The 72,089-nt window shown below is 41.4% G+C and overlaps 1 protein-coding gene across 1 annotated transcript; it reads left to right on the top strand.

The window, feature by feature from the left end:
- Positions 1–29,089: 29,089 nt before the first annotated feature.
- On the top strand, positions 29,090–64,535 carry GASK1A (golgi associated kinase 1A). Its single transcript, XM_075212412.1, has 5 exons — positions 29,090–29,581; positions 36,753–38,156; positions 60,324–60,446; positions 60,841–60,944; positions 61,980–64,535. The coding sequence occupies exons 1-5, from the start codon at positions 29,579–29,581 to the stop codon at positions 62,182–62,184; spliced, it is 1,839 nt and encodes a 612-aa protein (XP_075068513.1). The 5' UTR covers positions 29,090–29,578; the 3' UTR covers positions 62,185–64,535.
- The last annotated feature ends 7,554 nt before the right edge of the window (positions 64,536–72,089 follow it).

Genomic DNA, 72,089 nt, shown 5'->3' with positions numbered 1-72,089 from the left:
ATTATTTAAATTTAATCATTTATAATAATAAAGTACCGCTGGATTAAGCAACACTAAAAAAATGGGCCTATGTGCTTTACATGCCAGAGCTGATTTTAGTCCCAGTCTGGCCCTGGATAAGGGGCTATAAAACCATACTTATCACTGCAATTGTCCTGTTAATAATAAATAGGCCTCATAGAGCTGTAAAAACTCTTGGTTTGGATTGGGTCAGTGCTTTAGACTGCAGCTCAATAGTTTTACTTTTAACTAATGCACTGCAGACAGATACATTAGGCCTAAACAAACACAGAGCTGCTCAAAATGCTCCATTAATTTTTGTGATATATATATGCATTCCAAATAGACTAATGGGATCATGTCAGGTCATGTTTTACATTCCTATATATGACTTCTTCGCTCATGATTTATTATGTAGGGTGGGACAATTCCTTTATAGACAAGCAGCTAATTTTATTTTCTTGGAAAAGATGTTAGTTTATTGGAAACTTGTGAAACCAGTAAAAGAAGAATTCTATCTACCACCCAGTTTTTTTAACAGTTCAGTCTGAGACTAATAAAAAATTGTCCTGTAGTGCTATTTTATGCTTAAATGGAGCATGTACTTCCTTTACTCTCAGAGTGTAAGAAAGTGAGTTTTACCAGTAGGCAAATTTCTTATTGTCATATTTGTTTAGGTCATTGTTGCAATATAGACAAGTTCCATGTCAATCCCACTATTAGTTCATTATGAAAAAAGTGTCCCTCACTAAAACAACAGATATACATTTATTAGGAAGGATGGGTGGGCTGGCACTACCCACAGGCAAATTGAAATATTTGCCCTAGGCATCAGAGTTTAGGGGGCGTCTAACCATGGTATCGTCTAACTGTGGAGGAGCAGGAACGAAGGTTTAGGAACCATCTGTGCCTCTACTGTGCTGATCCCACTCACATCCTGTCTCAGTGCATAGCGACAACTCAGCGATTGGTTGCGTTCCTCCCGCCAATTGTGGCAGCACCAATCAGGGATCTCTTTCCTCTATTTAAAGCATACCCTGACACCATTTGCTTGCTGGAGTATTTGGTCTTCTGCCTTGCTCCAGCGTTTGTGCCTATTACAGTTTTGGATTCTGATCCCGGTTTGTTCTCGACTTCTCCTTTGGTTCCTAATTTTGGCTTTGAGTGATTCCTGGTTCTGACTCGGCTTCCTGAACATTCTCCTGTTCCTGATTTGGCTGTGTTTGTCTCTCTGGTTTTGACCCAGCTTGCTGACTATCCTGTGTACGCCACATCTGATTTCCATTCTACATCCTGGTGCTCCATCACCGTTGCCTCATTGATACCTCGCCAGCTGACTGATACTGAGGGCCGCGACCTGCACGTCCCTTGCAGCAAAGTCCATAGCTCCTTGCGGGGGGTCCCTGGTGAAAACTAGGGGCGTGTTAGACTCCGCGTCTCAATACTCAGTAGCGCCAACTGCTGGTAGGTGTCACATACTTCATCTTCATGATTGTGACAGTATACTCTGGCTATGTCAAATACCGAAATTACCTCTCTGCCGCTGACCTCCTGCAGCAGCTGGCACGTCGGGTTGATCAACAGGAGGAAAATCAGCTCAGTGTCTACAGGGCTTCGCTACATGCCTGGATACCCTTCAGAGAACTCTGACTCCTCCTGGAGTATCTGTTGCTTCTGCACCCTCTGTTGCCAGCTCATCAGCTTCAGCTGTTCTCACTCCTACTATTGGAATTCGCGTCCCACCTCCTGATAAATTTGGTGGTGATCCTAAGAGATGCAGAGAATTTCTCAACTAGTGTGCCATCCAGTTCAAATTATTACCTGGGAATTTTTCTTCAGAGGGAGCCAAGGTGGCATACATTATTTCACTTCTCACGGATCAAGCGCTGGCCTGGGCCTCTCATCTCTGGGAGCGCGATGATCCCCTGCTACAGAATTCATCTTCCTTTATTGAGACCTTCCGAAAAGTGTTCGATGAGCCTGGTCTAGCTGCCTCTGCAGCTTCCAGTATTCTGAAATTACGTCAGGGGACCCACTCGGGGGGTCAGTTTGCTGTTCAGTTCAGAACTCTTGCCTCAGAACTGAAATGGAATAATGAGGCCCTTATAGCAGCTTTCTGGAAGGAGCTTACAGATCGGATCAAGGATGAATTGACATCTAGAGACTTACCTGCCAACCTAGATGACCTCATCTCTTTATGCGTCAAGGTTGATATCTGATTTTTGGAGCAGACTCAGGAATGGGAACAGTCTCGCCAGTCTATTCCACGCTTGGTTCCCACTTTTCAAAATCCAGCTATTCTCCCTGAGGAGCCCAGGCAGATCGGGCGTTCTCGTCTAACTGTGGAGGCGCAGGAACAAAGGTTTAGGAACCATCGGTGCCTCTACTGCGCTGATATTACTCACATCCTGTCTCAGTGCCCCAAAAGACCGGGAAAACGCAAGGTCCTAGTCGGTGCCGGGAAGGCCGGTCTAGGGCTGAGAGCATCTTCCCCCTGTTTCTGTACTGACTGGATGGCAGACACCTCTTAGAGTGAGGGACTACTGGTCATTCAGAGATTAAATCAGTGTACAGAATGCTATCCTGTATAATGGACCAAGGGTCATTATACCTAAATCTTTAAGGCTAGAGATGCTAGTACGCATACATTTAAGCCACTTTGGGGGAGATGTATGTTACAGACATTGAAAAGTTACATTGCACTGACCCAACATTCAAAGTGAGATGACTTTGATTTTGTCAGCATATAATGAGTATGCACATGTACAACCGAAAGAAACATTTATGTCACATGAGACATCAACACTTCAATGACAGGTTGTCAGCATGGATTTATTTACATACGCAGGCAAGGAATTTCTTTTGATAGTTGACCATATTAAAGTAATTCTATTGTTTTCAAATAAGCATTGCATAGGCGATTGTATTGCGTTTCCAAGGCACAAGGTAATTTATTTTAGCAGATGCAAAATTTTACAATTCAATACATGATTATAATACAGTACAGCCAATGCCAAAAGATAAATACATACCGCTGCGATCGCTTGCGCTAGCTGCGCTCCCACGGGTACCAGTGACCAGTATTTCACTCCAGGATACTGTGGTCAGAGAATGACTGAAGCCAGTGGGAGCTATATTATATACACTCAGTGTTACAGAGACAACAATGCAGATGACGTGGCTTGCTTCTATAGGTCCAGACTTCAGGTGCGTCCAGTGTAAACAGGTCATAGGCTAGTTCAAACAACCCCCTCTAAGGCTGAGGGTCAACATTCCAGATGATTCTTCTACCCAGAAACCAGTTTATTCTAGTCTATGTACACATTACAGTCAGTATAACTTTTAGTATTTATTACCTAACATCACTAACTAGAGTATGCAATGTACGATCTTTACGGCGAAAGAACCGGACAACTGCTGATGAATAGGGGATTAAAATGATATCAGACATGACACATTTCCTATAACCTGAACCTTAAATAACACTAAAGTGTACATATAATCATAATATATAAACTAATAATAAACTAAATACTATCTGCTCATAAATCACTGTGGATCGGAATCATTATAAATATGAAATATATAAATAACTAAAAGTTGTAGTGCGAGTGTGTGCGTGCGTATTTTACCGTGCGATCGCAGGATGCCACGTGTAGTGCAATCGCACGATAAAACAATATTAACCAATATACTTTCGTTCATCCAATTATACGACTTCGACAACCATTACTCTGATTTTTGGAAAGTTGAGCTACTCCCAGACCTATCTGTCAGACACAACAGTCAAACGCTGCAAGGCACAATTTGCACATCATGGCCGGCCTGATCAGGTGATTGCAGAAGAATCTATGCAAAAATGCTGACAGTGGCAATACAGATGGAAGACCATATTACATTGGAGGAACACACCTACAAAGGGTATGGGGAGTAGTCCAGCACAGCGCCTGATGTCAAGCAGACTTAAGACATTCTTGCCAGTTGCCAAAACATTACTTCAGCCGAGTGTCATATTTAATAAATACAAATATTTTCCCCAAACAACCTAATATTTTATAATTAATATTCACATTATAAATAGACCTCCTCACCAAAATTCAGCCCAACATTCAAACAATAGCCCCCAATCCACCCCAGTATTAATTAAATAATGCCATTACCCCACCTTAAATTAATAGTCACTACCATGACCCTACTATTAAATTTAATAGTCCTCACCATCAAATACATTGTCCCCATCAATAAATTAATATTTCCCACCCACTATTAAATAACTTGCACCCACCCTCACCATTAAGTGAATGCCCAGCATCCATCCCCATTACAGTAAGTGCCCCCTCCACACACACACACACACACTGTTGAAGTCGTATAATTGGATGAACGAAAGTATATTGGTTTAATACTGGTTTGCCGTGCGTATTGCGAAGCGTACGCCACGTGTTGTGACGCGATCGCACGGTAAAATACGCACGCACACACTCGCATTACAACAGTTAGTTATTTATATAATTTCATATTGGTTCTGTTACACTGTAATTCAGGAGCAGATAGTATTCGGTTTATTATTAGTATATATATATATATATATATATATATATATATATATATATATATAGTGATTATATGTACATTGTAGTGTTATTAAAGGTTTAGGTAATAGGAAAGGTGTCATGCCTGATATCATATTGAAGCCCTAATCATCAGCAGCTGTCCGGTGCAGTCGGCGAAGAGATCGCACATTGCATACTTTAGTTATTGATATTAGAGAGTAAACCTTTGTATGATACTGGCTATGAAAAGGAGCAGACCCCCTGGAGAGAAGACCACCACCTTTGGATTCCTTAGATTGAATCAACCTATTACCTGTCTGGCCTGGACCCACCCAACGTCTGGACCGATGGAAACAATCTACGTCATCTCTATTGTTCACAATGAAACACTGACTGTATATATATTAGCTGCATCTCACTGGGGCCTCAGTCAACTCTGACACAATATTCTATACAGAATATTGTCCATCGGGTCCCGTGGGTGCGCAGCGTGCGCAAGCGATTGCATTGGTATGTACTTAACTTTTGGTATTGGCTGTGCTGTACTGTACTTTATCATAATATAATAATGTATTGAAATTGTTGACTATTTACATCTGCTAAAATAAATCACTTTGTGCTTTGGACACACATTCAATTGATTGGGCAATGCTTTTTTAAAACGATAGAATTACTTTAATAATTTGGTGGCTCGTGAGTTAGGAGTTACGTTACCGGCAGGTATGCAACGCTTACGATATTCGGTTCCTCAACAAAGGGTGGATTGACGGACGCGTCGCATAAAGCAGGAAAGAATGTAATGTGTTCAAGACCTGTGGTTCACTGTGTGTTGCGAAACCGAATGTCCGTTGTTGCATAGACTGAAGGAACGCTAATTAGAATCTAGGGACAAGAAAGAAAAATGTTTCTTTTTATTGTCGTTTTATGTTTTAAAGTGTATTGCATTGCTGTGCGTATGTGTAGTTCCTGCTGTGCGTACGCGAACTTCCGGTAGATTTGCCACATGGTTGAACAATAGTTTTGATAGTTATTATATGCATAGTATAATTGCTTGTGAAAGCCTCTGAGACATTATTACGGTTGTTGGGAACTTTCAATTTTCTGCGCAGAAAAGGTGTATAGTGTGCGATTTTGTAACGTAGATACACTGTTATTATTCATGGTACTCAGTTGCTGTCTGACGAGGCGGATTGCCCAACTGAAGGACGGTATACAGGGCAGGTATACCGAATGCAAAAGCGCTACCAATAGATCGCAAGGTTTGCTAATAATTACTATTGGTAGGCAGTGCGATCCAATCGCACCGTTAGTGCGAATTGGTGAAGCAGCTAGGAGGAATTATACTGGAAAGGTAGGTTGATTGTATCAACTTGCGCTCCCAGCGATAATAAACTCAGCAGATTTTTGTGGTTGAGCCAGGGTATCGAGGAGCTGATAGCCCTTGGGGCCCACAGTGATATTTCTGTATTAGGGATCCTCGCCTGGTGCGAGCAAAGCGAGTGAACGCGGCTAAAGGAAATACGTTCACTAAGCATAATAGATCTCTAGCGGTGAGTATAGCAACAGAGTTGAAATTATTTGGTGGAAAGAACAGAGCATTGCGGTGTGTCTGTATTTCACATTTGGCCGGAAGGAACAGAGCATTGCGGTGTGTCTGTGTTCCGGGTAGAAAGTATATTGTTCAATATGGGTGCTAGGCATACGCTAGAGATTGCCAATTTACTGCCTAAGGAAGGTCTTATTGAGTCAGCGAGATTTCTCATGTGTGCAAAATATGGTGCATACGCAACTGTGTATTGTGACACGTGGGTCGAAATGACCAAAGATTGTGATAGGCTTTTCCCAACAACAGGGAGTTTTAATGCAGAGGTACTAAATACCGTAAAAGATAAAGTACGGTTGATTAAGTCAACGAAAGTGAGAAATGCACATAATCATTGTTTAAAATCGTGGCAAATGGAAGGTAACACGTGGCAGAGCAGCGAACGCACAGCGGAAGTGAGTGTAAGGAAAAACACGTGTTCAGCGGAAGTAAGTGTACCGGAAACAAGCATTCCGGAAGTGTGCGTTGCAAAGCGTGGCGAACTGAGCGCAAACACGCCCCCGATAAATTCGGTCGGGGCGGGAAGTACAGCCAATACCAAAAATGTAAAAACTGTAACTAGTAAGTTGTATGTTGTTTTAAGTAACGTTAAAAGTAATGTTTCAGGACAAAGAAGAGGAACGGTCCCACCAGCAGGGGCAGCTGCTGAAAGTGGTGAGAATAATGAAAAGGTTAACACAGGGGGAGACATCCATTGTACTGCAGCAGCAATTTCAGCAACTAGTTTTAGTGATTTGGTAGACTTACATCCAGTCTGCACAGCAGCAGTTCCCAATGGGAAAGCAGACAGGAATAGTGATGTTCCCTTAAAACATGTAGCAAAGCATGATCCATGCACTAGGTCTGAAACATTTTCAATTTTGTCTGATTTCCCTGATCCTAGGAAAGATTTGACCAAATGTCAGCAGTTTATTAGATATTATGGTAATGTGTATGAGCCAACTAATAACGATTGGCGAGTATTATTGAAGGCCTGTCTTCCTCTCAATACTGATATACAAAAGTTCATTAAGGATTGTATGTTGGAGGAGGATGAATCCTTAACCGAGGATGATAATCAGGACAATATTAAACAAATAATCACACGGTTGGCCACATATTTCCCAGTGAGAGTGGACTGGAGTAAAATTTTTAGTATCCAGCAAAAAGATAGTGAAAATGCAACAGACTACTTTTGCAGGGCTCTGATGGAGATGGGCAAATATACTGGGGTACCAGACATAAAAGATAATCTATATTACAGAGAGGTTGCTGTTAAAGTTCTAATGGATGGCCTCAGGGAAAACTTGAAAAGAAGGGTGCAAACTTCATTACCATACTGGAAAGGAACCACTGTAAGTGCTCTCAGGGAGTCAGCTATAGAACATGATAAAAGTATAAATAAACAGAAAGAGACACTAAGTGATAGGGTAATGATAGTAAGTATCCCAGCACTAGAGGGACTGCACACACGACCACCAGCATACAACCCACATAATAAGAAACATAGAAAAATCAGGTGTTTTAAGTGTAACAAAGAAGGCCATTTCGCAAGAGATTGTAAAAAAGAAGAGAAACAACATGAGTTGAGAAAGTGTTTTAGATGCACTAAAATGGGACACCAAGCACAGGACTGTACAATAACAAGAGCGGAAGCAAAGAGACTTGGCCCATCTAAGGGGGAATCACATAGACACCCACAGAGACGGCGCACACAAGTCTCGGAGACTTCTCAACAGTTTCCTGTGCACCTCATAGCAGCCAATGCCTTGGGGGAGAACCATAGTCAACCCTGTGTCACGGGCACTAGGAGTCTTTACCCAGGGATCACCAGGTGGTAAGCTTACCAGAGCAATGTAGATGGTAATAGTGTACTCTGGTAGCAGGGTGATCACGGAACAGGCAATAGTAGATGATGAGATGCTCAGGAAAGTCTATGACTAGCAGCACTGGTAATATGGAGGTAATAATACACGAGGAACTGTATGGACAAGGCAAGTGGAGGTAGTCAGTGGTCTGCGTTAGCAAGTTGTACCACTGCTATAGTGAGGAGGAATGTCCAACAGAAACGAGGAGGTGATGAGAGTCAGCGGTCTGCGGATAGCAAGTGGTACCGCTGTCTGAGTGAAGGAATGGAATCCAAGTGGAGGTATCCGGGAAGTCAGTGGTCTGCGGTAGCAAGTTGTACCACTGCTATGTGAGAGGAATGGAACAGGTGATACTGGAACAGGAATCAGTGGTCTGCCTTCAGCAAGTTGTACCACTGAAAATATATGTGAGGAGGTGTACGGGGAGAGACTGCAACACAGGATGTACACGGGCACATTAAACACGATCCACAGTAATATGCACAATATATATAAATGACTGAACAGGTCTGCAAATGTAGGAAGTCTCTGAAGTAGTCCAGCACAAGGTAACACAGTCAATGATGGCAAAAGACTCAGCCGATTGCAGACTCCAGAGGAGAACCAACACAGTCCAGCAAGATATGCAATACACCAGCACAGTCAATGAGAAGTATGCATACTGTGGTTCAGAAGGCAGTCAGACAGGAGTGCAGTGATACCTGGGCGGCAGGAGGCCGACAGGATGAGAAGTCCCTGGATGTAAGAAGCAGGAGTCTAGTAGGTGCAGCGCACAGGTAAGTAGACCAACAGGGACACGAATCCAATGCTGACAGGAGGGTAGCGACCAGGGGAACCAGGAAGGCGTGGAGAGCGGATCAGCAGTGGATGGACGATAGGACTGGCAGCGACAGCAGGACTCTGCGGACCCACGGGAGAGATGAGATGAGGCTGAGGTGCACAGGAGCAGCGGATAGGAATCAGCTTGCAGTCACGAGGATGAACACAGGCGAGTTGCCAGCTGGAGGCTGTAGTGCACGGAGGCAGCGGATAGGAATCAGCTCACGGTCACGATGATGAACACAGGCGAGTTGCCAGCTGGAGGCTGTAGTGCACGGAGGCAGCGGATAGGAATCAGCTCACAGTCACGATGATGAACACAGGCGAGTTGCCAGCTGGAGGCTGTAGTGCACGGAGGCAGCGGATAGGAATCAGCTCACAGTCACGATGATGAACACAGACGAGTTGCAAGCTGGAGACTGCAGTGCACGGAGGCAGCGGCTAGGAATCAGCTCACAGACTTGATGATGAACAGGTGAGTGGATAAGGAGAGAAGGCTGTAATGCACGGAGGCAGCGGATAGGAATCAGCAAACAGTCACAATGGAATATAATAGCGTTGAAGTGGTATAGGAGACTGTAGTGCACGGAGGCAGCGGATAGGAATCAGCAAACAGTCACTATGGAATATAATAGCGTTGAAGTGGTATAGGAGACTGTAGTGCACGGAGGCAGCGGATAGGAATCAGCAAACAGTCACTATGGAATATAATAGCGTTGAAGTGGTATAGGAGACTGTAGTGCACGGAGGCAGCGGATAGGAATCAGCAAACAGTCACGATGATACAGTTGATGGTAGAAGTGGTATGGGAACCACAGTAGTAGAAGTGGTTAGGAAACCACAGAGGTAGAAGTGGTTTGGAAACCACAGGAATCAGCAGCGCTGAATACACGAGGAAACACAGGAACACCTTCAGAGGCTCATGGGGAATGAGACTCCAAGATCAGGCAACGTGGTGTTGACCACAGGTGCTTAATATAGGGAGTGTTGCCTGATCTGCCAATTGAGTTAAAGGGACATACACTGAAGTATAGGAAAGGGCTGCGCATGCGCAGACCCTCAGGATGGAGGACGACCACGGTTCCTAAATGTCCGGGAAGAGGCACTCACGGTCCGGTGAGTGACAGTACCCCCCCCTTTTAAAGGTGGGCACAGAACGCCTGGAACCGGGCTTGTCCGGATTTTTGAAATAAAACTTCTTCAAAAGGGCAGGAGCATTAAGATCTTCAGCTTTGATCCAAGAGCGCTCCTCAGGACCAAAGCCCTTCCAATGAACGAGGAAACGGAGTACTCCTCGCGAAATTTTTGCGTCTAATAACTCAGTAATCTCAAAATCCTCCTCCTGATGAACTTGAACTGGCTGCGGAGCTGAGGGAGGTTTTGAAAAACGGTTGATAATAAGAGGCTTGAGTAAGGAGACATGGAAGGCATTAGAAATCCGAAGATTCTTAGGAAGAAGAAGTTTCACACATACTGGATTGATTACTTGAATGATCCTATATGGACCAATAAAACGAGGGGCGAATTTCATAGATGGGACCTTCAAACGAATGTTTTTAGTAGATAACCAGACACGATCTCCAATTTTTAGTGGTGGAATAGCCCGCCTCTTCTTATCTGCGAAAGATTTATATTTGATAGATGTTTTCTTCAAACAGGTTTTGACCTGAGACCAGATATTTTTAAAGGTCTGACAGGCCGTCTCCACCGCTGGAACTTGGGTGGGCGGGAGGGCAGGAAATTCCGGAAAAGACGGATGGTGACCGTAGACCACAAAAAATGGAGTTTTGGATGATGACTCATGGTACATGTTGTTATGGGCGAATTCGGCCCAAGGAAGCAACTCTACCCAGTTGTCTTGATTGGCTGAAGAGAACATCCTTATAAAAGTCTCAAGATCTTGATTGACACGCTCAGTCTGTCCGTTAGATTGCGGATGGTAAGAAGATGAGAGTGCTAATCGTATGCCCAAGGTTTTACAAAGGGCTCGCCAGAATCTGGAAACGAATTGTACTCGTCTATCTGACACAATCTCAGACGGACATCCATGGATGCGGAAGATCTCTTTAATGAAATGTTCGGCCAGGATAGACGAGGAAGGCAAACCAGACAGAGGGACGAAATGAGCCATCTTCGAAAATCTGTCCACCACCACCCAAATAGTGTTATGATTCTTACTAGGTGGTAAGTCAGTAACGAAATCCATACTAATATGGGTCCACGGCTTGGACGGAATGGGTAGTGGTCGCAGCAACCCTGCTGGAGTTCTGCGGGACGATTTGAATTGGGAACATAATTCACAGGAAGCAATGAACTCTTTGACGTCTCTCCTCATTGAAGGCCACCAGTAACTTCGAGAGAGCATCTCAAAGGTCTTGTGTTCACCGGCGTGTCCAGAAAAACGAGAGGCATGGAACCACGAAAGGATTTTCCTCCTTAGAGTAGGAGGCACGAGAGTCTTCCCAAATGGTAGCGTTTTGATGGATGAAGCAGCCAGTGAGATACATTTGGGGTCTAGAATGGTATGGTTGGAAACCTCTTCTATATCAGAGGACGTCACAAAAGCTCTAGATAAAGCGTCAGCTTTTTTGTTCTTGGCAGCTGGTTTGAAGGTTATTATTAATTCGAAACGGGAAAAGAAAAGAGACCATCTTGCTTGGCGAGGGTTCAAGCATTGGGCAGACTGAAGATATGACAAGTTCTTATGATCCGTGAAGATCGTCACCGGATGGCGAGCTCCTTCCAATAGGTATCTCCACTCCTCTAATGCAGCTTTGATAGCCAGTAACTCCTTGTCCCCGATAGTATAATTCTTCTCTGCGGGCAGAAGACCCCGAGAATAGAAGGCACAAGGATGGAATTTTTGCTGTTCAGAGTGTTGGGAGAGAATAGCTCCCAAGCCCACATTAGAGGCATCTACTTCTAGAAAGAAGGGGAGTGTCACATCAGGTTGTCGAAGGATTGGAGCCGAAGAGAAGGACTCTTTTAGTGTTTGAAAGGCTTGAAGAGCCTCAGGCGACCATTGCTTAGGATTAGCCCCTTTTCGAGTCAGGGCCACAATAGGAGATGCAATGGAAGAAAAGTCTTGAATGAAGCGTCTATAGTAATTGGCAAAACCTAAAAAACGCTGAATAGCACGAAGAGTAGTTGGCTGGGGCCAATGTAGTACAGCATTCACCTTGTCTGGATCCATCTTCAGGCCAACTCCGGAAACTATATACCCCAAGAATGGAATCTGGGGCAATTCGAATGAACATTTTTCTAATTTACAGAACAATGAATTCTTCCGTAGCCTGGAGAGGACTTCTGCCACATGTTGGTGGTGAGAAGGCAGGTCCTGGGAAAAGATCAATATGTCGTCCAGGTAGACGACGACACATACATATAATAAGTCCCGAAAGATCTCATTGATGAAACCTTGAAAAACAGCGGGGGCATTACACAGCCCGAAAGGCATTACCAGATATTCGTAATGCCCGTCTCTGGTGTTAAACGCTGTCTTCCATTCGTCACCAGAACGGATTCTGATTAAATTGTAGGCACCACGAAGATCCAACTTAGTAAAAATACGGGCTCCCTTGATGCGATCGAATAGCTCAGTGATCAGCGGAATGGGATACCGATTCTTGATAGTAATGGCATTGAGTCCACGAAAATCTATGCAAGGGCGTAATGATCCATCCTTCTTTTTGACGAAGAAGAACCCAGCTCCAGCGGGAGAGGTGGAAGGTCGAATAAACCCACGCTGGAGGTTCTCCTGTATATACTCAGATGTAGCTTGAGTCTCAGGTAACGAGAGTGGATAGACCCGGCCCCTGGGGGGAGTCTTGCCAGGTAGAAGGTCGATCGGACAATCCCAAGAACGATGAGGAGGAAGGCGTTCAGACTGAGCTTTATCAAACACATCGGTAAATGAAGCATATTGAGGAGGGAGTCCCGGTGAGGTAGATGAGATGGAAGATTGCTGTACTTTGAGAGGAATAACTTGGGAAAGGCAACGATGGTGACATTCAGGCCCCCAAGACGTGACTTGAGGGGTGCGCCAGTCAATCTGGGGAGAGTGACACTGAAGCCATGGAAGGCCTAAGACAATCGGACTTGTCGTAACAGGAAGGATTAAAAACGATATTACTTCATGATGCAGGGCACCAATCTGAAGTGTTACTGGAGACGTACTCTGAGTGATGAGACCGTTGATGAGACGTGATCCATCTATAGCCGTCACAGTAATGGGTGTTTTTAAGGTAATCACTGGTAGAGACCATTGATTTACTAATGATTTGGAAATAAAATTTCCTGCTGCTCCGGAATCAATTAATGCCTGTGACTCAAAGGTTTTGGTAGCCGAGGAAATCGTAACATCAAAAGCGCAAACTTTAGATTTCATGGACGATGGAGAGGACTCCAGGGACCCTAACTTCACCTCTCCAGAACTAGTTAGGGCCTGGCATTTCCCGATCTCTTAGGGCAGGAGCTGAGAATATGAGTGGAATCAGCACAATAGATACAAAGTCTATTTTTTACTCTTCGTTTTCTCTCCTCTGAAGATAATTTGGAACGTCCTATCTCCATGGGAATCACAGAGGGTGAAACTGGACGAAATTGAGGGTTAGAACGAAGAGATGCTTTAGCAGAAGTTGTTTTCTCAGCCTCCCTTTCACGAAATCTCATATCAACACGATGGCAAAGAGAGATCAAATCTTCAAGTGACGAAGGAAGCTCTTGAGTAGTCAGTGCATCTTTAATTTTATCGGAGAGCCCCTGCCAGAAGGCGGCAACTAGGGCTTCAGTGTTCCACTGAAGTTCAGAGGCTAAGATCCTAAATTGAATGACGTACTGGCCTACTGTATGAGGTCCTTGTCGTAGGCGGAGGATGCTGGAAGCAGCGGAGGTCACACGACCTGGTTCATCGAACACACTTCGAAATGTAGAAATGAATTTGGCACTATCTTGCAATATAGGGTCATTTCTCTCCCACAGAGGGGAGGCCCAAGCCAGGGCTTGTCCTGAAAACAAAGAGATAAGATAGGCCACTCTGGAACGATGGGTAGAAAAATTTTGAGGTTGGAGCTCAAAATGGACTGAACATTGGTTAAGGAAACCCCTACAAGTTTTGGGGTCTCCATCGTACTTTGACGGAGTAGGCAGGTGAAGCGTGGAAGCTGTAGACACCTGGGATGGCACTGGGGAAACGGAGGAAAGCACAGAAGCCTCAGGAATAGCTGTCACAGTCTGTCCAGATGTTCCTTGGGAGGTTAATGACTGATAACACTGAAGTAACAGCTGTTGGCGGGCATCCTGTTGCTCCACACGGCTGACCAGATGCTGCAGCATCTCTTTGGCGGTAGGTTCCGTATCTGGGTCTGTCATGGCCTGATCTTACTGTCACGGGCACTAGGAGTCTTTACCCAGGGATCACCAGGTGGTAAGCTTACCAGAGCAATGTAGATGGTAATAGTGTACTCTGGTAGCAGGGTGATCACGGAACAGGCAATAGTAGATGATGAGATGCTCAGGAAAGTCTATGACTAGCAGCACTGGTAATATGGAGGTAATAATACACGAGGAACTGTATGGACAAGGCAAGTGGAGGTAGTCAGTGGTCTGCGTTAGCAAGTTGTACCACTGCTATAGTGAGGAGGAATGTCCAACAGAAACGAGGAGGTGATGAGAGTCAGCGGTCTGCGGATAGCAAGTGGTACCGCTGTCTGAGTGAAGGAATGGAATCCAAGTGGAGGTATCCGGGAAGTCAGTGGTCTGCGGTAGCAAGTTGTACCACTGCTATGTGAGAGGAATGGAACAGGTGATACTGGAACAGGAATCAGTGGTCTGCCTTCAGCAAGTTGTACCACTGAAAATATATGTGAGGAGGTGTACGGGGAGAGACTGCAACACAGGATGTACACGGGCACATTAAACACGATCCACAGTAATATGCACAATATATATAAATGACTGAACAGGTCTGCAAATGTAGGAAGTCTCTGAAGTAGTCCAGCACAAGGTAACACAGTCAATGATGGCAAAAGACTCAGCGGATTGCAGACTCCAGAGGAGAACCAACACAGTCCAGCAAGATATGCAATACACCAGCACAGTCAATGAGAAGTATGCATACCGTGGTTCAGAAGGCAGTCAGACAGGAGTGCAGTGATACCTGGGCGGCAGGAGGCCGACAGGATGAGAAGTCCCTGGATGTAAGAAGCAGGAGTCTAGTAGGTGCAGCGCACAGGTAAGTAGACCAACAGGGACACGAATCCAATGCTGACAGGAGGGTAGCGACCAGGGGAACCAGGAAGGCGTGGAGAGCGGATCAGCAGTGGATGGACGATAGGACTGGCAGCGGCAGCAGGACTCTGCGGACCCACGGGAGAGATGAGATGAGGCTGAGGTGCACAGGAGCAGGGGATAGGAATCAGCTTGCAGTCACGATGATGAACACAGGCGAGTTGCCAGCTGGAGGCTGTAGTGCACGGAGGCAGCGGATAGGAATCAGCTCACGGTCACGATGATGAACACAGGCGAGTTGCCAGCTGGAGGCTGTAGTGCACGGAGGCAGCGGATAGGAATCAGCTCACAGTCACGATGATGAACACAGGCGAGTTGCCAGCTGGAGGCTGTAGTGCACGGAGGCAGCGGATAGGAATCAGCTCACAGTCACGATGATGAACACAGACGAGTTGCAAGCTGGAGACTGCAGTGCACGGAGGCAGCGGCTAGGAATCAGCTCACAGACTTGATGATGAACAGGTGAGTGGATAAGGAGAGAAGGCTGTAATGCACGGAGGCAGCGGATAGGAATCAGCAAACAGTCACAATGGAATATAATAGCGTTGAAGTGGTATAGGAGACTGTAGTGCACGGAGGCAGCGGATAGGAATCAGCAAACAGTCACTATGGAATATAATAGCGTTCAAGTGGTATAGGAGACTGTAGTGCACGGAGGCAGCGGATAGGAATCAGCAAACAGTCACTATGGAATATAATAGCGTTGAAGTGGTATAGGAGACTGTAGTGCACGGAGGCAGCGGATAGGAATCAGCAAACAGTCACGATGATACAGTTGATGGTAGAAGTGGTATGGGAACCACAGTAGTAGAAGTGGTTAGGAAACCACAGAGGTAGAAGTGGTTTGGAAACCACAGGAATCAGCAGCGCTGAATACACGAGGAAACACAGGAACACCTTCAGAGGCTCATGGGGAATGAGACTCCAAGATCAGGCAACGTGGTGTTGACCACAGGTGCTTAATATAGGGAGTGTTGCCTGATCTGCCAATTGAGTTAAAGGGACATACACTGAAGTATAGGAAAGGGCTGCGCATGCGCAGACCCTCAGGATGGAGGACGACCACGGTTCCTAAATGTCCGGGAAGAGGCACTCACGGTCCGGTGAGTGACACCCTGGAGGTTAGGTCAGACCTGTAGTCCTACAACCAGGTGGGGTTTAAACTGTGGTAAGTACTAGTGTGCAGGGAACGGATTTTAAAAGGTAATCTTTGTTGATTTTGTTTGTTCATTTATGTTGTGAAATGTTTGTTTTCCTAAATTGCTAGCCGACGGCAAAGAATAGAAATGTTTGTTGTGTTTGCTGTTTTAAGATAACTATCTTGTTTTTCTTCTCACAGGTAAAGGGGACACAAAAGGAGTATAGACTTAGTGATCAAAAGGGGAGATAGAGAAATAGAAGAATCACTCTTGAAAGACAAATTAACAATAGACAATTGGAACACTCTTTTGTTTTAGGCTGCAGTGACTCATGATAATTTGTTTGGCTGAGAATCATTATCCAACAATGAAGTATGTACATACTTTGCTCCAAAATATCGTTTTATGTATTTCAGAGAAAATATGAGTCACTAAGAGTACATTTTTACATTTCTCTATTATAAGTTAGGAAAGTCCGTTGAAAAGGTATGTAGTCAATGATATACCGAGTTCTTACTGAACAAATGACGGACGACACTGGATGGCACTGTTAAGACCCCCTAGTCAAGTATGGGGAGGGGTCATAGTTAGCAAATAGCTAAGGGGAACAGTGGAATGAATACAGCCCTATCCCCATAGAGTCAGAGTCCAATCCAGCTGTCATTTTGTTGTAAAAATCTCCCTTTCTACATGTATGTTTGTATTCAAACCTTTGTATTCCCATCATTCATTGCTTTCCTATTTCCCATTCTTTACACAAACGCTAGTCTCTCTCTCTCTCTCTCTCTCTCTCTCTCTCTCTCCCTCTCTCTCTCTCCCTCTCTCTCTCTCTCTCTCTGCTCTGGTAGAGATAAAATCAGACACAGTCTCAACAATGGGGCTAAAACATATTTTTATGTTTTTACATAAGACAAATTCAGAGATACACACACTAGATTGACATGAGTTACAGAAACAGTCAGGGGTTTTGTTTTCATGTGTATAGAAACTGCTGATTTTAAGCAGAAAGGTTCTGTTGTGGAAATACGATTCATATGTTATAGATTGCATATCTGTTTTGTTTTTTTGTTTTGGCTCGTGCCTCCTGTATAAAAATGTGCCTTTATATGGATGCACAAAGGGTGGGGAGGACAGGAGGACAGAAGAATGCTAGAGGTTAGGCATACAGATATGCATCTCTGTATATAACATTGGAGTAGGATTTTTACTACAGGATACGACATAATGTGAAACCCTAGAAAATGTAGAATTTTCGTGTTTTATATTTTTTTCACTGCTAGACAGGCATGTACTGGATACTGTTATATTTGAAGGAAGTGTTATAGAAAGAGACCCCTTTGCCTTTCCCACTTAGTCAAGTAGCTGAATGTGAGGTACTGAGAATGACATATGAGTTGGCAGAGGGAAAATCGATTGATATACATTGGTCTTTAGCATTTTTCTAGTCTAGAGGGCGATGTTGAGGTGACTGAGAAATCGTTGTATAGCAATACCAGCACATGATAAGGACACTACATAGAGGACTTCATACAGTGACACAGTTACCAACTGAAGTAGCTGCTAGTAAGGTCCACACTTACACGCACAACCATACATGGCTGTCACACCAGGGAGAACATAGCTGTCAAATAGACAGCAGGGTTTTATGTGACAGTTAACAAATCTATGTTTTGTTTTGTTTTTCGTTGTATTGTTTTAGTTTTAAAATGTGAACACACACACACATGCACGCATACACATATTGGTTAATATAGGAAGATTTGTGTTACCTGAAGAATAAACTGTCTGGAAGGTGAAGAGATGTGGTGAGGAGTCTGGTGGACTCTGGAGAGATGGACAAGGTAGACCAATAGAGCCATCCTATATCCCTCCTGCTGATGGGTTTTCCTCCAGGTAAAACAAATACACGTCATCCAATTACCACCATGCAGGATCCTCAAGTATACACAGGTGTACCAATGAAAAATGTCTCGGTAGAGGTGTATTGAAATGTGTCTAATGTATTACTGTATCATACTCAAAGCTTTTGTTATTCAATGTGATAGTCCTAGAGTTATAATAGATGATAGGGGTATTCATGTTATTGATAATAGATGTATAATGTATGAGTAGTGGTAACAAATCACATACTTTCAATTAGCCATAAACCAGTGTGAACATAAAGTAGTGGTACTCGGTAGAATGAATTGAATAGAATAAGAGTTGGAACTTGATTGAAGTGCCACTAGTCCTTTCCCGCTACCAAGAGATCACCCCTGGGCAGACTCCTAACCTGTCAGTTTTTGAAATGTTCTTGACCCCTCGTGAGATGAGATTGTAACTGGGAGGCTAGGTTAGACCTTGAGAGAAGGTAAATAGTGAGACAGCAACCGAGAACGTCCAAAACACTGTTTCCTGAAAGGTCACACTAACTGTCAGGATGTTGGATCGGGAGAGTAAGTTGTGGAGCAGAAATCTCTTAAGCTTAGGTTATTTGCCAGACAGGTACCAGGTGTAGGCTACCAGCCTCACGGCTTCAAGGGTAGCAGAGACACACTGGTGCCCATACCACCCACTGCAGGGGGGCCAACACTCAGAGAAGGGTCCAAGGGCACTCATGAGTTTGTACTGGAAGGCCTCGAATGCAGTTAGTAGCACCTGAGCCAAAGGCTAAGACTGTTGTCCAGCATGAAGTTGTAGTTTTTCCTCTTTTGTGTTCTCTCATTTCACTCTCTTCTCGGGACGGTTAATTCTTTTGATTATTAGCAGGTGAAAGAGACTGGTTCAGGTAATAATAAGGAGGTATTGGGGAGGAAGAAGTTAGTAGCATAATCAGTCCAGTCAATTACTCTATTCAATTCAGGGGTAAAGGAAAATTTAGAAACCTTGGAGCTTGGAGAAAGTGCGAGGGGCTATTGTCTGAGTAGCATTACGTCCGTAAGTACAGTGACCCCATAGTTAAAAAAGAGACACACCCAGCGATGCCAGTCCAGTAATATTTGGACTTGAGCAGGCATCCTTGAGAATGATTATCATTCTTGGGAGGGTAAGGTTTTAGACCAAACAAAGTGCTGGGCGTGCTCACACGTGCCTCAGTGATTATATCAAGTAGGATTAGTTCTCTTTCCACTAAATATTCTTGAGGTACCCAAACTATAGGCGGGAGGTCACTAAGGGAAAAAGTAGGACACCTAGGTCCCTTAGTCTGAACTCTCCCAATGCTTTGCAAGCCGATCACTGTTAAATCTGAGTATTGAGAGACTGGGAAAAACGAACAGACAATAGCCCGCCCACAAGTGTTGATGAAAAGAACTGGTGACATTATTAGATGTGCGTATATTAACGCAGGCTGAAGGAGATTGCATATGACATTATTGATAGACATAGGATGATGCTATTGATGAACATGAAGTGTTTAAATGTATTCTGAGCTTAAAGACATGCGTTGGACAGAAGAACCTGTTAAACTTGAAGAACTGTAGTAGAGAATTCTGTATAGCTGATACACGTTCTACTGTACCTTGTACCTTTCCAAATAATGTATTAAGTGTTTTATTGCACCCTTGAAGGGCATACAAAAGGTTATCTCCAAGCTCCAGAAGTGTACGGTTTATAGTAAAAGAAGAAGTTGTTTAGAGGATTAAGACTCTCTCTTATGATAACTTGTTTAGATCTACAAACAGCGTGGACATACACCAAGGGGGATTTGTATTACATAACAATGAAACGTGGTACTGAGATCCTGCTTATAACATCTTTAAGGTGATAGTTTATTGTACTATCAAAGGGTGGACTGTTGAAGTCGTATAATTGGATGAACGAAAGTATATTGGTTTAATATTGGTTTGCCGTGCGTATTGCGAAGCGTACGCCACGTGTTATGTGGCGTGACGCGATCGCACGGTAAAATACGCACGCACACACTCGCATTACAACAGTTAGTTATTTATATAATTTCATATTGGTTCTGTTACACTGTAATTCAGGAGCAGATAGTGTTCGGTTTATTATTAGTCTATATATATATATATATATATATATATATATATATATATATAGTGATTATATGTACATTGTAGTGTTATTAAAGGTTTAGGTAATAGGAAAGGTGTCATGCCTGATATCATATTGAAGCCCTAATCATCAGCAGCTGTCTGGTGCAGTCGGCGAAGAGATCGCACATTGCATACTTTAGTTATTGATATTAGAGAGTAAACCTTTGTATGATACTGGCTATGAAAAGGAGCAGACCCCCTGGAGAGAAGACCCCCGCCTTTGGATTCCTTAGATTGAATCAACCTATTACCTGTCTGGCCTGGACCCACCCAACGTCTGGACCTATAGAAACAATCTACGTCATCTCTATTGTTCACAATGAAACACTGACTGTATATATATTAGCTGCATCTCACTGGGGCCTCAGTCAACTCTGACACAGTATTCTATACAGAATATTGTCCATCGGGTCCCGTGGGTGCGCAGCGTGCGCAAGCGATTGCATTGGTATGTACTTAACTTTTGGTATTGGCTGTGCTGTACTGTACTTTATCATAATATAATAATGTATTGAAATTGTTGACTATTTACATCTGCTAAAATAAATCACTGTGCTTTGGACACACATTCAATTGATTGGGCAATGCTTATTTTAAAACGATAGAATTACTTTAATAACACACACACACACACACACTTACATTTTTGCATCCATCTGTAGATTTCAGGGGCAGACTTTTCTGTCTGCTTCTCGTTTCATTCACACATAGGACTGCACTATGTCAAGTGTTGGCTGCCTTATGTGATGTCAGTGCAGGAAATAAAGGGGACGGGAAGGGATGGGACCTATAGTGGGGAGGGGCAGAATGGATGCCTAGGTCCGCGGACAGCAGTAAAGTGACTTGTCCCGAAGGAGGGACCAGCCTGTCAATAAGTCCTGACCAGAGGAGGGGGGTTTCCTGGCAATTGGAAACCCCCTAAGTGTGTGCCAGACGTGGGACTGCACTATGTCATATTCTGCCTGTTCCACGTGTGTTAGACGTCAGTGCCGGAGAGAGGATGGATAGGTACAGTGAGGAGAGGTGGAGCGGATCTCTAGATCGGCAGGCTAAAGTAAAGTGTCTGGTCCCGCCCCAAGTGTGCACCTGGGGCACCAAAAACACTAAATCATGTTAGTAATGTAGTGTTTTTATCTTCCCTGTGGAATTAAGTGCCAACCACCCCAGGGATATATATTCAACCACCCCCTTCCTCATTGGCTGATGTCACAATTCAGTGCCACACTCTCTGCCTGTCATTGACATGGAGGAGCAGCCGCTGCCTGTCTCCTACCCCCTGACTGCTCTACACAAAGTAAGAAGCGGTTGGAGGAAGAGAGGGGTTTGCTTTGGGCGACTAGTAACCTTCCAAAAGCCCTGCACATTATAAGTAAGTTGTAAATACTGTATGTTACAAAAGTAACATTTCTGACTAACATAAAAAATCTAATGTTCTGTTAAATAATGTGATGTAAATTCATGATGATAGGTCCACTTTACAGAATATCTTATAATTATTTACATTTGTGTAATGACTCATCCTGCTTTACCCTTAACATGTAAACTTATAAGGTATGTTTTCTCTTTAAATCAACCTGGGGATGCTAGTTCTGTAAAGTAATAAAGACACTCTGCTGACTTGTTATTTCCTTGCATCACAAACAGCAAGCAGGAAATCCCTGGATAAGTAATTAACATAAAGACACATATTAATGGAACCTAAAAGGAAGAAGCAAAAATATGTTTTATTTATAACCTACATAGCTGCATGCTGCCAGTTCCAATATTCAGTTGAATCTGTGTAGCTATTTCCAATGGACCAGGGGGACTAGCTATCAAGAGATCCATGTTTGTGACGATAAGGCTGATTTTTTTTATTGCGGCCTATTGCTAAGTAAACTTCCCAATGCAAAGGGGAATCTATTGCCGTCCAAAGCTCTTGATAGCAGTGTTGTCGCCGGCAGTACCTGCTTGTATACGACGAAACAGAAAAATGCCCTATCACAATAGGGCTTTTTGCATTTTGCTAGATCGCTCCTCCCATTTGGTATATAGTGTTAAAAAGCTGAAATGGAATGGATACTCCTGGTCACATTTATTTATTATCTTTTTATTAACATTTTTTTTATATAGTGCCAGTATACTCTGTAGCAATTTAGAATTTGGGACCAACACAGTAATAAGACAAGACTAGTTATTAAAAGACAAAGTGGTAAGAAGACCCTTACCACTTTATGGGCCTGATTCATTAAGGATCTTAAATGAAGAGGTATCTTATTCAGGGGCGGATCTAGACTTTATGTTTAGGGGGGGCGATTTTGCATAATCACGCCCCCTCCTTTGCTCTGATTGGCTGGCCTGCGTTAACCCCGCCTTCTGCTCGCGATTGGCCCCGCCCCCTCCTGTTGTGGTCGCCGGCTGGGACCACTCTGATTGGCTGGCCCACATTTAGCCCCGCCCCCCACGCGCTCTTAGCCCCGCCCCTCCCGTTTTAATCGGCGGCTGGGACCTAGCTTTTTGCTGCTAGGGGTGGGCGAATGCCCCGATCGCCCCCCCCTGGATCTGCCACTGATCTTATTGAAAACATGAAAAACAGTCAGTATTTAATTTATATGCAAAACAGAAAACTAGTTTGCACCCCTTGTATTGTAACATGGTTTTGTCCAGGAGACTTAAATAAGATACCTCTTCATTTAATATCCTTAATGAATCAGGCCCTATGTCTTTATGTCATAAACTTACAATCTATAGGAAAATAGGAGTATGATACATGAGCTTAACTGCCACGTATTGCATATTGGTACAACCAGATAGCCTTGAGAATAAGTGCTTAGTGGGCCTATGTGATTCAGTCAGGGGTCAGAGGTTTACATAGGAATATATATCATGATTGTCAGGAAGACTCTGCAGTAACCAGGTGCATATGGCTATTAGGGCATTCTGTGTACATTGCGCCATTAACTCACATCCTGCCATGGAAAGCCCTATTCAGACTATACTGAAAAATTAGTTATCTGCAAACGTTGTACTATTTATAAAACAGGGTGACTTTCATATCTGGGAGATTCTTTGTTCAATTGTCATTGCTTAGTAAAGGCACCCAAATATGCTACCATTTTCCATGATTATTTAGTCACCAGTGTAAATGCGCTATATTAGCACTCACTCATATTCCTGTATTCAAGTATGTTGATAAACAAGATTATCTGTGCAAATGACTAAAGTATTGGTGCAATATTTTTTTTATAAAAATATAAGTAATAAAAAACAATACAACAACACTGCTTATAAATTGAGTTTCTTAAAGCTACAGTGACATACACGTTTGGGAGACTGGTACAGATGGAAAAGGTGGTTTTGCTCATAGCAAGTAAACAGATTCTTACCAGCAGTAGGTGCCACCTGGGCAGCCTGTCGCGCTGAACAGCTGCCCTAAGTTAACAGGAGCATGTGATGGGTTTATATTTTTAAACCATTTTCATGATTTGTATTTTTGTATGTATTCTATTCAGAGGCGGGCTGGGCCGGGGCGCAGGGGGGCATCAGATTTTCTGCTTTTAGGGCCGGGGGGTAGGCCGGCCGGCCGCCCCCCCGATGCAATTTCTCCACATTTTTTTCTGCGGCCGCATCTGTTGACATCAGATGCGGCCGCGTCAGCGCACAGGAGGCCGCATCCCATGACACGGGATGCGGCCGCCTGTGTGCCCCCCTGCCTGCAGTGTCCCAGCCCGCGCCTGATTCTATTCATGCAGATGGAGCATGTTTCATTTAGATATGTAGTGCAATGTGGTGATCCACAAGGTGCGTGGATTTGCCTGTTGTGCTGTAATAACCCTGTCTCCTCCAATCAGGGGTGGATCTAGAAATTAATTTTACTGAGGGTGATTTAGGAGGGGGTGATTTAGTTCCGCCCCCTTTTTGACAGCTAATGCTGCCTACGGCTACACACTATGTGAAAGTCCGTTCGGCAGAGACAGTCAGGGAGAGTATGCTGCCTGGCTGCCCTGATGGTTTCAATCAGAGCAGCCGGGCAGCACACTTTCTGCTCACAGCCCCTGCTAGGGGGGAAGGAGATTGCCCCGATCGGCCCCCCTACCCCTGGATCCGCCACTGCTTCCAATGTGTTGTAATCGTAACTGGGAGAATTGATGCAACAGGAGGTTGATTGCTGAGAAACGGACTATACACCAGAGAAGTGTACGCAATTCATCTTCGCAAAGAACAATTAAGACAGGCTACAATTTCATGGGCGGAATAAAGAGGGCAATGGGCATATACATATAGTCAAAGTACATTAGGGGCGTGCCAAACTGGAGCGCGTGCAGCAGTGTCCAATTCAAACTTTGGATGTCTTTAAGGTACGTGATTTGCAGCCGTTTCACTTGCACTAGCTGCAGGTCTAGGGTAAGTGCCGAATGATAGTGATGACGATTGCGTATGTATACTAGAACATGTGTGTGCAATGAAGGGCAACTGTAAAAATTAATTTTATGTACAGGAGATATTAATAACATCTTGATAAATGTATTTCATGAGGAAACAAATAAAGACTTTTTTAAAATGTTTTTTTCATTAATGGCTATATTATTAACAGGTGACAATAATTGAATATTTTTTTTTAAACGTATTGCACATATCCTGCAGTGTATTCTGTCTGTCTGTGCAGAGCATTCCTAGACCCATATTCAACAAGAAAAGTTTCTTCAGATCTGCCTGTAGTTGAACACAGATGTGCGTATTTCTGAGATACATGCATTCTTAAACAAATGCACATTACGTTTGTTTTGCGTTCCTTAATGAATCAGGCCCTATATGCTTATTGTCTTCCTGCCTTTTCATGGTGCACCTTTCTCATCAGTAATACAGAAAGGAAGGGGCCCCCACTATGTCCTCCCCCCTGTTGCTGCCAGTCTGTAAACAGTAACTGGGTGCAGAACTACAGCCTGCATGGTTCTACTTCAGAGAGCTTCTAATGGCAGCTGAAGTTCACTGAAGAAAAAACAATGTTATTTCAGGTTGTAGTTGTTAAAAAAAATGCAGCGTATGGAGGTCTATTTAAGAAAGGAAGAAAAAACATGTTTGTGGTGAACACAGGTGTTTTCTCTGGAGATAAGATTTCTTCCTACCTATCAAGGGGCTACTGCCAGTTGGAAACCAATTTTAGCAGAGTATACCACATGCTAAACTGTGAATGAGCAGAGCTAATTGTCATAATGATCAGTTGTATCTAAGACAACTGTATTTATAAACACCCCAGTGATCAGCACTCTGATGTAAACAGATCTTTGAGCATACTTTAGTACTCTCCTGGAATGTCTGGGAGACTCCTGAATTTCGGGAAGTACTCCGCAAACTCCCAGGAGAGCAGGGCACCCATATCCCATGCACTTTCCCAGTAAAGTGGATGGGCCTAATGTAGCGATTTGACACGATTTACATTTGTCACGAAAGCCAGATAATGGGAATGGTCTTGACCTCTGCTCGAGTGACAGCTTACACTCAGAGAGGTGCGGAGTCTAACGGAGCAGTGGTATTTACCAGGGCTTTTTGCAAGGGAATATGGTCTTAGCTGCTCTCAACCACAGGTCGCTGTCCTCTAGGGGGCGCAGAACAGATAACGCGCGGAACCACCAAGCAACTGTAAGGCAGAAGGGAAGTAGTAGTGAAGAGATGAACTGCAGAGAGCTGGAGCACTGAGATCCAAACAGGTGTTATAACTCTGGAACAGGACCGATGATCAGCGATGCTCTGCAGTGAAGTCACAGGTCTTGACTTGTGAAATAAGCTGAACCAATAAGGTGGTGAAGCGATGAGCTGCAGAGAGCAACAGCACTGAGATCCAAACAGGTGTTATAACTCTGGAACAGGACCGATGATCAGCGATGCTCTGCAGTGGTAATGCTGGGAAGCGATGAGCTGCACAGGTAATGCTGGGAAGCGATGAGCTGCATAGGTAATTCTGGGAAGCGATGAGCTGCACCGGTGTTTGCTGGGAAGCGATGAGCTGCACCGGTAAATGCTGAGAAGCAGTGAGCTGCACAGGTGTTTGCTGAGAAGCGGTGAGCTGCACAGGTAATGCTGAGAAGCGATGAGCTGCACAGGTGTTTGCTGAGAAGCGGTGAGCTGCACAGATGTTTGCTGAGAAGCGGTGAGCTGCACAGGTGTTTGCTGAGAAGCGGTGAGCTGCACCATCCACGATGACAGGAGTCAGAGGAGATGCTTCCTATCAGGTAGAGAGACCTCATGATCTGACACCCTTTAAATGGAGGAGGGCCCTTATAAATGGAACTGGCTGCAGCTGATCCAATCACCGCTGAGCAGAGGTTTGAAGGTTTCCGGGGTAGCGCATGCACAGACCACCCAACAAGATAGCATCCGATGAGAGAGGAACACCAGGCTGAACATCAAATAGCGGTAACCAAGGGAAACCAATGAATACAATGAACCAGAAGGAACTAAACTGGTGGGATGCTTGATAGCATTATTATTGCCCGCTCCCAGCTGTGCAATGATGCAAATGTTGGCATAGCGTGGCATGGCCTTGTTAAACCCTGCACGTTCTACTTGGAGCTCCCTCCTTTACAATGTTGGCAAGTAAGTTTTTGAAGTATTTCCAAAACAATGAAACAGTTACAAAAGCATTGTATATTTTTAATTCTGATACAAATATAAACATAAGAAGATATGCGAGATATCTTACTATGATGTCTATTTATAGTAAAGGGAGATAAGGCATAAATCCTGGTATTTTTCTCCCTATATACTGAAGGCCTCAGCCAGTAAAGGCTACAACTGCTATTACCTAATTCTATTTACCAAGGACAATAGCGATACCAGTAGTGCTGCTGTACTCTGATTGCTAACTACTTTTTTAGTTTATTTTTTCCTTTATAACTTTAATATATTTGTTTTGTAGAATCTGGAACTGGAAGCCCAAGTCCTTAGTTCCAGTTCACATTCCCGGGCAAGTGTGCTGGCTCAAACATGCGCAGGGGGTCCCAGGACTGGCTTGGCAGGCTGTAAGACTTCTCTAGTTATTAAGGGGGGTGGGATGGGGGTATCTATAAAAATAGGTCCCTATGCCCCTAGCTGTATCCCCCAGCCTCCACCTTTCAGGGCTGCTCCAGCCTCTGTAAGAAAGTAATGCTCTATTATTTTATTCTATTTTTTAACCTTTTTATTATTTTTTTCTTGAAAGTGGAACAGGAAGCCCAAGTCAGGGCTTCCAGTTCAGCTGAGTATGTGTGAGCCGGCAGAGGAGTCCTGTCCTCCAGGACTCTTTTGGGCGGCTGCTCAACCCTCTACATCATCATCATTCTCTACATTGCACTTTACCACACGGTAGGGATCATTTTGTCTCCGATACTACTTGTGTTTATTTTAAAATTAGCGCATGTGTAGCGCCAACGCATCTATAATATTGAATGGAGTGTAGTATAACAAGTGCTAAACTGTGAATTAGCAGGATTAATTGTCATAATGGTCTATGACGTCTAAGACATTTGCATTATTAAACATCCCAGTTATCAACACTCTGATGCAAGGGTGGGCAAACCTGTCCTCAAGGGCCATATCCAGTTCATGTTTTTAGGATTTCTGTCTGTAGAAACAGGTGGGATAATTACTGACCCAGCCAAATAGATTAACTCAGCTGTACATGATTAAAGAAATCCTAAAAACATGAACTGGATATAGCCCTTGAGGACAGGTTTGCCCACCCCTGCTCTGATGTAAACAGATCTTTGAGTAATGAGCAATAAATCAACAGGTAAGGCTGAGTGCTGTAAAATACTCTTGTGCTCTATGGTCCTGAAGACTACAATTCCACAACAATGAAACTGATAAAAGTATTGCATATTTGTATCACTGATCATGGGACACTATATTGTTTAGAATCCATTTAACCATACTTGCCAACTTTTCCTTGTTGGCTTCAGGGAGATCCCGGGGGAGGTGGGTGTGCAGGGGCGGGGATTGATGAATCCCATCATTTTGGCACCGCCCCTAAACGATTATCACAATTTTGGTCAATTACATCAAGGGGTGGGGCTAAGATTACACGATATTAGCATCATTAAGCCCCACCCCCGCAACTTATCTATTGCGGGGGCGGGACCCGGGAGGTTGCACTGCTCCCCGGGGAGGTCTCCCAGAAATCTGGGAGTCTCCCGGGAGAGTAGGAAACTATGCATTAAAGAAAAACAGCTAATGAATCTATAGATACTGAAGTGTCTTTTACATTTCTGTCTTCATTACTGAAGTCATGTTGTCTTTCCTGTCAGTCTTTGATTAAATCTTGGTCTCCATGAAAATAGCCACCTCCTTAGGCATCAATACATGGACAAAGGACACAATTTCTGAACAGTGTCATCATGCCACAGATGACAAAGCCAACCACGTCTTGTACTGGCTCATCATCAGGGAGAATGCCAGACTCTTCAGGGAGTGAAGGAGATCACTCCTATTTCAGGGAATCTCCCTGACATTCAGGGAGAGTTGGCAAGTATGAATTTAACACTGCTACAATGCAATGTTCGCTTGGTGCTAATGACATTCACATATATACTAAATAAAAAAAAAATATTGCCTACACAAGCAGTGAATGAGATATTCAATGTGTTAGGAGATTTATTGTCAGAAACCTACATTTTAATAAACATAACATTTAACCCCCCCCAAACTACTTTATGAAAACATGGGACTCTTATTGTGAAGAAAGATCTTCATCAAATGAATGAGCCTCTCCTCTTTCACTCTGCCAGACCCCTTTGAAACACCACCAACCCCCCTCCTCTGCCTCACCTCAATCCCACCCTCTCCTCCTGTTAACAGTCTGGTCTGAGCTGGCTGCAGCTTTTGCTGTGCTGAGTGACACACAAGTTGGCTGAACCTCACCAGATTCTGCACACACACACTCACACACACAGACACACACACTAAGCCCACGGGGGAAACTAAAAGTGTAAGGAGTAAGCAATAAAGAAGACTGACAGTAGGATTTTCATAGCACAGTAGCTTAGGGGCAAAACTGTGAGAGGAAAACATTTTAATGCAAACTAAGCAAAAAACATAACTTTAAAGAGTTACTATTCTTTTGGACACAACGCGTCTGGATGCATATACAGACAGCTCGCTGCTGGACCTAAGCAGAAGACATGTGAATTTGATACTCTCAAGTCGTGGAGCACAGTACTTGTAGGATCCCAAGGTAAAAGGATAAGGCACTGCCTGTCTGTGAAAAGAAAACCCAGAACATCCAGAAGAGGACAGGACTCCTTTGAATGGCTGCTCAACCCTCTACACAGCACTTTAAGACATGGTAGGGATTGTTTTGTCTCTGATGCTACTTGTGATAAGTGGTGAGTGAATAGTCAGGCATCGTGCTCCAGTCTGGCCAGGCATCAGCTTGCAGCATTTGTCACACACATGTCAGATAATGCTTCCAAATGCTGGGGGATGTTAATGTTAGGCTGGTCACTTTGTCATTTGGTAATCACTACTTCCACTGGGCAACCTGGGGTCTGCTAGGTTATGTGTATGGTTTTGTATTTGTTAATCACAATGGAAATTTTTAGACTTTTTTTGTAAAATAAATTACACTCGATCTGTTTGTTTTTCTGTTATACATCTTCAGATATTTCTGTGATGTGAGGGTCAGTTTTTAAGTAAAGATCATTGTGCTTTTTCTTAGCTGTTGTATGCTTTATTATTACTACATACTATTTTGCACTTTGTATTCTTCTATGTTTTCTTTTTTGTATACAAGGACATAAATCCACACAGAACTTTCTATCTACTTTTTTCATGTGATCTAAATGCTGTGACTGACATGTAAAGCAGTGGCTGTGGGGATCTTGTTCTATGTGTTTCCTAAACATTTATAATATTTTTTTTATTGTTTTAATACTTTGATTTGCATACTTTGATATTATAGTGTTGGTCTCAGTGGAGATGAACCAATACCAATGACAACAGTTTTTAAGCAACCTGTCTGCACCGAATGTGGAGGTGCTCAGACTCTTCTGCATTTTGCATACAGTGTTTGCATTGAGCATTGTGTGTAGGTGGCAGAGGGCAGGAACCAAATGATCTGGTCCCTAGTCACATCAATGTTTAATTGCTGAATCTGCAAAAAGCACATAGACATGGCTGGCGCCAGGGCCATAACTAGGGCTGTGTGATAGGGGCAACCACCCAGGGCACAACGCTGAAGCATACTTGCCTACTTTTGCAGGCAGCTTTACGGAAGGGGGTCAGTTGAGGGGGCGTGGCCATGCGCGGTGCACCGTTAGGCTCCGTCTCTGTCAATCTCAGGCAATTTTAGCCAATTGCAACAGGGGGCGGGGCCACAATGCCGCGTTTAGCCCCGCCATCTTCAACAACGCCGAAAGCTGTATCTGGGATTTTTGCCTGCTCTCTCGGGAGTCCGGGAGAACTCCTAAAAATTCGGGAGTCTCCCGGACATTCCGTAGAGTAGGGTAGGCAACTATGCGCTGAAGGGGGGGCCCAGTTTATGAATATTTTAGGTTCATTTGGTTGAAATTGTGGGCTAGAGGGGCGGCATTTGTCTTTCTCGCCCCAGGCACTAAAAATCTTAAGGTGCGGCTCTGGCTGGCGAACCACTAGACGACCTAAGGAGGTTGCCTTGGGGCCAAACTTTAGGGGGCACCTAAAGCACTGACTGAGGGACAAAATGTCACTCATTCAGTGGTTTTATTTTCCTCACTGCACCTCCACAATAGCGTCAGCTGCTGGCTTGGAGGAGCATCAGCAGGCAGCTTCTTACCTGTGAAGTGCTGGGAGAGTGTTGCTGGGCTATGATGTCACCGCCCAGTGCCAAATTATCAATCTGGCACAGAAGAAGTTGCTCTCCCCCACTTGCTCCACACAACCTAAGAACGGCATGGGTGGGCTAGGGGGTGCTCCTAGAGCATGCATGCCAGCTCGGTGCATATGATATATTTTGAAGTAAATTTGCTGGTAATTGTGTTTATTGTATTATAGATCTATTTAGTTGCTCTGGTACTTTTCAGACATCTTTGGTTCCAAAGCACCTTTCCATATATATCTCACGTATGTTTGGTCTTTCAATTCCCCTTGATTATAATAGACATATTAGATCTAATTTACTGTTTCTTGTACTATAGCAACTATAGCAACCAATCAGGCACTTATTTTCATTGTCTAACATTCACTGAAACTAATGATAGCTAATTTCTGATTGGCTGCTGGTGTTCAGTGCAGATGCACCTAAATGCAGTATTAGTAAATTACATCAAAATTCAATAGGACTTAGGGCATATTTAATAAAGTATCAACTATTTGGTGATAAAAAATTACTTAACACTATGATTTACCATTATTTCCTTACTGCGCCAGCTGAGTAATGGCTAGGGCGTGACACCATGATTTGTATCATCACTGCCCCACCCATTGTGCAATGACGCAAATATGTCAGCAGGTGATGGGGCCATAATGATGCTAATCTGTATGGGGGTAGCACAGTGGCCTAGTGGTTTGCACTTCTGCCTCACAGTACTGGGGTCATGAGTTTGATTCCCAACCATGGCCTTACCTGTGTGGAGTTTGTATGTTCTGTCCGTGTTTGCGTAGCTTTCCTCCAGGTGCTCCAGTTTCCTCCCACACTCCAAAAACATACTGGTAGGTTAATTGTCTGCTATCAAAATTGACCCTAGTCTCTCCCTCTCTGTCTGTGTGTCTATATTAGGGAATTTAGACTGTAAGCTCCAATGGGGCAGGGACTGATGTGAATGAGGTCTCTGCACAGCGCTGCAAAATTAGTGGCGCTATATAAATAAATGATGATGATGATGCAGCCTGACGACACAAATTGCATCTTCAAGCCCCATCCAGCCTGTGTTCCAAGAAGGAGAGGCCGGATCCGTGAGGGTGGTCTCCTCTCCTGGGAGTACTCGCTGAAATTCTGGAGGCTGACAGACATTCTGGGAGAGTAGGCAAGTATGCATTAGGGCTATTCCTGGCAATAGCAATGTTATTATTGGCAGTAATAACATATATATATATATATATATATATATATATATATATATATATATATATATATAAAAGGAGAAGCACTATAGCCAGAAAAAACAATACAGCTTTTTACAAATTTGCCCTTTCGATTTCAGTATTGTCATTGCAATGTTAGTTAAGTAATATTTATTATATTATTATGTTTTGGTATGCAGACAGTACTATGTATTTACTATACTTCACTATACTAATACATAATTTGCCTTTTTCTATAAATATTTTTTTTCTTGTTTCTGATCTACTGTAATTAAATAAGATTAATACTGGAATTCTCATGGATATCGTCCAGTCAGCTAGTCAGACTAGTTTATGTCTCAAAGCATATTGTGAAATGTCTATCTTTCTGTGCTGGAAAATGATGGTATTTCATGATCCCGCTATCCCAGGTCCATTACTGTGGAGACGTGAACTTGCTGACTTCACATCTGAGCTCCTGGATGCCTTTGTGGAAATTTGATCCTGTCTTTTCCTCTAGCGAATCTTTAAGCTATTAGTATTCCACCCTTCCATTACTTTTCTATTGAGACAACACAGTAGAAATATTCTGTGTGATATTTCTTTTGTTCCTGTTGAGGCAGACAGTGTACTTATTAAAAGCTGTTCTTAGAAACTATTACTTTTTCCAGTTTCCCACTTAGAATATAGGCCTATGTTTGCATAATTACATAATTATGCAATGGCTTGAATATATTTTTGCGGTTGTAAAAGATTTGCCCACACATACATAACATGATTTACTTTTTTGTGATATACTGTTGAAATATTGTAATAAAATAAAGCTGGGATCATCATCATCTATTTATATAGTGCCACTGATTCCACAGCACTGTACAGAGAACTCATTCACATCAGTCCCAGCCCCATTGGAGCTTACAGTCTAAATTCCCTAACATAATAGCAGCCAATTAACCTACTAGTATGTTTTTGGAGTGTGGGAGGAAACCCACGCAAACACAGGGAGAACATACAAACTCCACACATAGATAAGGCCATGGTTGGGAATTGAACTCATGACCCCAGCACTGGGAGGCAGAAGTGCTAACCACTAAGCCACCATGCTGCCCAAAATATAAATAATAAATAAATAAATAAATCTGTTTCACAGTTAAAGAGAATTACAGCTAGTTCGTTTCATTTACAAGTTCTTATTACACCTCCATTACATATATTAAACTCCTAAAAGAGTTTTTTTTCTCAAGTACCAATGAATTCTCATGACACATTCAGCTTTGTATAGTGACGCATACTGTATATGTCTGGAAGTTTGTACTGCACTAGATTTTTGTGTGTGTGTGTGTGTGTGGGGAAGGGGGGGGGGTGTTAAGTTCTTGACAATTAATTTCATTTATTTTGATCCAGAAGACTGTGAGAAACTTTACAACTCTTCCTCAAGTAAAGAGGGAAAAAATGCAATGTGTAAATAGCAAAGACTCCACATTGGATCAACACATGAATTATGCTAGTAGTTGGAGTGATGCAGCTATCTGTCAGTCTATGCCTCTCTGTATTACATAGTCGGTATAGAGAGTGTCCACTTCATCCACATTTATTCAATATAAAATAAGTTCCAAAGATTTTGTCAGGGAGATTTTCAACCTAGGAGATCTGCAGATCCTTTTCTTATGATGGACTCACACAAAGTGATTTCTGCAATTCATTCAGGTTATTGATCTAAATGGTCTGAAATTGCATATTTGTGGGTTTCCAACATTGATTAAAATGAATTCTGACTGGCGTTTTATCATTCATGGCAGAATTTTTTTTATCAGCTGATGAGCCCAAGTTGTGCACAGGCCCCATGCTCAACCTTGGAATGAGCGGCTTTTAATGTATTTGACCAGCTTTAATAGTTAAAAGAAAAATGCAGGGTTACTACTTTAAAATAATGATACATGTGGGGCCTGAGTCATTAAAGTACGCCGATTTTGTGTATATTATCCGCACATTCGTTCTGAACCGGACTATATGCCAAGGAACACAGCCGCGTCCAAGTCGTCTTGACTCTTGGAGCGTCTTACAGCACAAGCTGGTTGCCAAGGGAGACAAAATCTACAAACTGGAGATGGGCCAACCAGGAGGATGAGTCAAACAAGCTGTGGTCTGCATTGGTGGAACGTAAGTGAAGTACCAAATCAGAAGGCTATAGAAGGGTCCAACACAGAGATCAGGAACACTGGGAGACACAATATGCTGAGAACAATGCAGGGAACAAAACTGGAACTAGGATACCTAACAACTGGCACAAAACAGTGTAAAGAGTGTGGTTTAAATAGGCACACGCTAAATTTGAATCAGGGGGTCCTGATGATGTAGGCGGTCAGCTGACTATATCTAGATGAACCCAGATGTGCCATACATCCACTGCTTTGAAGCAGAGTGGGGTAACGAAGAGGGGGAGAAAGAAGCGCCAGACACCAGGTCTGGTAATTGACAGCCAGTCGCAGGGTCCGACGTTTGACATTGTAAAAGTATATATATATATATACTGCAGGGTTTTTTTTAGCTATCATTTGCGTGGAATCTGGAAAGATTTCCAGATGCATGCTTATGCAGTCATGCCCTTGAATGAGGTCTGTGATATTTCTAATACTCATCTGTACTCCCAGATACTGATGAGTATTTTGCAGCAAATGGCAAGGACGTATCCCCTTAGAATTTACTGTAATAACCGTAAAGACTACTTTACGCCTTGTTAAGGTAACACTGTATTTGTACCAGGTTGAATGTGGAAATTTTGTATCCCGTTATAGCCCTTTACCATAGGCTACCACAAAAACATCCGTACACTAATCTGCAATTGGTTCAATCATTATATTGTCCCATTCCCTATAGAATGTAAGATTTCAGGGGCAGTGTCCGCTCTACCTATTGTCCCATGTCTGTTTACTGTCAAACTCCCTTGTACGTCCTGTTGTGTGTTGCTGTCCTCTGTGTGTGTTCCCATAGCATTACTCACACTCATCTGTGCTACTTATGTCTATTACCTCATCTATTTGTTACTTGCTCCTGTATCCGGTGCTACGGAACCTGTGGCGCCTAAATAAATAAATAATAATAACTTTATGCTTCCTAACAGACAGGTACACTGTCTACGTATATTAAAATATATCATTTATATGTTTATTTTTACTCACCTTGTTAATCAAAGTGCATTAAGCATGTAAACAATATAAAAAATAAAAAGGGGACCAAAATACTAGTTCCATTGCAGTTATTACACTGACAGTAATTCTGTATATAGGTTCCAAATTTCAGTGCATAGACAACAAAAAATATACTTACGTTGATGAATGCTAAAAATCTTATCTTGTGGACATGAATGGTCATGTCCAAATTATCTCAAACTTTAGTCCTGCCAATGAAAATGTTTTAGCATGAAGTGTCTCCCTGATGGAAACTGGGGGTTTGGATTCGCTCCCTAGTAAACTGGTTTATTGGTTTATGTTCAGAAGGTTTTCCTAAAGCTTTAAAAGATTGTATGCTTAGTAACTTTAACTGACATGTTATTGGAAAAACAACTACCTCAAAAGTGGAAAGATACCTTAAAACATCAATATGTGTATGTATTTAGACACAGACACATACACACACACACACACACACACACCATTTTAATACCATAAAAAAAAATTTATATATATATATATATATATATATATATATATATGTATATACACACACGCACATTGTGGTTCAATAAAAAGTAAGCCAAACTTTAATAATATTAATATTTTTAAAACAAAAACATCCACGTCATTGTGCACTGCAGAAAACTTCGCCCTTGTTGTAGATCTTATTCTGAGTCAAGAAGACGCTCATAGAACAACACATCAAATATCCATAGAAACCGAAATTCATGGGTGTTTTCACCAGAGATAGGGCTTCTCCCTAATTACCATATCAGGATTCGGTAGCATATTTCCTTTTAATATATTAAAGTCTTTTTTCCTATGTTTTACTTATCTTTATATATTTGTTTCTATTTTTTTTAATTTTTATTAAGAAAGTGGAATCTTTAAGCCCAAGTTTGGGATTACAGTTCCAGTGCGCATGCGTGAGCCGACAAACTGCGTCACGTATGCACAGATGGACCCAAGACTGGCTGGCGAAGTGGTTAGATTCCTTCCTAATGGTAAATTGAGACAAAAGAATATTGTCTACCTAAATCTTCCAAGTTGCTTTCTTAGCCATTGTATTCAATGCAATGCAAGTTATTCATTATGGAAAAGGTAGATAGACACTGTGTTATAGATACTTAAAATGACAAATTGATTATGCTATATAATGCAAGCAGCTGAGAAATTATTTTAATTGTCATTATATAATATTTTAGTCTTTAAACCAATCTAGCTAGAAATTCTAGGCAATGCTGACACACTATAGAAATATGTCAGTTGTTATAATAAGTCACATGTCTTGGTGTCTCCTTACAGGCCCTGAGGTTATGGCTGAGAATGCGTTTGAAGAGAAGGCCTGTTGTTGGATTCTGCTTCCTTTTTGCCCTTTCTGTGGTGCTAATTAATAGTTTTCCTGCATTGCCTGCAGACCCAAGTGGACTTACTAATTTTCAAAAGAGAATTAAGCACAGGAAAGTTGTCCGACAAAAGTGGCTATGGACTGACAGCGCAGACTCCATCCCCAGGCTTGTCCAGAGTGCTGACCACAGAAGCTGGGAATCTGGACTCCAGAATTACAGGCAAGACATGCAGGCATTTATTAACTCCAGCCGCGACTGCAAGGAGAAAAGTGATTTAGGTCCGCTTAGCAAGCAACCACAATGGAAAAGTAATCATTATCAAACCAAAGAGAAGAGGTCCGTGGCCAGAAAACATTTACATACTGAAAGAGGTGCTGCAGGAATGAAAGCAAAAGACTTTATACTGGTAGCCCATATAAATAACGTTATACACAATTTCACAGAAGGCCAAGTAGGTTTCCTTGCAGGCAGGGACCCCCGTAGCCTGAAACAAAGGGACATCTATCTTCCTAAGCCTGTTTTAGTGAAAACCAGTCCTTTGCAAAAAAATACTAAAATGCAAATCTTACTTAAAAACTATTCAGTTGTTCTGCCAGATTTGCAACGCCAGAAAACAGATGGACATGTATTTCCATTAGATAGGTTTTTAGCTTTGCCGGGAGCTGTGAGGAACGGGGAAAGTGCCAGGGAAGTATTGAGTAATAAAACGGCTCTTTTCCAGAATAATTCAACAAAATATAAAAAACATTTTATCTCAGACTGCTTAAAACTGCAACCCGAGCAGTCTAAGCCGGCTCATCTCAGGAAAAAAGAAGAAGCAACAGAAAATGCTCCCCCGTGGTTTACATTAGATGATTTGCAAAAGATGAGATTGTTGTCTGAGGGTGAGATTATAGGAAAGTCTAGAATTCCTGCACATGGACAAGTTCTTAAAGTAGTTCTGTGCCCAAGCCAGTTAAATGAGAACTGTCATATAAAGGACCATTGCACTCACGGTTTATGTGGATTAATTAAAAGACCCAGTGACTTATATGAGGTTCTAGCATTTCACCTTGACAGGATCCTTGGGTTGAATCGCGTTCTTCCAGCAGTGGCCCGAATATTTACAAGTGACCTATTGCCATATAAGTATACCAATGGTGCTGCAAGGCCAATTGTGTGGTGGGCACCTGACATCAAGCACTTAAATGACACCAACAATGACCAGAATTCTCATGCACTGGGCTGGTTAGAATATCAGCAAATGTTGAAACACAGGTGTGGAATGGAGGATTCTGTTACTTCCATTGATATGACACCCTGTGTGGGCATCAAACATACAGAATGGGCCAAGCTGGCTTTGTTTGATTTTCTCCTGCAGGTATGACAAATATTCTTTTTTAAATAGACTTGTTTTTTTTTGTCACATGTAAGCTTGCTGTTAAATCAAAGCTGCCTACACACACAATTATGGACAGACAATTTTGTAGTTTTTGACTAAATTGCTGCATGTGAGTGTTAAACATGACAATCGCCCATTTGTAACATGTGACTGCCATCAGTCAGCTATCAGTCAGAATTGTCTGAAAAATTAGCCTATGTGACTGTGATCTGACAGTGTGTGGTCATCAGCCAATCACACTAATTGCACCCATGTGATGTGGTCTCTCATTCTGAACACTGAGCAGCCAGATCCATCCAATTTAGTCACCCAATGGCTTAGCCAACTTGGACACAGATCTGGTCAATCAGTTGGAGCTAACACTTTGGACACACGCTTGCTCTGCCTGTGAATGAGATGGTTAAAACTAAAATTGATTCAATATTAAATGACATCTTAAATCATCATCATCATCATCATTTATTTATATAGCGCCAACATATTCCGTAGCGCTTTACAATTGGGAATCTATATATAAATACTCCCATATCTTGACATAATTTTTAATTTGCAAGTAAAGTATCAGGTTGACATTACTGTATTGCAAAGGCTGTATACTGATAAACTGAATACCAGTAGTATACATGTGTTTTTATACTTAACTAAATATGTCCACCCTGCCCTCTTTTACTCCCTTGCAGCAGTTTATCATGTGAGGAAGAAGGTGGTTCTTTAAATAAGTAGGGTGGAGTGACAGTGCTGCAGATTTGCTGTACAGAAATGCACTATTTGGATTGGTTGTTTCATAGACAGGGGCAGACCCAATGATGTTACAGTAACTCAAACGCCTGCAGAATCAGCTTTTTGACCTTTATGAGATCTTGGCAGGACACGGTCCAAAAGATGTGGGACGAGCTCAGCTGTCTGTAATAGAGTGGAGAGGTAATACTTTAATTTTTAACAGGCCTGCAGTGGAATGTCAGAGTAACTGAGCAGTTTATTTACCTTCTTTGTATCTGAAAAGTTCAATTTTGAGGTTCAGTGATCCTTTAAGATGTTTGCTATTTTATATCACTTTGTAGTTGACGGCAAGCTTTTGTTCCACTTAAGACTGAACAAGTGTGGCTGCCTGCAGCAAGTCTGACATGCAGATACAGATACATGCAGATACTCTTGACCACAGCTTCTCCACATATATCTCTAGTTCTGATAGGTTTATGAAACTTTTTATCAGATTTGTGAAGGTTATAAGCTACTATTTTATATAAGGCAACTTGCAGTTTAGATTTAGTGGTTCTGTCATGCACTATGTCAGGGTACACAATATACTGCCTATAGCTGGGAACCTGTAGAAAACATTGGCTAGTGATGTAGCACAATATATATTATCATCACCATCATCACCATTTATTTATATAGCGCCACTGATTCCGCAGCGCTGTACAGAGAACTCATTCACATCAGTCCCTGCCCCATTGGAGCTCTAAATTCCCTAACACACACACACACACACACACAGAGAGAGAGAGAGAGAGAGACTAAGGGCAATTTTGATAGCAGCCAAATTACCTACCAGTATGTTTTTGGAGTGTGGGAGGAAAATGGAGCACCCGGAGGAAACCCACGCAAACACGGGGAGAACATACAAACTCCACACAGATAATCATGATGATTCCTAGTTGGTATAAAAAACTTAATATTGATATTAATAGTTTGATTAGGGTAAGGTGCCTTACATTTGTGTGTGGTCACATCATACATAATGGTGGTCATGTACGAAAGTACAAAAATATACAGGTCCTCAGTGTAAATTACATTACTGTGGTCAGTTTGTGCACTTGTGAGTATTTTTTATTATTTTTTATAAGTATGCTTAATAATAATATAGGTAAGTATTTTTCTTAAAGAGTCCATAAACCTATTGCTTTACTAAATACTTTAGCACAAACTTTTTTTTCTTGGGCATTCCCTAATACCCCCACCACAGACAGATTAAAATTGGGGGCCCAGGGCAGTAAGGCAGTCTAAAACTTTCCCATTCAATCTCATTGGTATAAGTATCACCTAGAAGCGAAGAATGTGAGTTGGGAGATTCCTGTATATTGCAAAGAATTTAGGTAAGGTTTGCAAAATATTTGTAATATAAGGATTAGTATTTATAATGGGAAAAAAAAAAGGCTGAGGGACTTCCTGTTACTCTGACATAAACTTACAGTGATCCATGGTAGATGTTAGAGAATTAAGAGTTGTTAATTTGGCCATCAGTTATTGAAATATTGTATAGAATGGTGACCGTGTCTCTGGCAGTATTAATTGGACACTTGTGACCAGGGCCCTCTTAACAACATTTTGGGCCCCCGGGCAATGCAAAGGCAGCGCAAAAAAAAAAATCCTGAAAAAAAGAAAGAAGAAAATGGATGTCGGGCAGGCGTGATGACGTCATGCCCGACATGCACTGCGAGCACAGCACGGAGGAGGAGACCAGGGAGGGAGCCGGATCGCCAACTGACCGCAAGGTAAGTATTTTCTTCTTTCTTTTTTTCAGGATTTTTTTTTTTGCACTGCCTCTGACGGGCCCCCTGGGCTGCAGGGCCCCCGGGCACCTGCCCATTGTGCCCAATGGGAGAGACGGCCCTGCTTATGACCACTAAAGTGTTGTTCCAAAACTGAATGTGTAATTGAGACATTGCCTCTGTTTCAGTGTGATTTGTCTTTATGGTGAGAATGTGCAGTTTTGGGTTCTTTTGACATAAATTACTTTTGAATAAATGATTTTACATTTTTATATTATTAGAAAAGGAGATAAGTAAGTGCAATAGTGTGACATAATATTGATCTCTGTGCTCTTCATATGGACTGGTAGGGACAGTCAGAGAATGATGCTGACATAATTATAATACAGAAACTCATGTTTTTATGGACAAGCCGTAAGTTAAGATGCAGCAAAGCTTTTTTTTTATGTCATTTAGCTATAGATAAACAGACCATTCCCATTTCAGAGATTTGTTCTTGGCTTATCCGGCATAGTGTCTGTCAGTTTGAGACAGGTCATTTTGGAAAACCTCCTGTGAGCAAAAGTTGAGACTGTAAAATTGATAACAAATCAAATCACTTGCATAGTGGTCTATTTAATTCCCCATTTTCACGCATGGTATTAGTTCAAGCTCGAAAATGGGAGGAATGTTTAGCTCTCTCCAATTCAGTTCTTTAACTTTTTGCGCTTCCGAAAAGGACTATTCATTCATATATTACTATACAACGTATAGGGCGGGGGCAAAAAGTCCTATCAATTGCACACGTTACTCTCTTGTGCGCAATCAATGGTTATTGCCTGAATCTAGTTGCCACACTTTGTGTGGTGAAAAGATTTAGAGACAGTCGAATTCAAGCATAAAAGTACTTAAATCCCACTGTAATAGATAAGGTATATATAATATAAAAAAAACTGTAAAAACATGTTTTATTATTAAAAAAAAAAACCAGCCTGGACTAAGGACTTTTTTCCAGGCCAAGCTATTAGGATGGAATCTACCGACCCCCCTCCCCAATCCTCAACCAGCCCCAGAGCTACACAGTGTGGGCTGGTTCTCACTATAACAGGGAGACCGCAAGCACCTGTTATTGGGGCTGTGGTAATGAAAATGGTTGTCATCCCTGGAGTAGTAACTTTGTGTCATCTCACTAGTATAATGGACCAGGATCCCTATGAACTCTGCCCATTATACCAAAAGTGTCTAAATAAGTAAATAAAACCTACAAGTATATGTCTTAAATTAAGTATGTCTTTAAATAAAATAATCCCAGACCCCTCAGTCTCCATTCTGTAAAAAATCTGTGTTCTTGATTCATCATAATCCAATATGAAATTCTTCTGTCTTTGGAATTCAGTGGGAGAAACAAAACAAAAGGCTGATGCAACTGTTCACGACAAGCACCCGCTGATGAATGACTGTGACCAAGAGCCCCATTAGCTGTGCAGCATATCACATGGGTTTACCCACTCCGGCCACTTGTGATTTGCTAGTGGGAAAGGGAAGTTAAAGTCAATTCAGGTCACATTCATTCAGTGCTAATGCTCTAAGCGAGCAGTCTAGTGTTGGCTTTTATGTGTTTTGTCCCAGTGAAGGACAGAAGAATCTCCCAATGGTAATGACGAACAATGGAGAGAGAAGGAGTTTTAGGGTAATAGCTTATGGAAAAGCAGCTGAGGATCCAATGGCTATGAGCCGCTAAGCCCCCTGTTATTCAAAGTTGCACGTTGCTCTTAAAGACATAAAAGAAAATAAGAATCACTTTTCTGCTGGCCAGACCTCACACTTTTTGCACAAATCCTGGCATAAAATAGGTGGATAATTTGGTTATGGTAAGTGGAACGTTTGGTGTGAAAGGATGTGCTATCTTGGCTTCAGCAAAAAGCTCCACTTATCGTACCATATTAAATCAACTCCACTGAGTTTTAAAGTAGGGTTACTTTTTGATTTGTTTTGCTTCACTTTAATAATACTATTCCTAGAATCATTCATATTTTTAACAACTTTTTGCAAGCTTCACTTCTTCGAAGCTCTTATGGAAATTGATGGATTGGAACCATTAAGCTTGTTATGTATTGAAGTTCAAACAAGAGGCACATGGTAGTCATTTAGTTGAATGTTTCCCTCTGGATGTCTCTGGTACACATCATCAGAGGAGTTAATGTTGAGGTAAAATTTATGCTTCTTTTGAAGTTCCTCAGAGCACTGCCAGATTACTGTTTTAGCTCTTGTAGATCAACTTCCATAGGAAAACAACTCTCTAACTCATAGCTCTTTAAGCACAATGATTTACCCTAACTAAATGTTAATCATCATTACAAAGTGCTCTCTCCACAATTTCCTAACAGCGATTTGGCTTTGAACTCCACTCATAATGGAGTTTCTTCCCTGAGTAGGCCTCCACCTTCCCCAGTAGAAGTCCTATGGGGTCTCTCCCCTTGGACTCATCTTTTAACCTTGCAATATGAACAGGAACATGATCCACGCTCATCTGAGCGTTCCAAGTACCTACCCATGTTTGTTTGGGGAATAAACTCCTTTTTGAGATTTGGCTTTTGAGTTAATTGTTTGGTTGTTCATATAGAGACAGTCAATGAAATCATGACTTTTACCTGCGCACTAAACCATCTTAATGGCCGTAAGATCTGCTTCTGTTTTGTTTTTTAAACAGTCAAAAATCTGCAATATGGTGAAGCTTTCTTTCTTTATAAAGGCCGTTTTGCGTGATAAATGCAAAAGAAGCTATTTCTGATCATCTAGATGTATTCACAGTTGGAATTTTCAAATAAAAATGCAAGACATATATTTTCATGGCTCAAAAGTTACTGTCAGGAATTTATTGGGGGAATTCATGCATGCATAGGCACACTCAACCCACAATAGAAGACAAAAGTTGTCCTTAACTCTCCCGTGTCTCTTAGATCAACATTGTGTGCTATTTCCTGTGTGCTCCTGTATAGTTCTTGGGGCCATGTGGAAGAAATTAACAAGATGAGTCCATCCATGTTTTATAGACATGTCCACTTGACAGCTAATAAATATTGTTTATGTTGTTTTCAGTGGCAATTTTTTTTATTGCAGTTTGTAGGGTAAAGTCAACACTGAAACAGGGAGATTTGGTTTGTACACCCTAATTCGTCAAATATATGGACTGTGACTGGCTATATAAAATACAAACCAAATTGCAAGAGCCTACTTTAGCACTAAAATCATACTAAACATGATATGAAACATATGTATTGTAAACTACATTGTTATGTAATATAATGCCTGAAATAAAAATTAGGCTCTTAGTACCTCATGTAGAGAGTGCCGTATTTTGCGCTGTGAAAGTACACGTCAAGATTCCGCTGCAGTAAAAGCGTACTTACATGTGTACATTGAGCTGCACGTATCCCAATATGTCGACTCCAAAGCAGTAGTTTTTCTGCGTCAAGTGTATAAATGTTTATATACACACAGTGCAGAGAGCAATGTGACAGTGTTATTAGTAAAAACCAAAGCCGTATCACCCTGTTCGGACACAGTATAATGTAAGGAAAAGCCATATGTCCAAGAGAGAATTATGTCTTGACAGTGCTATTAAAACTTGTGAAAGCCGCATTTTCCATATACAATGGGAATCTTCTTTCCTGCTGTAGTCCAAATGAAACTGATAAGTAATCCAAATAGAAGGCTGCAACGTCTCCTAATGTAGATGTAACGCTAATGAATTAAGTACTATCAAATGGAGGATGGAGGTTAGAATGCAAATATACAAACAGAATTGGCTAGATAGTGTTGCAGGTGTCATTATAATCATTGCTTATCATTACACCAGGACCCAGTACCTGCAAAAGATACCCTTCCTAAGAAGCGTACCTGGAAATCCCATAGATGGTAAGCTTGTGAACAGGGCCCTCTTACCTCTTTGTCTGTTTTACCCAGCATTGTTTATTAATGTGTTTGTCCCCAATTTGTAAAGAGCTATGAAATTTGCTGGAGCTATATAAATGATGATGATGATGGAGATGTGTCCAAGTCTAATTATGTCGTCTCTCCAGGGGGCATGCTACAGTGTACTTACTATACTCTTCTCCCTAGGTTTCAACTCTCTAAGTATAAGGGGATGCAAGTCTAATTATGTCACATCTCCACAGGGCATGCTACACTGCACTTACTGTACTCTTCTCCCTAGGTTCCACCTCTCTAAGTATTAGGGAATGCAAGTCTAATTATGTCACATCTCCACGGGGTATGCTACACTGTAATTACTGTACTCTTCTCTCTGTTCCACCTCTCTAAGTATAAGGGGATGCAAGTCTAATTATGTCACATCTCCAGGGGGCATGCTACACTGTACTTACTGTACTCTTCTCCCTAGGTTCCACCTGTCTACGTATTAGGGAATGCAAGTCTAATTATGTTGCATCTTCAGAGGGCATGTTACACTGTACTCTTCTCTCTGTTCCATCACTCTAAGTATAAGGGGTATACGGCAGCTTCAATTCTAGGCCCCAGTTACAAACTAATCCTCGTGTGGAATGAGGTTTTACCTTTATTTTCTTCAACACATATCACCCAACAGGAGAAAGGAAATTTTATTTAATTCATTTTAAGAAAACAAACTATAGATTCTATCACTTTTTACCTCAAACAGTGAGCCTAGTAAATCTAGTCCAGTGGTCACAACGGCTGATAATATATATTGTGGCTCCTCTCTCTGTACCACAAAATTAACTGCAAAGATATTACCTGTAATTGAGCGGCATACAGATTTCACGCTAATTACTATTTATTGTACTGTACACAATTTTCAGACACATTTATACAAAAGTCAAACTATAACATACTTGCCCACTATCCTGGAATGTGTGGGAGACTCCCGAAATCCGGGTAGGTCTCCTGGACTCCCGGGAGAGCAGGGTATTCTTCAGCATCTGCCCACTTCCTAGTGAAGTGGGCAGGATTTGGAGCCCACATGATGCAATTCTCGGGAATTGCGTCATTTGGCCTGCCTCTGCCGTAAAATGATGCGTTTTGTGTCATTATGTCGCTGGGGGCGACCACGATGACGCGATTCACTGAGCCCTGCCCCCTCCGTCACCATACGTCCACTTCAAAAGTTGGCAAGTAATAACTATAATAGCACCCATTTGTCTCATCCTGCATTTACTTCTCACACTTGTGTATTATGGCTCACTGTTTTATTCATTACATCCCCCATTCCTCAGCCTTTACCATTAAGTTGTGAAATTTAGCAATGTAAACTGCTATGGGAGATTTTCTTGCTGAACACACAGTCTGTGTGTGCTCACCAGCCTAAAACATGGCAGCCTTCCTAAACTAGCAGACGGTATTTGCTTCTCAACCGCTCTTTAAACAAAAAACTGAGCAGAGAAGTAAGTATCGTTTTGTCTAAGCCTGTCCTATGAAATCACATTTATTTCCTGGTGTGTACATTACGGCCAACACTGTCAAAGATTCTTTCTTAGAGTTCCCCATCATACAGTGAAGACACTCGCAGGTCAGACTTCCTGGAAAGGAAATTCACTCATTTTCTGGGTTCAATTAAGTGCAATTACTTTCCGTTGTTTATATGAGAAGCGTTTAAGTTTTTCTGGAGAATATAATTTCTAAAATATAAAAATAATACAAAATCAGTCAAGTTTTGAGGCCTTAGAAAGTATTACTGAATCAAATGGAAAGGTGTACAAACTTTCACTAGCCATATTTACTGTTATCCTTTTTTTTTTATCTACGTTTTAATTGAGCTTTAAAACATTCAGAAATATGTCATTTACGTTTGTACACTGCAGAGGTTTAACTTTTTTCAGTCAAACTGCAAACTAACAAACAGAAAATAACAAACAAAAAGAAGGTTAAAAAAAAGAAAAAAATGGTTTACACCTTTCCTTAAGTTTTAGATGTAGGGTTATATTGAAAGGGCATTTGAAGAGATGATTTTTCTGTGGCAGTTCCACCAGTTGTTTTAACAGGTGTTTACAGTGGCAGTTTCCCAGTTGCCGCTTTAAGTGTTGATCCTGATGCAATGCAATAGGTTGTGTGTCATAGTGCAGCTCTTGAGAGGGTTTTCCTTCTTCAACCTCACTCACAGTTGTTACTACATCTGGAAATAGTGCTGCTGGAAAAAGCCACAGTGCAGGAGGTGGAACTGGTAAAAAAAATGTTTAGCCTGATAGGGGAATTGTCAATTGTGCCTGATGCAATCATGCCATTGCCAGGGGCTGGCTAGCCTGGGAGCCATGGGGGTATCTGCCCCCCAGGCCGGTTCCATAATGGGCTACCTTGGGCTGGGCTATCTGTATTTTTACTTAAAATGTTCCTAATAGGCTGCTGAGCCGAATCTTGCCCCCCAGTCTAAAATTTGCCAGCAGCCCCTGACCATTGACATATTAGTCCCGGTAGTTGAGACAGAAATTGGTGGTGTGGGCACTAAATACATACTTGCCTACTCTCTAGAGTGTTCAAGAGACTCACAAATGTCGGGGAGTCCTTGCGGAGGAGCAGGCATTTTACCAGGTCCTGGGGGGAGGCTTGGCTCAATGACACAAATTGTGTCACTAAGGCCTGCACTCCCCCCCCCCCAGTTCTATTACGCAAATCACATAGCTCCCAATATGTATGTCTCCATCAGAAGAACAGGGGAGGTGGCCACGTCACAATGGGGCGTGGCCATTTCACGACGGGGGTGTGGTCACACCAGCGCTAGGATGCCCATTAGAAAGCTCCCTTTCCACCAACATCTCTACATGTTTTAGAGATGCTGATTCTGTTCCTGTTGATCCTAACACTGTCTCTAGTGTCAAATTTTCTATTGATTTGCAAGTACTTTTCTTACTTTGTGAAACATCCTTACTTTCACTTTCTTTCAGAAAGTTTGCATTAGTTGTTTCAAGAGCATTCTTTGCAGCTGCAGTTGTTTCCCCTGGTAATCTCATCTTCCCTTTTTCTAACATTCAAGAAGTCATCACTTCACTGACTTATCATCACCATAAATACAATGACTAATTTTAAGACTAGATGATTGATGTCATCATCACTGTCGACAGGAAATGCAATATCAGTTCTAAAATCATAATCATTAAACCAAGCCGGATTGGGGGAATGGTGAGGTGTCATTCTTTGTGATAATGTCTAGGGGGAGAAAAATACAAACTACCTGATCCATTATTGTCATCACCTCTGCTAGTAGAAACATCTGTATTGTTATCAAAGTGTACATAAATGATGGGTTCTATGTATCTAGGCAAATATGGAGGAAAGAACTGTGCATTCTCATTTATTCCATCATATTATCCTTAGCAGAGTTGCTTTGTGGGGCTGTCCATCCAGGGACATGGCTGAAGAAGTAATAGGGGTGGAGAGAAGGAGTGCATGCATGATAATCATTACCATGTGGCCAGTTTCAAGCACCCTTCTACCCTGATGCAAAATCCTCATCACCTGTGCTCTGTTTATATGTAGTACTTCAGTATAACATATCATCATCATCATCATTTTTTTATATAGCACCACTAATTCCGCAGCGCTGTACAGAGAACTCATTCACATCAGTCCCTGCCCCATTGGAGCTTACAGTCTAAATTCCCTAATATAGACAGACAGACAGAGACTAGGGCCAATTTTTGATAGCTGCCAATTAACCTACCAGTATGTTTTTGGAGTGTGGGAGGAAACCGGAGCACCCGGAGGAAACCCACGCAAACACAGGGAGAACATACAAACTCCACACAGATAAGGCCATGCATGTTTGGGAATCAAACTCATGACCCTAGTGCTGTGAGGCAGAAGTGCTAACCACTAGGCCACTGTGCTGCCCTAACATATGGTGCTGCTCTGCTCTAAAAATAGAGCATTGAGCTCTGTGTATATTACTGTATGGAGCCACAGCGTCATTGTTGTATCTTTAGAATACATTATAGTAATTGTACATTTTTGCCTGCCAATATTGTTACCTTTTTTTCTTTTCATTTAACTCATCAAGGCTAGATACATTTCAGCTACAGCTGCTTAGTGTAAGAGTATGGCCACCGCTTATTTTTCTTAGCTTACATTTTAGTCAATAACATCTCTTAACAGCCATGTTTTGGCTCTACATTTTAGGCATAATCATTTTCTGTTTTGGCATGTTTAATGTTAATAGAACACAAAAAGGATTTATCAGAAGAGACTTCTGAAACAGTGAACAATTATTGTCCAATATAGCACAATAATAATTGCAAAACATTGATAATTATGAAGTGTCCCAGAACATAACAGTTAACAGTTGGTGGGTTAGCCAGTGGCCAAAAAATGAATAAACAGCACTGGCATTTCTATTGATACACCAAATAAAGATTCATTGTATGAATTTCAGCTGCTGCACAGCTGTTGTGCAACTGCTGTACCTATGCTGTCCTGTACAAACAGTACTAAATTGCAGTATGCTGTGCACACAGTATAGGTAATGATACCCAACAACCTTTATAGGTTTGTGAATTCAACAGGAGAGAGCAATTCTCACAATGATCAATCGGGGTTGTAGCCTTTAGTCAGTGAGCAAAGATAACTAGTAATAGCAATTTTGGTACAACAAATAAAGATCATTTGTAAACATTTCAGCTGCTGTACTTATGCTCTTCTTAACAGGTATCGCTAAATTATAGTATGCTGAGCACAGTCTGAGTGGTGATGACTAGCAAGTGCCACCTACTACAGACACCCTTTTATACATTTGGAAAAGACAATTACTAAATGCAACAAGACAGAAACTTTTGGTAGGACACACAGTATGGCTGCCTTTTAGAGCAACTCCATGCTTGTAACTAAAATCTGCTTCCATCCACAATTCTTCAGCTGTTTTTTCGGCCAGATAGTAATAGATCTGCTTGTAGACCATCGTGAATTATAATCAGCAAGCACAGGGTTTGTTATAGTCTCTCTGTCCAGCTCTATCATCAGGGCCTAGTAGGACAATTTTCTTGCCAGACTCTGTGGTGGTGTAACATCTAACCACCAGTCCTTTTACTACCTTTGGATACTACGGGCCGTATCTGCCCGTAGAGTACGCAACTTTTGATAAGTTACAATTTCAATAGGAAAGCAAAGCAAGAAAAAGGAGTAAATTTGCTCTTAGGCAAAACCATGTTGCATTGGAGGGGGAGATAAATTTAAAATGTGGAGAGAGATTTGTAGTTGGCGCTGTGTATATACTAGATCAACTTTAAATTTCAGTGTAAGAAAAAAAGCTATCAAATATTTGAGTACTCCATGAAAAAGCAGCCAGTATTTTCCTTACGTGCAAAATAATACATTTATTTGTATATCTTGCATTGTAACATTGTTTCTTCAGGAGCAAAGTTACTTTTGCTTTCCTTAATGAATCAGGCCCATACAGACTGATTTTTTTTAGGAGCTTGTTTAATACATGCGTGTTTACATTTAATTCACATCAAAATGCACATAACTTCTATATGATCAAATTAAAATAAGTTGATTTTGAACATCTTTTATTGACTATGAGTATGAGGAACTTATTTTCTACACTTCTTGCTAGTCCAGGTGTGCCCTGAAAAGTGTACAGACAGAACAACCTGTAGCCAATTTAGTCATCAGGGGCCTGATTCATTAAGGATCTTAACTTAAGAAACTTCTTATTTCAGTCTCCTGGACAAAACCATGTTACAATGCAAGGGGTGCAAATAGTATTCTGTTTTACACATAAGTTAAATACTGACTGTTTTTTCATGTAGCACACAAATACTTGATAGCTTATTTGTACACTGAAATTTAAAGTTGATATTTGTGTGCTACATGAAAAACAGTCAGGATTTAACTCCTTCTTCCTTGGCCACAGTCCCAAGCTCCTCTCTTGCTGGCGCCATGCTCCTCACTAGTGGAGGACTCTCACGTCACATCCCTACATCTCTTTGGGTATACTGGGTGATGTGGTTTCCAGATCCCGAGAAGCGCTGTGTGCCTCAGTCTCTACACTCACAAGACCCAGCCTTTCTGATCAGATGAGTGCTGGGTCCACGGATTACAGATACAACTAATTTTTCTGTAGATGAGAAAACGTATTCATAAAGAAAATTCTCTTCAAATGTCGCTGTCTGTGACAAAGACTAAAATTTGCTTTACAGATTTACTGAGCTGGTGAATGTCAGAAAACAGGTCATTATCATGCAAATAGCTTTATAGGTCTTTTGCCATTGCTGATGCATATATTAGCATTTATCATGCATAGGTTTGCATATATTCCTTTTACTATGCATAGCAAGTGTTACAGAAACTGTATTTGTGTATGAGGTTTATGTAACAATAGTCTGATGGTTTAAACATCTAATTGACACTTATTTCAGATTTTGGCAGAGATCATCAGTTGAATTCTCCATGAAAAAATCAGTTGGGTTCAAAATATGTCTGTCGCATTCTGGATCCAAATCTGGAAACCTGTTACAGAATGTCTTAATGGAATTTGTAGTTCAGTAACAGCCAGTAACAGCTGGGGGGCTTCAGGTTGCCAAACACTGATTTAGTTGTAGAAAACCAAAGCTACAATATAAATTGATCCAACATGAAACAATATTCTGGAAGGGAAGATACAGATGGCTGCTTGTTTTGCACCAGAGGTATTCTCAGTTCAAGTAGCGGTCAGTGCTGCTTTAATGTTGTGAAAATAGAGAATATTGATCTCTATAAGAAATTTGAAGCCTGTGCACACTGACAATTTCCTTCAAACTTGATGGACCGTGAACACTGCTTGTTGCTTGCAAGGTCCAACAAGTGTCTGGAAAATTATATATGTGTCCTCCTGATATCCCTTGTGCTGTATAGATAAATTATCTATATTTTCACAAACTTCAAGCTGTAGTGACTCAGCTTAATTTGAGCGTAACTTGAGCAGAAAAGTGGAGCCTGTGTGTATTGCCCTCTGGGATTGTTCACACCAGAATTTTGAATCCAATTTCTAGCCTCTCTCTAGCCAATGTAAAAAACGATTCAGCCACACAAAAGTGTTATATGTAATAAAGACAGTCTGCAGGCTTGACTAACCTGTGGCACTCTAGGTGTTGTGAAACTACAAGTTCCAGCATACCCTTCCAGCAATAAGCTGCTATTTATTGGCAAAGCATGCTGGGGCTTGTAGTTTCACAACACCTGGAGTGCCACAGGTTAGCCAAGCCTGGTCAAGGGGGTATATTTACTAAACTGCGGGTTTGAAAAAGTTGGAGGTGTTGCTTTGAGCAACCAATCAGATTCTAGCTGTCATTTTGTAGAATGTACTAAATAAATGATAACTAGAATCTGATTGGTTGCTATAGGCAACATCTCCACTTTATTAAACCCGCAGTTTAGTAAATATACCCCTAGATGTCTCTACTTTTAAGACATGAAGGAGGCTAAACAGAGCAGTATTTTAGGGAAAAAAACTGTTTGGACCTTACATATTTTTCATGGCATCCTCCAATCCATAAAACTGAGTGTAGATTGATTATATGGGGGTATTTTCAAAGACCTTAAAGTGCTCTTGCACACATAAAGATGCATTGCAGGTCTGCAGATTTTGCGGTTTGACTAAAATAAAAAAGTAATCTGATCTGTCAGTGGTAATGTGTGATACAGGAGATATTTTCTCTGTTGTTACCTGCTTATATATTACTTAGATGTTCATATTAGACCATTTCCCCTATGATGCCATTATTCTGAACCTATATAGTACATAACCACCAGCTATGAGTTAGATCATTGTGACAACTACTTGTCAACTAGGGATGTGCACCGGCGACTTTTGAGGTCTCGTGTTTTGTGTTTTGGATCCGGATTTTCGTTATTTTTGAGGTTCGGATTTGTCTCGCAAAACACTTGACGAAAGGTCTCGGTTCGGATTTAAGGTATTGGATTCGGATTTTTTTTGAAAAAAACATAAAAAGTTTAAAAATCAAGTTTTTGGGCTTATTTTCACTCCTAGGCTATTATTAACCTCAATAACATTCAATAACAAGCATTTCCACTAATTTACAGTGTATTCTGAACACCTCACAATATAGTTATTAGTCCAAAACGTTGCAACAAGGTATCTTTCTGGACTGCGTAGAGGAGTGGGTCACCACAATATATATTAAAAACCCTGAACTTTTATGATTCGCACCAATAAATGTACCTGGACTGCGTAGAGGAGTGGGTCACCACAATATATATTAAAAACCCTGAACTTTTATGATTCGCACCAATAAATGTATCTGGACTGCGTAGAGGAGTGGGCACTGGGCACCACAATAAAATATATAAAAAACCTTCAACAGATCTGCATTACACTACACATACGGCTGCTCCTCCATCCTCTCCATCATATACATGTTGGAGTTTTAGCGTGTGACAACCTCTTGTTTTTGATAATGTCAGTGCATTTGGAATATTTTTCAATTTGCCCCACACCACTGAATGTACTTTATCTATGATACGCAATACGCATCTATCTATCTTGACTGCGTAGTGTGGTGGCCCCGGTACACAATTTGGTACCGAGGCCACAATATAATTTAAAAACCCTCCACGTGTCGGAATTCCACCAAACAAGTATCTGGACTGCATAGTGGGGTGGCCCCGGTACCCAATTTGATACCGGGGCCACAATACCTCCTCCAAACATGCTCCAGACAATTCGTCATTGACAGACCCCAGACAGACAGGGTCGTAGTGTTATTGTTTGACTTTGTAAACCCAAAAAAATGTCCCTGTTGCACATAGTCGTGCAATGAAGACTGACTTTTTCATTTAAAGGCACGATCTTTAAAGTGTAGTGTTTGTAAGTCTAAGTCATATTATACTTTTGGTAAAATTGGTTTTTTTTGTTCCTCTTTATGGTAATTAATTAGTAATAGAATTAAAGTAGGAAATAGAATTAAATAGAATTAAAGTAGGAAATAGAGTGGTATAGAGTTGTAGTGTGGTATAGATAGAGTGGTCCACACAATATAATAATAAAACCCTCAACTGGTCTGAATTCCACCAAACAAGTATCTTGACTGCGTAGTGTGGTGGCCCCGGTACACAATTTGGTACCGAGGCCACAATATAATTTAAAAACCCTCCACGTGTCGGAATTCCACCAAACAAGTATCTGGACTGCATAGTGGGGTGGCCCCGGTACCCAATTTGATACCGGGGCCACAATACCTCCTCCAAACATGCTCCAGACAATTCGTCATTGACAGACCCCAGACAGACAGGGTCGTAGTGTTATTGTTTGACTTTGTAAACCCAAAAAAATGTCCCTGTTGCACTTGCACATAGTCGTGCAATGAAGACTGACTTTTTCATTTAAAGGCACGATCTTTAAAGTGTCAGAAAGAGAGAGAAGACACAGGAGAGGAGAGTTGTAGCTGGGGACCTGGGGTGGAAGCTCCCAGGCTCCCCCAGCATTGCCTGGAAGTCTGAGCGTGGTGACTGAGCCAGGGCAAGGAATGTGTGCCCTGGATGAGGGGGAGAACTCCATGCCACTATAGTGAACCCAAGAGAGAGGGGGACACTGCACATGGAAGAGGCCCTGGAGTGAGGGCTGCTACAAGAGGCATGGTAGCTGTAGTGTCAGATCCTGAGGCTGAGAGTACACAGAGTGACGTGTCAGAGCACAGGAGACATTATCCCCGCAGAGGAGGGATGAGCTGCAGTTGAGAGGTCTGCTGTTGAAATAGGACATGCACACTTTAACACACAAATCATTTCAGCGACAGGGCCTACCAAACAACTTTGACTGAAATGATTGGTTTGTTTGGGCCCCCACACCAAAAAAGCTATTCATCTCTCCCTGTACAGACTAAACAGGCTCTACTGAGGCAAGATGTCGTCCTCATCCTCAACCTCTGATTCCTCTCCCCCTACAGTGTGTACTTCCTCCTCATCACACATTATCAATTCGTCCCCGCTGGACTCCACAACCACAGGTCCCTCTGTAGTATCTGGAGGGCAGTGCTGTACTTCATTGAGGAATTGATTATTCATTTTTATAAACATCATTTTTTCAACGTTGTGAGGAAGCAACCTCCTTCGCCGCTCACTGACCAGGTTCCCCGCTGCACTAAAAACTCTTTCCGAGTACACACTGGAGGGGGGACAACTCAGGTAAAATAGAGCCAGTTTGTACAGGGGCTTCCAAACTGCCTTTTTTTCCTGCCAGTAACAATATGGACTGTCTGACATGTCTACTTGGATGGTGTCAGCAAAGTAATCATCCACAATTTTTTCTATTGTCACAGCATCCAATGCAGCGAGAGTAGACATGTCTGCAATGGTTGGCAGGTCCTTCAGTCCGGACCAGATGTTATCAGCATCCCCGCCAGTGCCTCTTTTGGGAAAACTGAGCTTTTTCCTCGCAGCCATAGATGTGGAAGAAAATGAGGGTGGAGCTGTTGGCATGTCACGGTCCTCTTCAGAGGACAATCTCCTGACCAGCAGGTCTTTGCACCGCTGTAGACTTGTGTCCGCCGGAAACAGAGACACAACATACGCTTTAAACCGAGGATCGAGCACGGTGGCCAGAATGTATTCCTCTGACTTTAAAAGAGTGACCACCCTCGGATCCTGGCAAAGCGTACGAAGGGCTACATCCACAAGAGCTACATGCTTGCTGTAATCGCAATGGCTTACCAGCTCCTCCCTCACTTTCTCCAGCTGCTTCTGCAACAGCCTGATCAGGGGAATGACCTGACTCAAGCTGGCAGTGTCGGAACTGACTTCTCGTGTGGCAAGTTCAAATGGCTGCAGAACCTTGCACAACACGGAAATCAGTCTCCACTGCGCTTGACTCAGGCGCATCCCCACTCCTTTGCCTATGTCGTAGGTGGCTGTGTAGGCCTGAATGGCCTTTTGCTGCTCCTCCATCCTCTGCAGCATATAGAGGGTGGAGTTCCAGCGCGTCACAACCTCTTGTTTGAGGTGATGGCAGGGCAGGTTCAAGCTTTTTTGATGTGCCTCTAGTCTGCGGTAGGCACTGGCTGAATGCCGAAAGTGTCCAGCAATTTTGCGGGCCACCGCAAGCATCTCCTGCACACCCCTGTCACTCTTGAGGTAATGCTGCACCACCAAATTAATGGTGTGGGCAAAACATGGGACGTGCTGGAAATTGCCCATATTTAATGCCCGCACAATGTTACTGGCATTGTCTGACACCACAAATCCCCATGAGAGTCTAAGTGGGGTAAGCCACTGGGAGATAATTTCCCTCATTTTCTCTAATATGTTGTCAGCGTTGTGCCTCTTATTAAAGCCTGTAATGCACAATGTTGCCTGCCTTTGCATGAGCAGCCATTTTGTAGATGCTGCTACTGATGCAGCTGTTGCTGTTGCTGCGGAAGGGGATGCATCAACCCAGTGGGCTGTCACAGTCATATAGTCCTTCGTTTGCCCAGAACCACTTGTCCACATGTCCGTGGTTAAGTGGACAGTGGGTACAACCGCATTTTTAAGAGCACTGAGGACACTTGATCGTACTTCTCTGTACATTTTTGGTATCGCCTGCCTAGTGAAGTGGAATCTCGAGGGGATTTGGTACCGGGGACACAATACCTCCATCAACCCTCTAAATCCCACTCCACTGATGGCGGACACCGGGCGCACGTCTAACACCAACATTGCAGTTACAGCCGCAGTTATACGCTTTGCAATAGGGTGACTACTATCGTATTTGGTGGTCATGGCAAACGACTGTTGGACGGTCAATTGTTTGGTGAAAGACTTAGCGGTCTTACGACTTCCCCTCTGGGAAGATGACCGACTAACAGCAGCAACAGCAGCAGTGGCAGTAGTAGGCGTACCGCTGCAGGATTCCTCGGATGAATCCCGTATTGAGGAGGACTCAGTCTGGCTGCTGACTTGGGCTGCAGGACTGAATCTGATGGAGATTGTGGAGGAAGTTGACGAGGAGGGTGTTGCTGGTGTGTATCCAACTGGACCACGGGATTTAGGTGTCCCTGTACCGATGAGGGTCCTAGCCCCAGTTCCTGAACTAACCACTGAACTATGAAGGTTATTCAGGTGACGTATAAGGGAGGATGTTCCTAGGTGGGCAAGATCCTTACCCCTGCTTATTTGAGCTTTACATAAGCTACATATTGCCATACATTGGTTGTCTGGATTTGGATAAAAATAACTCCAGACCGAAGAGGTGCATTTTTTGGTCTTCTGACCAGGCATGACGATGGGCTTTTTCATCCCATGGACATCAGCTGTTTCCCCCCCTGGTGCCTCATTTACAATAACCACATCACCATCCTCATCATCAAGTTCCTCCACAGCGCCAGCTACATCATCAATAGCCTCCTCCCGAGCCACCTCTTCCCGTACAGTGATGGGAAGGTCAGGCTTGACAACCACCAACACGCTTGGACTCGCCTTGGGGATTTGTGATAATTTCTCTTTAGAAGGCAGAGTTGTTTGCTGTTTTGTTGCTGACAGCATAACTCTCTTCAATTTTTTGTAGGGGGGGGGAGGAGGAGGAGGGCTAAGATCCGTGGGTGAAGCTGAACCACTAGTCATGAACACGGGCCAGGGCCTAAGCCGTTCCTTGCCACTCCGTGTCGTAAATGGCATATTGGCAACTTTACGTTTCTCCTCAGATGATTTTAAGTTTCTCTTTTTGCTACTTTTTCTTAACTTGGGCTTTTTGGATTTTACATGCCCGGTACTACGAGATTGGGCATCGGGCTTGGAAGACGACGTTGATGGCATTTCATCGTCTATGTCATGACTAGTGGCAGCAGCTTCAGCATTAGGAGGAAGTGGGTCTTGATCTTTCCCTACTTTATCCTCCAAATTTTTGGTCTCCATTATATGTAGCACAAGATACTGCAGAATGTGTGAACTTGGTAATATTGCAGTACCAATGGACTTATACTGCTGGATTGGTTTTGCAAATTTGGTTATAATTATTATATATTTTTTTTTTTTTTAATTTTTTATTTTTTTTTACTTTTTTCTTATTTTTAAAAAACTTGGGAATAGTGGGGAAATAACTATGCCCTTAGAAGCACAGAGCACAGGACACAGCACCACTGGACTGAACAGGACACGGCACAGGACCCAGCAGCACTACGGAACTCAGCAGGACAGAGCACAGGACACAGCACCACTGGACTGATACTGCAGAATGTGTGAACTTGGTAATATTGCAGTACCAATGGACTTATAATGCTGGATTGGTTTTGCAAATTTGGTTATAATTATTATATATTTTTTTTTTTTAAAATTTTTTATTATTTTTTACTTTTTTTTTATTTTTTAAAAACTTGGGAATAATGGGGAAAAAACTATGCCCTTAGAAGCACAGAGCACAGGACACAGCACCACTGGACTGAACAGGACACGGCACAGGATCCAGCAGCACTACGGAACTCAGCAGGACAGAGCACAGGACACAGCACCACTGGACTGATACTGCAGAATGTGTGAACTTGGTAATATTGCAGTACCAATGGACTTATAATGCTGGATTGGTTTTGCAAATTTGGTTATAATTATTATATATTTTTTTTTTTTTAAATTTTTTATTATTTTTTACTTTTTTTTTATTTTTTAAAAACTTGGGAATAATGGGGAAAAAACTATGCCCTTAGAAGCACAGAGCACAGGACACAGCACCACTGGACTGAACAGGACACGGCACAGGATCCAGCAGCACTACGGAACTCAGCAGGACAGAGCACAGGACACAGCACCACTGGACTGATACTGCAGAATGTGTAAACTTTGTAATATTGCAGTACCACTGGACTTTTACTGCTGAATGTGTGAACTTGGTAATATTGCAGTACCAATGGGCTTATACTGCAGGATTGGTTGTGAAAATTTTGTGGTAATTAAAAAATATTAAAGTAGTTTTTGGTATTTTTTAAAAAAACTTTTTTTTCTTTTTTTAAACACAGGGGAATATTGGGGAAATAACTATGCCCTTAGAAGCACAGAGCACAGGACACAGCACCACTGGACTGAACAGGACACAGCACAGGACCCAGCAGCACCACTGACCTCAGAAGGACAGAGCACAGCACACAGCACCACTGGACTGATACTGCAGAACACAGCACAGCACAGCACAGCACAGCACTAAACAGCACAGCACAGCACAGCACTAAACAGCACAGAACTAAACAGCACAGAACTAAACAGCACAGAACTAAACAGCACAGAACTAAACAGCACAGAACTAAACAGCACAGAGGACCACCTAACACACCCTCCCTCTACCCTGATCAATGCCCGAGTGAAGATGGCGGCGACTAGCGGGGAATTTATAGGATCCGAGTATCGCGAGATCCGACAACGGGATTATGAGTCAGAGCCTCAGTTTCACTTTTGAATTTGGCGCCAATACCCGGATCTGTCTCGGATCCGACTCGGATCCGCAACGTTCGGGTGGGCTCGGATTTCAAAAATCCGAGTGCGCTCATCCCTATTGTCAACAAGAACTTTATTTGTAGAACGTTTGTAAATATTATAATAAACCCCTATTTATAACTTCAGCTATATTAAGTGGCCACCTTATTAGGTACGCTATGCCCTTTCTATTTAATTTACCGATTAGAGATATTGTAGGGTTTAGGTAATAGAAGAGAGGGACCTATGCCTTCATGGAGAGTATAGTGTATTAAGTGGTAAACCTCTTTAATCAGTGACAGCATCGTATGTTTAAAGCATGTAGGTAAGTACCAACGGATTGTTTATTTGTTTGTGCAATTATGAGGCAGAAACAGCAAAGAAAATGTGGTTACCTGTGTGTCACGAGAGAATTTTCAAGCACGACAGTGTCACAGGTGTATTGAAAAAAGGAACACTGCCCAAACAACATAACCAGCCAGCAAACCACTGATAAATGGTGACTGTCATTCGCCTAACACCCGAGTTCAACAGTGCTGCTGGAACAGAAATATCAAAACGCAGAATTCATTGTTCATTATTAAAAGAAGGGTTTTGGCAACTGATGACCCCACTGAGTTCCACTCTGTCATTAAAAACAAAAAGTTGCAGTTGCATAATGGTAGATTGGAAAAACATCTTCTGGTCTGATGAATTTCTGTCCTATGATGGAAAGACCATTATATGACAACAGCTGGTGTTGCAGGCTGGTGGTGCTTGAATACCTCTGATACCTGATCATGTAGCAGCAATCCATTCATGGCAGCAATGTATGAATGGACATTTTCAGTAATACGTCATACTACAAGGTATGGTAATTCTTTGCATGGTTCCAAGAGCATTAGATTGAATTCATGTTGAATGCAGTGGTGTCCCCAGTTACAACATTTAAATCCAATTGATGATATATGGAATAAAATGAACTGATCTATATGGAGAGACGCCAACACATATTTTGCAACAATCATTGTACACATTAGAATTGGCGTGGAGCAGCAGTCCTCTGGCGTAGATTTCATACCATGTTGAGTCCACAGCCCTGTGGATTCAGGATGATCTGATTACAATTAGGGAGCAAATTGCTACTCACTACTAGGTGGATGTAACTAGTAAACTGGCTGCTTACTGAATAGATGACTAATATATGGAGTTTTACTATAAATGTTTACAGATCAGTTCCACTGAAAAGAAGGTAGAGACCCCTCTTCTAATATGGTTACATTGTAATGTGGTCATTACACAGGTTCAGGATCGACTAGACAGATACTGCTGTGGATTTAATCCGGACCCCACAGAGCCCTGTGTGGAAGAACTGCTGCATGACAAATGTCGCAACCCCAAGGAACTTGTCTTAGTGCACATTCTGGTAGGTATTTTCAAGCACACTTCTTTTCTGGCCTACACCTGCAGTGCAGATAAAGTACATTTTATTGATGGGCTTGATGTGTTGAAGATGCTGCCTCAGTCTGCAGCCATGTTTCTGTGGATGACAATCCCATATCTAAAGTCACTGACTTGAATCAATATATACATATGATCAGCAATGTAAGTTTACCTGTTTACACATCACAAATTTTAAAAATTAGACAACAGTGCAGAATGTTTGTTGTTATCACTTTGTCTTTGCTTATGATGTATACAGCACACACTGGAAGTCATCAACTTTATATCATAGTTTTCAAATAACTTTTTTTATGTACTGAAAATGTCACTTATTAAGAGTCTTGAATGCAAATCTCATTCTTGCTTTGTCTTTACAGGTACGCTATAGTGACCCTTCTCACTTAGTTTACATTGACAATGCTGGGAGGCCAAACCACCCTGACAACAGTCTAAACTTTAGGCTTTTGCAAGGGATCGATGGGTAAGAGGGAGAATTAGTTTTTCACTTTACATCAGTCGTAATGATGAAACAAGATGATAGTACTATATTTTATAATGTTAGGAACGGCATGTGCTAAGAAGCTGGCATTTTCATGACTTACTTTCATCAGGCATTAGACCAAGGTCTGAATTATTTACATTTACTTAGTTCATACAAATAGGAGTAGCCTTTGAGACCATAGGTCTACAGAGGTGGGGGAGGAAGAATAGGGGGCTAGGGAATGTGGCACATCATGTTAATCAATATGTGCGCACCAGTCACCTGGCCAAGGCGATTGGGTCACAGGTACAGCTACTAACAACTGTAAAAGACTTAATAATAGTAATAATATTAATAATAATTTGTAATTTGGTTTGAATTTAATTAAAATTAGATATAATTTTTTCAAAATGAATTTCACCGCAATTTGGAAATGTTGCGCTGTAATTTAGCTAAATCACGGTGGAGCACGAGAATGTCAGGTGCTTAATAATTAATTTACTGCACATACAGTCACAGTGACAGCATAACTTCTATGAAGATGTCACTGGGTAAAATGTGTGAAGAAGTGACATAAGGCTGATCAACAGTAGACAAACCAGACATGGGGAAGTCAAGACATACAGAGTAGACAACAGGTAACTCCAAACTTTGAGGAACCATAGAAAGCAAATAAGAGCAAGGAGACAAGCAGGGAAAGGTAATCTGTTATTGCAAACAGAAGACAATTGTTATTAATGATGTGTTTAAAATATACATATGTATATGTGTAGGTGTATTATTAATAAGTATTATATATATATATATATATATATATATATATATATATATATATATATATATATATATATACACACACACACATATATATATATATATAATGTTATAAGGACAATAGTATATTGTATTCTTCTAAAACAATAAACAAACTGGCAGAAGTGGGTAGGTTGGACCCTCTTAGTATATATTATGTTAGTATACAGGATTATATGTTTGTCCCACAACCATTGACATATTATTATTGTGCTCTTTTAGGTTTCCTGGATCAGCAGTTCAAGTGCTGAAGTCGGGATGTTTACAGGAGATGCTACTAAAGTCATTGCAAATGGACCACATATTTTGGGAGAACCAAGGAGGCTTCCAAGGGGTGAAAACGTTAGTTGAAACCATAGTCCGGAGAGCACAGATCCTTGTGGAGTACATAGAAAAGCACAATTTAACCCTTACCTCTCTTTCGTAACTTTCTCTTAACCCGCACAAATTGGAATTTGTAGTGTCCTATTAACTGTGAACATTGTCTAGCAGTTAGGTCCAGACAAGTGGATATATCTTCATAAGGTATCATCTTCAAGATTGGTGATTTGTTTAAACTGCTTTTACAATATGTACTGTATAACAAATTTGGCACTGTGAGTGCCAGACGCTGGCAAATCTTTGTCTATAAATTGTATGCAACTGCGTTTTCCATCTGTCTTGATATCAAATGAGAAGGGATCCAAAGTGTGCATTTCTCAAGTTTATGTGCTGCACAAAACAAATATTTGGAGTTATTATTATGTTGTTGTTTTTTAACAATTGTATTTTTTTCCATTTATATACAGTTGCAAATGAACTGGCTTTGTGGACAAGATGATTTTAAGTATTCATCTGTAAACTGGTATTTATAGATGAACATCACCTAAGTAAGACCACTTTGGTTAAAGTTTTTAATAAAGATAAAATTTAATCTAAAAATGAATAAATATTTGTTTTACAAATAGTCACAAAAGTATTTTATTCTGTGTAACATCCCTCAGAAGAAAGAGCGAACATGTTGGGGTACTTTTAAATGCTAGGACAGTGTCAAAATAGCGAAGGTAAAGTAATTGTCTAAGAATTTGGTAGAATATTTTGGGTAACATACTTGGTTTTGCAGGTGTTGCATTGCCGCCAACAATGCAACAACTGCCTCTCCTTTATATTCTTTTTCTTTAATTACATTTTTTGCTATCATTCATTTTTGCTAACGCATTTTTATGTCTTTTTTTTTATCTAGATCATGATTTACTTGACTTTTGATATTTGACTGAAGGTTGGAAAATATTTTTGGAACAGTTTTGTCATTAAGTATTTATATTTGGATTGACAAGCAATATATAGATTTTTTCTTTTTAGAACTGCAACAACTGGTGAGAAACGAGGGACTACATTTTGAAGTTGTAAAGATTATCCCAAATGTAGGTATTGACATTGGGTCTTTTCAGATGAGTGGGATTAACGCCAGACACTGGATCAGGGATTTGCTTTGAGAAAACAGAGTTAGTGGCCTGATTAAACTTCGAAAGCAATGTGAACGCACCTTGCATTTAAAAAAAAAATGGACATAACTTGCACGCATGTATTCAGTCATCTTCATCAGTCGATACTTACACCTGCCCTGTAGCAAAAAACACGTATCTAAGAGACGCCCAGAGCTTTAATCAGACAAATGAGCGTGCACTCGAACTCATCATGCCCTTACTGTACATTGCCAACCAGCGTCTGCCCCTTCTCGTCCCCGTTCCACTCTACAAGTTGTAGGCTGTCTTTGCGTTAGGACAAAAAATTGGATGTAATTGTGTTCACTGATGTAAAATCAGTTTCTGAGCATGCGTAGGGCAATTTCACGCACAATACCGCACACAATGGAACTTACGTCCAAAGATGAATTAGGCCCTAGATTTCCATTACAAGCAGCATCTTGATTACATATTTGCCCCCTAAGCAAAGTATTCTTGATTAGGCAGAGATACTGAAGGATCCATCACACAGTTTAAGCAGTCTCGCCTCTCACAACAACCTCTTTTGTTTTGGATGTTTGGATGGCGGTTTTTCAATCCGAAGCTTAGTAAATCCGTTGGTTTGTATGGTCATCATTGTTAAAATTGGGATGGCGATCTGTAGTGTGTTTTTAAAAAATGTTCACACTGGACTTTTAATGGCCTTTAGTAAATCTTGCTTTTTAAAACGGCCAAAAACTGGCAGTTTCATCAAACCGCCCTTTAGTAAATCTAGCTTTTAGTGTTTGAAGATAATATCACTATGTGTATGGGGAAATCAAACAATCATGAATCCACATACTCAATATATCATCAACATCAACATTTATTTTATACAGCGCCAGCAAATTCCGTAGCGCTTTACAATTGGGAACAAACATAAGACAATATTGGGTAATACATACAGACAGAGGTAAGAGGGCCCTGCTCGCAAGCTTACAATCTATGGGATATATTGAGTTTATCAAATATTAATCATACTGTGCATGTACAAACTATGCAATGGAAAGATCTTTCTGAAAATATATTTTTATTTAAATTGATCGAAACTGATAACATGTAAAGAAGGAACCGCTGTCAGTTAGAATAACTTGACACATGCAATGTATATACTGCACAGTTCTCGGCCTTGGTTTATACTGCATTTGCTAAACTAATTCAAATAATCAATGAACTAATGCAGTCATATTCTTATATGACCAGTTTTGAACAGGGGTGATTCTTCAGAAAGGGAGAATAACAACTTATAGGCAATGATCTTTGTGTTTAATAACTAAATGCTACTTTAAATATATTATTATGCTCTTCAAAACTGTGTTTATCTGTTCTAATGTTAACATAAACAATCTATGCTTATGGAAGAATTAGGCATTAGCAGTTACTGCAATTTTGTAAATTTAAAATATTATGGTTTTATATTTTTAAAGGACAAACAATTGACCATTAAATTAAGTATGTATAAAAAAATATCAATACCAATACTGGCCAGGAGAACCGTGTCCTGCCAATATATATCCTGGGAAAGTTCCTCAAGATCCAGGAGCTTGACTACGAAGGAATCCCTGTGCCTGAAATAATCCTAGGTAGCCCCAGTGTTACTAGCCTGTCTGCAAGTCCAAATAAACTAGATTATGCAGCCATTGAAGGGCTAAACAGTCTAAAATTGATATGCAACACCTGAGCTCTAAAGCACAGGTAGGGATTGTTGTGTGGGTTGAGCTTGGGGTAGAACCAACAGTGAAGCAGTGAAAAACGTAACTGCTATTGCAATTGTGATGCCAATTCTCAATAGGAAAGATTTAGCGCGCTCCCTAATACTCCTTGTCCCGCTCATAAACTGCAAACTCAACCAGAGCACAGAAGCACAGATATATTAAAATAATGAGCTAGCAGCTAGACCAGCTTTTCCCCTACCGAACAACAACACAAGCATTTGGTATGTAGGAGGTTGTGACTTCCTTCACTTTGGCCCAGCACCCTACCCATTTATTCATAGGTGTTTTTAATGAGAGTAGCTTTCAGCTAGGGTATTACCATTATTTGCTATGACCTATAGGCAGTTGGAGCAGGGAAAGGTATGTACCCTGATGTAGAAATTAATGGTTGTGTAGGTATCATTGAATTCATGGGAATTCACAGTTAGATCATAATGTGCACTAAAACCACATGTTTATTTTAGATATTATATTATATTTTATTGCAGTATTACCTAATACACAAATGATTCTTATTGTAATTAGTATGTCTAGCATGTGCTCCCGCATATGTGTCATGTAAGTTAAGGTGTAGAATTATCTCCAGAGGAACCAGGATTTAGCACACAGAGTAACAGTAGCAGGTTTTGGTAAAATAAGTCTCCCCTGGTTCCCCCTAAGTCCCTGTGGTATTACCTATAACAGCTGGAGATAGGACACCTGCAAAAGAGATGCTGATACCCGTTTGCCACCCTCTTTTATAGATTCAGGCTGGGCCAGCAATGCCTGTTAAGATTTAGTAGATAGCTACCTACTCTCCCGGAATGTCCGGGAGACTCCAGAATTTCTGGGAGTCCTCACGGACTCCCAGTAGTGTAGGAACCTCCTGGTTCCTGGCCAGTTTCTTAGTTAACTGGTGGGAGTGTGGCTTAGTGACGCAAATCACGCTTCCTGCTTGACCTCGCCCCAAATAATAACTAGCAAGATCTCTGCTCACGGAAGGGAGATCTCAAAAGTTGGCATGTATGATTTAGTATGGTGTCAGAGATTGCAGAAGTTCCAGCTAGTGCTTGTGACATCTCACTTATGTCAAAGTCTACAAATACTGAAGGAACAGAAAGACAGCTATCAGTAGACTTTTATTTTTTTTTAACTACTTCATTTCAACTCCTGAAACTTTCCTGCCACCAGGGGGAGGCTAGCCACTATCTACCTTTAATTCACTGCCTTGCATGTGTGAAACTTATTACAAACTTAGTACCCGGATGTAAGCAGGAAAAGACGCACACATTTAAAAGCCTGTGTCAAGAGGCTACCAGCTCTACAACACTAGCATATGCATCAGGAGTAACAAGTGTGTAATGTACACTTATGCACCACCATAGCATAGAGAAAACATAGGGGTAGCGTAAAAAAATGCAAAAGTTCCATTTGTCATATAAAAAATAAATAAATACAAACTAAATTAAATACATGCATCTGTTGTGTTCCCCTTTAAAAATTAAATGGAAATCTTCATTCCTTTGGAAGGTCAAATGGAAATATCATTTAAGTGAAGCGAATAGATGGACGCAACTTAATATGATATAGCAGTCAAACTAATGACTTAAGTACAGTCAGTGGTAGGGGTCAAGAATCAATCAGTCAAAGAGTCTAACTAGTGCTGCTGATCATCATGATGATGACGGCATCTTGTTGCACCGGCTATCCTTGACCTAAACAAGGTATGACTCCTGGTGTATATCTATCTGTATCCGGGTCTACCTCAGTCCCAAATATGTGAACACACCCTTACTGTGCTCCGACTACATTCGCCCACCCCTTGTTTTGGCTAGAGCACTTCTTCAGTAGTAATGAGTTGGAAGTAAGATCGGAGAAAATCTGCATATGAACATATGTATACGCATTTTTAGAGGGCACCATGCAAATGCGTATTTTACTCAAATAAAGTACACGGTCAACACTACATGAGAGGTTCTTTTCTCTCTATTTTGGAACAATGTGCTTAAACTACTAATTATAGTATATATTATTATTTAAAATGATACATCTTTCCTAAAACTGTCATTCTCATTCTCACTAAACCAGTCTGTGTGTATGGCATCACTGAGCAGCAGCGATTATTCCCCTATTTTCTGTAACTACCTGAATAAGTGTATTCTAGAGCAAATATTCCACACCTGTATTGTACACTATAGGGCTTTTAGCCTTGCATATTTCTATAGTTTTCATTTACACTAATCACTGACCATACGCAGTAGCTGAAACCATGCCTGAAGCTTTGTGTACAACCCATATCACTGCTTCCATTGGCATCAATGCCCTGCACATCACCATCATGTGGGTTACATATCAAAAACTAACAAAAGTTGCTCCTAATGAAACACAAAGCAATCTGAGTTACTGTAACATTATCTTGGCCAAAAAAAGAACCTGTTGAACAGTTAAATATTGCTGATAGTACATTATTAACAGTTGTTATTAATAAACATTTGTTAAGAGGAGAGGGTGTGGGAATAAAATTTAAAGGAGCACTCATTTTTTCCTATTCATAATGCCCATGGTGTAGTGAAAATACCTGATACGAGATTTATTGCACCTGATTAACATCCCTTTTTATTTTATAATTACCAGTTTAATATTTTTCTATTTAATTGCTAAGAAACAAATCAATTTCCTGATCATAAACTGCCCTATCAATGAGGCTGATGACTTTGGGACTTGTCACACAGCCATTGAGCAAATGCTGGAATATTATCACCTTAACGGAAGTGCAGAACCCCACTCCTCCCAGGATTTCACAGCCTCCCACAAATGGGATTTAGATCCAGCAGTAAGTTTTATTGTTTTAGATTTGTGGATATTATTTCACAATTGAATTGAGAACCACCGCTCTTGCTGTGCCGTATTTCTTCGATTCTAAGACGTCATCGATTGTAAAACGCACACTAAGAATGAATCCTATGAATAAAATAAAACACTAACGATCTCCCCGATATGATGATCCCTGTAGTCTCAAAGTTCTCCACTGAGTTTCATGTTACAGGTGCCCACCATAATGAGTCCAAAGGGAAACAAGAAGAAATTCACAAAGGTTCCTCTTTTATTATTTCCATTTACAGGCAGCAACAGGCGTTTTAGTTTGAAACAAAGAGAGATCTTGCTTAGTAGATGCCAATCAGATTGCAGTAAGGGATCAAATTGAGCGAAATAATAGTATTGTTATTATTAGCTTTAATTTATAAATCGCCACAAAGGGTCTGCAGCACTGTACATGACATATACAGAAAACAGTGACCCATGACACAACATGATACATAAAGAACAACAAAGTATGAAGAGCAAAAATATATAAATATATACACACACAGGTAACATGGTAATGCAAATCAAATTAGTTCTTGGAGAATGAGTGAAAGTGATGGTAGAAATCAGTGAGAAATAGGCCGAAGCTTAAGAAAATAGGGCTAGGGAAGCAGGCGAAGAGGTTCAGAGGGTGATGGAATACGAGAAGGAGCACACAAGGAAAGAGGGCCCTGCTCCTGAGAGCTTACATCCTAAAGGAAAGGGGGAGACACAAATAGGGCAGTACTGACTGAGAGAGAGTGCCGGGACAACAGAGTTTTGGAGGAGGACTGATAGACTTGAATAAAGAAATGAGTCTTAAGGGCATGCTTGAAGCCTTTGAAAGTAGATGCTAACCTGATGGAATCATTCACAGCTGGGGAGCAGCTCGGGCAAAGTCCTGGAGCGGGAGTGAGAAGAGGAGATCAGTGAAGTTTAAATTTAATTCTGTAGACCATGGGGAGCCAATGTAGTTGGAGGGAGACAGCAGAGATAGAGCGGTGGGAGAGAAAAATGAGGCGGGCAGCACCAATGAGGATAGACTTAAGAGAGTCAAGGGGAGAATCAGGTAGGCCAGAGAGAAGGAGGTTACAGTAGTCAAGGCCAGAGATCACAAGCGAGTGAACAAAGGTTTTCGTGGCTTCCTTGGTGAGAAAGGGGCGTATCTTGGATATATTCCGAAGATGGAAGTAGCAGGATTTTGAGAGGGACAGAATGTGAGGTTTGAAGGAAAGGGAGGACTCAAGGATGACCCCAAGGCATCAAACTTGAGGGTAGTGTTATTAACAGAAATAGGAAGGGGGGAGAGTCCTGGAATGGGGGAAGACGATAAGTTCAGTCTTGAAAATATTGAATTTAAGGAAGTGTTGGAAAATCCAAGATGAGATGGCCGAGAGACAGCAGGAGACACGAAACAAGGGAAGGGGAGAGGTCAGGGGATGAAAGATAAATTTGGGTATCATCAGCATAGAAGTAGTACTGGAGGCCAAAGGAGTGGATGAGAACACCAAGGGAGGAGTTCTAGAGGGAGAAAAGTAATATAGCTCAACTATAATGAAATAACAGTGGCTCCACACTTGCAAAGAGTGCCACTGTATTCAGCAATGTAATACCGAGGGCGGGGTGGAGCGACAACTGTCAAACTTTTGCCTGCTATTCTAAGACATACCCGCGATTCTAAGACACATCCAGGTTTTAGAGATGTTTATATGGGGAAAAAGGTGCGTCTTAGAATCAAAGCAATACGGTATTTCTTGATAACGTCATTGAAAATGTTAAAGACACAAACCCACTTATGTTATAAAAATAAAGACATTATGGATATTGTGCAAAGCTATTTCATAACTGCCTACTCTCATGGAATGTCTGGGATTCTCCTTGAATATTAGGAGACTTCATGGACCCCTGTTTGTGTAAAACACCCTTTTACTAGGTTTTATTGACTGGTTAGTGCCTCCACTTGAATCTATACTACACTTAGGGTAAATATGTGAGATATAAGTACAGGGGTTATCCAGGAAACCCCTCCCTATAGTTCCCTGGTAATATTTAATCTGATAGATTCACGCAGACAACCAAAAAATTTGTGTTTGTGATTACAGCAATGGAAAGTATTGATTGCACTATAACAACTGTATCATACAATACATCCCAGAAATGAATACATTAAATTTGTAATCTATATAATTTAACTAATCTTCTGGATCATTTATTACTCCCTAAATCACTCATTTATAACCAGTCAACCCTACACTTACCCATGACAAATATGATTGTTACGGTACTAATAATTCTTCTTTATAAACTGTTACTTTAATACTTTTACACTGTGTATGAAATCACTGGTCTCCCACTATAAAATATATATATCTCTCTATCACCCTTGAATGGCCGATAATACATGTATTGACAGTTAAGGTGTTTAACCGTTGCATCAGCGGTGCATTTTTATAATTTAATCACGCTGACCAATTTGTCTTAAATAAATGGAAAAACTACAGTAAAAGAAGGGGGTTTCCATTTTTAATATTGTTGCCACATTAGATAGCCTTTTGTCGAATCCATCTCAAAATAAATTATAAACCATATAATATAAACCTTAATTTGTTTCTTTAAAATTGCAACATGTCTGCGGAAAGATGTACACACTCCGTACACTATTGGAGGAATTCAATTGACAGTGTTACTCGTAAGAATAAGGCGGCCCACGCACTATATTAATTTTAACGCAGATTTCAGCTATTACTTACGGTAATAATGCGCGCTATTACTGTAGTAACGGTAATAGTGCGTGGGCTGCGTTATTCTCACAAGTAACGCTGTCAATTGAAATTCCCCCTATATATTTATGTGTTCATTAAAAATATTATTATTACAATTTAACTTTCTCTTAAGTAAAATCTTAGTCTGATTATCTCTAAATCCAATTTTTTTTTATTAAAAGGGAAACTACTGTACTTCAGTTATTTAAACACCTGTAGGCAAATTACACACACTGGGCCTGATTTTGAATGTACGTAAAATGAATGCAATGCGCGGTTTTTTTTTTTGTTTTTTTTTAAATACACCTAAATCCCACGTAAATTGGGGATACGCACGTCCGTGTTCAGCTACAAGCAGACATACACAACACACTGCAGGATATGAACAATACATATGTGGAATCATGGTGCTAGTAGGTCTGCTTGCTAAGGTTAACATCAGTTGAGATGCCATTGTTTCTCTTCTCTTTCCCATAATTCCTTAATTTCCTCCCATATCTCTCCTGTCAGTTTTATTGTGGTGTCATAATCCTCTCACAAAACAAGAGATTAAGGTGTGGCCTGGTAGCAGTGAATTTGCGCGACATCATTGAGAGAGTGGTAAGTTCTGTAAAGGATAAAAAAGATGTCAGAGGAGGTGAATGGAAGGAGAAACAATTCCCTTAGTTTGCTCATAGCTTATTGATGCCTCTATTGACACATCTGGGCATCTCAAGTAAGAACTATAGCCACCAATGGTCCCAGGGTAACTAGGAAGAGTCCCTGCTGCTCTTGGTGCTGGATCTGGTGGTGTAGAGAGGGGGCCATGCTCTTTTTCCCTTCTTTCAAAGGTAAACAGCAACTGCTGACAAACACATGCACAGATCTTTGCCACCTCATGTACTCCTACCACTGTAGCTCTCTATAGTTCCAAGCCCACTGAATCACCTCAGTATGAAATTAATACATGTAAATATTCCAGCCCTAATTGAGTCATTTGTTACACTTTTGCAGTATGTAGACAATATTAGTATACAAAACAGGAATACAATAAAAACAATGACTTGTCAACTGAGCAGAGCGCAGTCCCTGCAGGGTCCTATTTCAAATCTGGGCCTGAGCGCAGACTCTGGTTACCATGATTTAAAATGACCATAAATCATTGTAGCCAGCCCAGACTGGCTAGTTCATGGCCAGGCTACAGATATTATAAATAAGAACTATGAACACTGGTTATACTAATGATGCACCACTGTTAATTTGAAATGAGTAAATAATAAATAAGTCATTTATTTCTGTAACTCATTTTCCAATTTTGTTTTCACACATTACATTTTCTTTAAACTATATATTCAATGCAGCACCTTGCGCCCTCTTGTGGTAAAAATTGGAAACTACAAAAATCTACTGCAATGAGTGTTTAATATCCAAAAACTACTCTATAGTTATAAGGGAAACATTTCCTTTCTTCCCATTTTTAAAATGTAGTATCATGCAGACAAAAGAGGCAGAAATAAAAATAAGGTGTTAATAACTCTATAGATAGAGAACCTCTGGTGAGATGCATGC

This window comes from Mixophyes fleayi, chromosome 5 (assembly GCF_038048845.1).
Source record: "Mixophyes fleayi isolate aMixFle1 chromosome 5, aMixFle1.hap1, whole genome shotgun sequence".
NCBI lineage: Eukaryota > Metazoa > Chordata > Amphibia > Anura > Limnodynastidae > Mixophyes > Mixophyes fleayi.
This window is presented reverse-complemented; position numbering and strand designations above follow the sequence as displayed.

Excerpts from the sequence above, each read along its gene's own strand:
- GASK1A (XM_075212412.1), top strand. Across the intron at positions 38,157-60,323 it reads TGTTTGATTTTCTCCTGCAG|GTTCAGGATCGACTAGACAG; the intron begins GTATGACAAATA and ends GTCATTACACAG. Across the intron at positions 60,447-60,840 it reads TTGTCTTAGTGCACATTCTG|GTACGCTATAGTGACCCTTC; the intron begins GTAGGTATTTTC and ends TTGTCTTTACAG.